Here is a 72089-nt window from a genome sequence, read left to right as displayed (position 1 = left end):
TTGAATAGTGTAGCTAAAATAGTTTAAATTGTAAAACTTATTGAATACTTTTTCAGGAGACGATGTTTTGTTGGAAAATTTTGTGACATAATTGACATATTTAAAATAAAAATTATATTGAGTGGATATTTAAATATGTGGATTAATTAATATGTTTTGTTATTTTAAGTTTCAAGTTTTAAGAATATCACAAACATAAGTTAACTTATAACATAAATTTCACTAGAACTATTTTGACATTTTTTGCTAATAGATAATAACAAAAATGTTGTAACACAAAGTTCACATTTGGTTTACACTTTTTGCCGTGACAACTTTTGTTCAAAGAACTTTTATTGTATCAGGTGAATCGTGTTTTTATTTTCAAGTAAAGTTCCGTTTTTTTAAAGGCATTAACTTTCAAAAATTTATGTAACAGCTAATTATGATCATAAAATCTATTTAAATATATTTATGTTTACTGGTTACATTTTAATTAAACAAACTGTATAAAACGCAGTATTCTTATTTTCGAAAAAAAAAATTTTTATTTAGCTTAAGTTAGTCTTACGGTTTTGTTTCTAACCATATGATAAGTGTAACAATATATTTTAAATCTAGCCAAAAACAGGAGACTAGATTTTTAGTTTATTTCATTTTTATGTTTTAATATCTAATACATTAAATTTACATACTTTAAGTTTACATACTTCAAAAGTTTACATTAGATTTTTTTTATAATATAGCAAATTTTATCAAACTTTTTATTACGTCTTTACATTATTTTTGTCGTTAACGACGTCATTAATTTATGCACAAACATTAAGTATAAATATAAGTAAAATATGTTCTATCCATGCATATGTAACCCCTTTTCTGTGGTTTGAATTTGAAACTGTTGGAAACGCAGTATGGTTATTTTTATTAAATAGATTTAAGTACTTTACATCTTAATAAAAAGTTTAATTTTTGATTATACTTTTGAAACACTCAAAATCTTTTTTTACAATAACTTTAAATGGTAACACATATTCTTGAATTCAACTAAGTGTAGTACAATAATATAAAACTTCATTCTAATGTTATGCAAATAGTTAATACTATTGCGTTGAAAAATGTTGGAGTTTCACTCTGTTGTTAAGTTAATTATTTAAATATAACTACAAACTACTTTTCATGTTTTTCATTGGTTGTTTCAAAGTATTATTTTATTATTCAAAAAAAAACGAACTGCTTTTGACTAAAATTAGCTTAAAGTATTTAATTGTATATAGTTGGTTTGTTCGTCTTAAATTACGCCTTAAGTTTCATACAATTTTTAAATTAAAACTTTTGTATTATTTTTAATAGATATACGCAGTTTTGAGTACTGAGAAACTCGGACGTTAAAAACCATGCGAACAGGGTAAATACTTTAAAACTTTAGACAACAACTCATAAGTAGCTTTTTATCAAAATAAAAAATCTTGAAAAGCACATAAAATTAAAATACAAATTTAAATAAGTTTCTGTAAGGTTTTGAAAATTGTATTTGAATTTGAAATTTATTTTAATTAACTTTTTTAAATTAGATTTCGTAAAATAAAGTTTCTGAAAATAAAATTTATCGTAAAAACTACTTTATTAGATATGTTTATCTTTAAAAAAAATTAGTAACAACTGTGCGTTAGCTTATTTTTTCTTTCATCACATAAACACTTATGAAATTTTGTATCAAATTTAATTTTAAATTTTATTTATTCAAAATGTAGTAATTATTTGTAACTTTTTTTTTTCAGTGTAATATGAAGTATTTTCTTAAAGACTTTATTTATCATTTTCTAATTTAGTTGAATATGTTAAAAGTGTTAATAATAACAGTTAACTTATTTAGATTAAAATAAGTATGAGATATGAAGAAATTATTAAAGTTTTAATTTATATTATAGTTTGAATAAATTAATTACGCTTCATACAACACCTCACTATGCTTTACTGAATTTAAATTTATTTATTTACGTTTAATTTCAACATTTTGTTAAATTCATTTTTGTTAGTTTTAAGTCGCTACATAGCGGCGACCTTATGATATGTATGAAAAAAAAAGCTAAGTGTCAAGATATTAAGCAAATATATTATTGTTATATAACGTTTTTTTTATCTTAAATTAACTAAAAAAAAGAAAAATAACATTAACGTTAGAGTAATATGATATTTTAACAGTTATAATAAATAAAACAAGAGAGTGAATAAGATTAAAAATTTTTAGTTGTATGTTTGTTATTAAAAAAAATTAAAACATTTTAAATATCTATTTAAGTATAAATCTCGGGAATATTTTTAAGTATATTGTTCTGATAAACACAGAGTTTAATAACGTTTAAATACATTTTCTAGCACAAGTAAACCTCGATAGCTATTTTATTTATTTTTCATTTTTAGTTTTGATAAATAATTGTGACACTTGTGGTTGTCCTAACTTTCTGTAGTCATTTTGAGACGGATTTTATAGTTTTAATTCTTTTTTTTATGAAAAAGTTTTATGTATTTGTGGTAGGCATATTTGAACTGCACAAATATCTTGCTTAGTGTATAAATCTTTACTTATTAGTTTGAGTTTCAAGGAAACTTGAATTTAAAACATGCAATGTAATATGTACACTTTTTGAACATAAAATTGTTGTGTGGCAAAGATGACCGTATTACTTCATTAAGATCAGTGAAAGCCAGGGGTGTAGAGTGGGGAGGGACACTGGGTCATGCGTGGCTCTTAAACAAGAAAAAAAAATACAGAATGTGTTAACTTTATCCTTTAAGTTTTTAGTTTCCCTGCATAATTTGTTTTTTTAACTATGTTTGTGTAGCATTCAAAAATTTAAACCTATTTTTGATAACCAAATATACATAACCGGTACGCAGAAAACATTGTGTACTGGCTATGATGCAAAACTCAAAAAGTCAATGTTTACCAAGATAATACTAACAAAGTATATAAACTCCTTGTTCAACATTCTAATTATTTATTATTTTTTATTAATGACGTAAATGATTTCCACACAAGCATTAATTTTAAAAGTAAGTATAAAAAACTAATGTGATATACCAAAACTTTTCAAGAGCCTGTTTTTATGGATATAAAACTGTTTGAAGCTTGATCAAATTTCACAAAAACGTTAAGTTAAAACCTATTGATGAATTCAAGTTTTATATAAAGACTCAAATTTGAAAGTTTTTTAATCACAGTGAACATATTCTCATAAAGCTAATCTTATTCTAACTACTAAACTATCTGTTATAGAAGCTTTTGTTCTTCATTTAAGTTGGGACATTCAATTGAATTTACTATGTTTTTCAAAATGTTTTGGTACAAAAATTATATTTTAGCTTAACATAACAATTAGTAAAACAACTTAGATAATTCACGAGTAGTTAATTTAAAGTTTATTTAATACGTTACAATATTGTTTTAGTTAGTTGATAATTAGTTTATATATTTTTAAATACTGATTAATTTGAAACATTTTCTGGTGAATAAAAATAGTTGACGTAAAAATATTGATAGCAAACAGTGAATAGAATTTAAGATATATTAATTAGTAAAAATTAAAAATTTTATTTTACTTAAAAGTTTGTACCGCACAGAGCGGTTTAATGTCTTTTACCTAAAGTATTATTTTTTGGTAGAAACTAAACAATTAGTATCAAAGTATACTTCTCATTGTAATTAAACTTTTAAATTATAGCCTTTATTCAAAACGTAGTAAAGTAAATTAGATTCTTTATTTTGCTATTTAAAATAATTATATAACAAGTCATTTAAAACCTTAAGAATGATCAAAATTTTAATAATATCAAGTTCTAAATATTTAGTATTTACCTTAAAGTTTAAACCATAAGTATTTATTTTAATGGTGACATTTTTTTAAACTCAAATTTATTCAATTTTTTGTCGAAAGAAAACGACTTACCAGACGTGTTTAAATAAATTCAACAAGAAAGATAAATAATTAAATTAAAGGTTAAAATTTAGAGTTTTTTAATTATGCAACCGGCGTATTGTGTAGTATACCTTACCTTATTTTATTATTAGTGTTAATTTAAAAAATTTTTTCTACGACTAACTAATTAAGAAGAACACTTAATATTTCAATTATGCCTTTCTGTCATAAATCTTTAAATAACAAAACTGTTCTAATAAAAAAAAAATTAAAATAATTTGAAAAAATAGCTCAAAAATATAAGTTCAATCACAACTTAATTACATTATTGACGTCATTCAGCATTTCACACTGCACTTTATATTTGAAAATCATATATATCTACTAGTAACTCGTTTTAACTTTGAAGTGGTGATACTAAGAAAATTTATTATTATTAAATTTTTTTTTGTTTGTTTAATAAATATGAAAATAAATAACTTTTTTTACAGGTTAGCTAACAGTTAAAGCTAATTTTTGTTTTTGATAATAGTTTTACTGCGTTTTCTACAGTTTAAAATTTGAGAAGAGCCGCCATTCCTATTTTAATATAGTGTATTTATTATTTAAACCTAATTTTGAAGTTGAAGCTTATGTTGAAACTAATGGAGAGAACAAAGTAATTAAACAGTATAGTAAACGTATGCTGTACGTAAGTTTTTTTTCAAACTACTATCTAGTCAGTTGATTTTAGTAAATTAAGCTGTATAAGCATAAATACAATCTAACTTCTTTTGTTTAAATAACTTAATATAAACGGACAAATGATTTTATAATTTAAAAAAAAGACTTTAAATATCATCGGCAACATGTAAACCTAACAAATTTTATTTAAAACTAGACATGTGAGTTTATCAAAAGAATACTAGTGATCTACCGGTACCAGGATCTAGATCAGGATCCATAGAATATATATATTACTCATTTTAGCTTCTTTAAGTTTTTTTACGTAAGTTATTATTATATTGCTTAGAAAATTTTAGTGTCAAAGTAGTTTAGCTCTTTTTATACTTTACTAGCTGTTAAAAAGTCATTTTAGATATTTGTATCTAACAGTTTTAAAAAATAACAGTAATATTAATATCCTAATATTGTATTTTATTTCTCAGTTTCCTTCTGTTTACTCAGGGCGTTTTTATTTCTAAGGCTAGTAGCTTATAAATAAACAGAATTAAGATCTAATAAAAGTTAATTCAAACATAACCTATTTGTGAATCTTGTATACTATTTTTATAGAACCGAAACATAAAAAGCTTATAAACAAAATTTTAACTTCATTTTCGCTAATCAATATATGACTTATAATATTTACTTATAACTTTTTCTGGCAGTTGAAAAATTTTACAAAGTGAAGTAGAAAGTATAAATAACTGTATTTTTGCATTTATTTATTTTAATGGTAGTTTTTAATTTATTATATGGTTTTTAATTAGTTATGTTTCGTTAAAGCTTTTTTTTTCAAAAGTATTGAACAATTTAAAATATTTTTATGCTTAGTTACTTAAGTAGAAATAAAAAAAGGTGTATACAAAGGTTGTAATAAAAAGTTATGTAATTTTTATTTAAATAACTTAAAATAGTCTTAAATAATATTTTGTTATATTATTTATAACAATCATAACTGTTGCTATTCTATTTATGCACTAAAGTTTATATATATAACTTTTTTAAAGCTAACACTAAGCTATTGAATGAAAATGAATCATTGTATTAACATAAATGTAAATTCAAAAACATTAATAAAATAACAATTTTCCATTGCATTATAATTTGTATTCTTTGGTTGTGAAAAGCTAAATAATTTATAGAAAACATATCCTTATTTCATAAATTATAACACTTGTATGGTTAAAAAGTTTATAAAACTATACAGTAATGTTGATTTACAAAGTAAAAAATTATTATTTTTGCAATTTATTTTGCAAAATATTAAAGACGACTTCAAAATTATTTTACAGTATAGCTTTACTATTTTTTAGAAATTATAACATTTAGTTTTAACTAAACAAAGTTTAATTAGTCTGTATTTATTACCTATTACAAAACTTTTTTATTTTAGCCTTTAATCAAGGGGTCGGCAAACTGCGGCCCGCGGGCCAAATGCGGCCCTTAAAGTCAAAGTCTGCGGCCCTCGAGGTACTTTATAGGTAAAATTATAATTTCGAAAACAAGTTTTTTTCTGAAATCAAAACTATGAATTAGACTCTTATTTCAATAAGTACTCTTCACTAGTGATTTAGTTTTGCTTATTTTATTTTACTTTTTTTTTAAACACTATCTTTATCTAATTACAACAACTATTTTAAGATAAATACGGCCCCTGAAATTTTTTTTTTCAAAGTGCGGCCATCGAGCAATTTGTCATGGAAAATTGTCCCGCGAGTTATAAAAGGCTGCAAAACCCTGCTTTAATCAATGATGAGTTAATATTTACAGACTACGTATAAAAACTACATTTTCATAAAATACATTTTTTAAAATAAATTTTAAATTAAAAGAATTTTAAAACTAAATTACTTTAATTTAGAAATTTGTTAATTGGTTTTAAAATTATAATTAAAATTTAAAAAAAAAATGTAAAAAGTAGTTTAAAGTGAATTTTTTTATCATGTATCTTAATTTATTTAAAAAAAAACAATATCATGTTATGTTTAAAAAAACACAGTATAAGTGTTGTTGATTTCTATTTGAGTACTTAACATTTTTCTATATATTTGAAATAATTTACGAAACAATTAAACTTGTACGTTTAAAAAAACTCCTATTAAAATTTTTACAAATTAAAATTTGTTATTTTTTTTAAATAATTTGTACTTATCCTAAAACATAATTTGATGATTTTAACATTTTTTGATAAACTAAATATTTATTATTTTGAGAGTATACACTGTACTTAAATTTTTTATTCAACTTGATACCAAATTTTTCATCATTTAAGCTTTCTACATCAAGTCCTTTTTTAAAATCGCACTTAGAAAGTTAAAAAAAGGACAAATTGCTTAAACTTCAGAATAACTTCTTGCTAGATTCTAAAATTATTAAATGCACAACAATGTAAAATAAGTTATAACATTGTTTTTTGTTATAACAATATTTTATATGACAGTTTTATAACTTTTATAAAGTTCAAATTCTAATATCTCTTACAAGTATGAAAATATTTAAAATATATAAATAAAAAACTTTTGTAAAGAGTAGTTTATTTAACATACATAGAAAATAGTTTTAAAGTGTTATGTTATTTATTTTTTTTTATTTAGAGTATTTGCTCAAAGATTTAACCCCACGCGATTTTATCAAAATACGATCAAATACAATTTAAACTAATGATCTTTTTGTAAACGTTTGGAAAGAGTTCTTTTAAATATTTCTTAAGTATGTATAAATACAGACTATAATTACATTTACATTACAGTTTATTGTTATAAATTTCATAAACTATTCAAAACTATTAAAAAATTGAATAAAACTTGGAGTAAACTTATATAAAATACTGATAACACTTAATTTAACTAAATCTGATTAAAATAAAAATTGACAAAAAACTAACAGTTATTAAAATATATTATGATGTCAGATTTCAAAAACTAGCTCAATAAGAAACTTTACATGTTTTACACGTAATTGTTCTTTATATCTTTGTTGTTTTTTTTTTTTAATTATAACCTTTTAAAACTTCATTTTTATTAAATTCTGCACATATTTTAGCATTGTTTTTAGATTTATTAAGTTTCATCAATAGCAATACTCTTTTATGTATATTTCATTGAAAGCCACTTAAAACCAAACAGTTTTAAAAACGACTACAAAATTTTTAATCTAGAAAATTGATTTTAAACATTCTAAGTTATACCGAATGGGAGTGAAAGTTAAATCTATGGTTACTAATAAAAATAAATAGTGTGAGTACTTATTATGATTTTTTGTTCCTAGAACAACATTCAACTTAAACTACCACGTCATACAAGTTAAAAGTTCAAAATTAATCATAAAAGTAGCTTGACAATTTACATATGAACTAAAATTTTGTTTAGGTGAATTATTTGGTTTTTTAAAATTTTATCTTTCCTAGTGTTTAAATAAAACAATACACAATAATATTGTGTTTATTACAACAAAATACATGCATTTAACAATATTTACTAATTATGATATTATTATAATAAAACTATATAAGGTTGTTCTCTTTTAAAACTACATAAAACTAAACACATTTAGAATTCGGATCCGAAACCTGAACCAGATCCAGCTTGATCTTAAGTTTAAAGAAAAAGATGTCGAACCGGATCTTAAATGAGAATGAAGGTTTGGAACCAGATCTTTTAGATCAGTACTTACATTTAAAAATAAATTTTCCAAGCTAGTCTCAAAAATAAGAGTTAAATAATAAATTATTACACCGCTCTACGCAGAGAAATTTTTTGAATATATTGAGGTATTGAACTTTACAGGTTTTACTAATAAAAATATTTTAATTGTAGTTACCGTTTGCTATCATTAGTTGTTACATCAATTAAATATTTTCATACTATTATATTATGTTCAATCAGTATCTAATTACTAATCCAAAATAAATAAATTTACAATTTTTATAAATTGTCGAAATTATTTTAAAGGTTGCGTAAACACAATATTGTTTTATCGTTTTTTAAACTAACTAAAAAATTACACAGTCAGTTTTGTTTCTCAAAAAACTTTTGTAAATCCTTTTTATACTCTAATTCGGACAATTCCGAATTCAGACAAATTAAAGGCGAGAATTCTTTTTTTTTTTTTGTATACGATTTAAATTCACACTATTAAAGTTCTGAGTATATAAATTTGACTACTCTAATGCGACAAGCTAAATTTTAAAATCTGACGATTAAGTATCAACAAATTTGAACACTGATAGCTCAAATTTTAAATTAGTTTTGCAAAAATTTGAAACTTTTTTTTAAATTCTCACATTTGTCGTAAAATATTGGATTTTAGATTTAAGATTTTGAAAGTTTGACTAAACTATTTTTTAAATTAGCATTAAGAAAAAAGTATTGCTTTTTTGTTAGCTTTTTTTTTATATAAGCTTATCTTGATTATGATTTTTGTAAAGAATTGATTCGAATTTAATTAAAATAAATTGCTTTAAACGATGTTGTTTAAGTTTACATATTTAAATATTTGTTTAACTATTTATAACCTATATTAAAAAAAGTTAGTTTGAAAAAAAATTATTAGAACAAAATAGATAAATACTTTTAATTGTTATGTCGTTTAAAATTAGAGCTAGTAAAACTTTTTTATTTGAAAAGTACTGCAGTAGCAAATGAGTAATTAAATAAAAGTTTAGTTATAAACATTGTTAATACAATTTTTTCTAATAAAAAATTTATATAATTTTCTACAAACTTATATTTTGTTTTTGTTTAAACTTTATATTTCACTTACCCGTTTAAACTGAAACCTGAAGCATAGGACTCAGTGATTCTGTATAATAAAAAACTTTTAAATATAGTTTACTTGCACATATAAAAAATCATATGAAGTCTATTAGTGATCGTAAAACTTTGTTCAACTATTGTTGTTTTTTAAACTGATATTATTAAAACCAAATTTAAAATAATAGTTGACGGTTTATTCAAAAAACATTATGTTAGCTAATTTTAATTTTTTATGTGCGAGCCAAGCAGAAACTTCTTTTTACTGACAACGCAAGAAAATATCAAACATCCATTTTACGTATGCGACTTATTTAAGTTTATTATACTCTAGTTATTATATATGAATAAACAGTTTATTTTTTCAACTTTTAGAACGTTTTAAAACGTATTTAATATTTGATAAACTTTTTCGATCGCATTGTTGCGACTCAAAATCAAGTTTTCATTAAAATTAATCTAATTTTAAAACGTTATAATAATAATGATTGTAATTAAACAATAGCTTATTGTATTTACTAAATGACGTCATTAAAAGTTTATTCAAAAGCTTATATTAAATATTTTAATTTTTGTCTTTTTAATTATTGCATCGATAGTTTGGCAAGGAATTTTTTATAAAGTTAATTTTTCTGTTTAATTTATTTTCATTACATCATTTGTATCAACATTTTGACAATACAGACTTAATAAATAAATACAACAACTTGTTTTCTTACCAAGTTTTCTTAGAAGCACATAGATTCACTTTTGTAATATTAAACAATAAAACAGTCATAACCTATTTATTTTCAGCTAAAATGTTGATTTATACTTTTTCATATTCTATGGATTTTTGAATAATTAAAAACAAAAAAAATATTAAGGTAACAGTAGAAAATTAAAATTGAAAAAATATGTTTTTAGTTTTAAGTTGTAGCTATAAATACTAAAAAACTATGGTATATTTGTCTCTAACAATGGGTTTTTTCATAAAACTTTAGGAAACGTTTAAGTTTCGAATTCTGTTAAAAAAAATACAGCTAAAATCCAAATTAATTTTTTTTTTATTTATTAAATGACAAAAAAAGCGCTCAAAACATTTAGTGATATCAAGTGCACTAAAAATTTTTGGTTATCTAGTGCAAATAACTTTTGATGTCTCGTCCAGGACTATTGTTCATTAAAAAATTAAAAATATTTAATTATGTATCACAAGCAACTTACGACAGGTAAACTCTTATAGATAAAATATGTTCAATAAGTAAATTGACATAAAATTATGTACTGATTTTAATCTCTTAACTTTTGCTGTAACAAACGTCTGACGTCAAAATTAGTTAAACTAACACAACCAAGTTTATTTTATAAATCACTCATCTTCAACTATTTTTATAGATATAAAAACATAAGAATACTTGTTTAAAATCGAACTTAACATTTCGAGATGAAGTGTTATTATCATTACTAATTTTGTCACTAATTGTAATTATATTAATTCAATAACAATATTAAAAAATGTCAAAAATATCAAATTTTCCGACTTTCAGTTTTGTCAAAAGAATTTTAAGTACACTAGGTATAAATGGTCAGCTACTGTTTTTATTATTTACGCATAATAAACTTATTTTAGACCTTTGTTATTTAGAAGCATAATTCAAGTTATGAGTTAAAAATAAACAAATAAACAACAAAAATATAAGTTGGTATAGTTAATCTCATTAAATTAAATTATATTCATTTCTTAGCATTTTTTAACTAAATCCAATAAAGAATTATTGTAAATAATTTACATTAGTTATTTACATTTTTTCTTTGGAAATGAACATGTTGTTAAAAGAAATAAGGTATTTTTCTAGAAATTGAATCAGTATCTAGTGTTTACTAAACATTTACACGTTTAAAATTTTCCGTGAAGTTATAATAAGTTCTTGATGTTGTAGGTATAGAAAAAAGAGCACTCGATACTTGAGTTAAATGTTTTACAATACCAAAAGAAAAACTATTACAAAATTATGTACTTAAATGGTAGTCACAGTTTGCTACTAATAGTTTTTACGTGATTTATTTACAAACTTATATAACATTTAAACCATTTTTTTATTTTAATAAATAAAAAGTATAGTATGTTTTACTGAAAGATTACCTTTAATTCTTCAATTATAACAATAAAAAATACTGTTTAAATTCTACACTTCTTTTAGTTTAAGAAAAATTGCTACTGTTAAATATTATTGAAAAAAAATTATCCTTTCAATTATAAGTTTTTATTAAAGAAAATTTAATACTTAACACTTTTCGTTTAAGTAAACAAGCACTCCTAGTTTTTAAAAGTTTAAAATTCACGCCTCAAGAGTTAACAATCACATATCAAGGTGTATAATTTATAACTCTTACATAGGTTTTAGCCTTATGTTTGCGTGTATTATAAATGACGTCGTTATAGACTAAAACATAATATAATATTGTAAAATTTAATACGAAAAACCACGACAATACTAAAAAAGTATAAAGTAAAAAATTTCTTACTATTAAAATTATTAAAAAAAGAAAAACAATAAAATGTGTAAATGTAAAAAAAAAATTTTTTGCTAGATCTCAAGTTGTATAATTTATAAGTCATATTGTTGAAAAACAAAACAGTGTTATTAAACTGTATTAAATATTAAGGACAATTGTTAAGCACATTTAAATTGCCCGTTTTGTTGCGATTTAAACATAAAACTTAAAAACGCGTTTTAAACTAACAAACTCTATATGTAAATATACTAAAAATAAAAATAAAGTTTCGTCGTAAAACCATTCACAACGTCAAAGAAATGCTAAAAAATATATACTTAACAACTCTACTTCTTTTTTTAACTTTAAATATTGAAACATGTAAGTAATATTTGGTTTATTTTGTAAAGCAGTTTAGAGGAATTAGATAGTAACTTGTATGTAAAGTTTAAATTAACTTATCAGATTGTTAATATTTTTTTTATATTATTTTATAATGACTTCACTTTCTTTAATGACTAATTTCGCAATAGACTATATAATGGTTTCAATTATTAGTAAACAAAAAAAAAATAATATTTAAAAGAGTTTTTTTTATTTTGCCAATACAATTTGTCTATCAGAAAAATATAAGAAAAACCGCTAAGTACTACTTAAGTATATATACAAATATTTTTGTACTCTTTTTAAACTTGTAAAAAAAGTTATTTGTATTTTTACTGAATTAGATAAAAATTTTTGAGTAACTAGTTACTTAACGCTTTTAAAAATACAAAATTAAAAAAAAACAGTGATACGGAAACTGTAACTTTTATTGTATTTCAAACACCATCGACATCGGTTGACGTCATATGAAATTAAAACACTTCAATTTTTTCAATCAAACTAGATATATACATAAGACGTGTTGTCGAATTGGTATTGGAATTTTTACATCAGTTTAAACGAGTTAATGATGCTTCTACCTAGCTCGCAAATTGAATTAATTAAATTTAAAAAGCAAAATAAAAATAAAATAACAAATTTAATTTCTATTTTTTATACATATGCTTTAGTTATTAGTTCATTTATACACATCATTTATAACTACAGTTAAGTTTTTGAATTTTTGGTATTAAGCTTTTTGTTTAAATCCTTTTTAAAGAATAAGGAAATGTTTCGTATTATAATAAAAAAAAAAGTTAGGCATGTGATTTATATATATTTTTATGTAATAACTTAGTCACTTTGTTGTGAAGTTATAACTCTATCTGCCTTCAATATTGTATAAATTGATTATAGACATTAACTTTCCAAACAAATGATGATTCTAGGGGAGAAATCAGTGACGTAAAAAATAAACTTTTATTCAGTTTTATCTATAATGTCTTTATCTACGTATTTTACTAGGATATTTTAAATATTTCAGTTAAGTTTAAGGTTTAGTGACAGTTACTTAGTTTCTGTTGACTTTCAAGATAGCTGTTTTAATCCAGCAAAAGTGAGACAGCTTAGTTTATATTATATACTTTATGTTTCTGAAATTCAATTACTTAGCTTTGATAAATATACATCAATTTTTCAAAATGAGAAATAGAAATGCTTTAACATATAATCAAACCTAGTATAAAAATAAAACTGTAATAACTAGTAGTTAGTAAAATAAATAGCTTTTTGAAATTTTGATTTCAAGCTACTATTGTTTACAACGATTTATTTTCTGAAAATACATAATTGTTGTATTGTTGCTAGTTTTTTTAAGAAAGATTATTTGTGTTTCGCAAGTATTTTTTGATTTATGCAGAACTTTTGTTAAACTATTAAGTATTTTTAAACCCTACATTTTTGTCTAAAGTTTAATAGAAATTATATATGGCTTTTGTTTTCAAATACACAATTTTCATAATTTGTTTAAGTTATAATTAACCTATAATCAAACTGAATTGAACCACTTTAGTAAATGGCAATAAAAATTAAACCTACATCACATATTTTAATACAATTTAGAGGTAAAACTTTACAAAAAGATTTTTCCCGATCTTTTAATAAATAATCTTATATAATATGGAGTTAAAAATTATTTAAACGTAAAAATAAATTACTCAAGTTTTGAAGAGTTCTAATTTATGTTTTAAAAGGAATTTAGAACGTTATAAAATGAAAAGAGTTTTTTATTCGTTAATAAAATTAATAAAATAACAATAGGTATTTTAGTATTTGATTTGTTGGATATACTAGTCATAATTAAATACTACTTTGTTTAGTACTATCTTATAATTACAGAATGCTACTTCGTTTACTTTAAAAAATAAGTAAGACAGTTTTAGCAATGAATCTGTTGTAAAAAAAACAGAAAAATGTATTATAAAAACTCTTTTTCTAAAGTGTAAGTTGTTTTATAAATAACTTGGAATGATTAAGACTTAATAAGAATTTAGGTTTAAGTGTAAAATACTTTTAAGATTTAACTAGTGTGAATTATAACATATTTTAAGAACTCTAAAACAGTTAAACATTGTTTAATTAATAACTCTTATGTTTTCAACATAAAAATATATTTAGAATACAGCACAGTTCTACCTAAGTAGGCTTAAGTATAATGATAAGCAATGTTAACTCTAGTAGTAAAATATCTTAAATTTAATAAAAGTATGATACAAAAGTATATATAAACTTAAATTTAGCAAATTTTATAGCATAATAACACTATTCTTTGATTTTTTATATGTTTAGTGCATCAGTTTTTACACGCGTCGTTGATTGGGTTTTTTTGTAAAACTCTTCATTCAAAACTACACTAATCAACATTTAAACAATGAAATAGCATCTGAAATATGTATTTAATTACATTATGTTTAATAAATACTATACTTAATATGCCTGCTAAGTAGATCACCATTAACTCGTTTAAACTGAAGAAACTAGAATGAACTAAAGTTTGCATATTTTAAATTCTGATATACAATTTAGTTAACATAATTTTTGTGTTTTTATTGCATATTACGTAAAAATTTGTTAATAAAACTTATGTAAATTAATTTTGTTTTAAATTTAACATCAAAATACTTTTACTTTATATTTTTTTATTAATTTAGTAAAGCAAATAGTTTACAGGGGTTGTTTAAAAAAAGCTTAATGTTTTATGGTTTAAACTTAGTATTTATTAGACTGTTGTACTACATACTCAAACAAATCAAAGTTTAGTATTTAATTGCTTTTTGAAAGTGTTGCTAAGGACAAGTCTCCAAATTGAAAGTTTAAGGGTAAATTAAATATAATTTACTCTAATTTTATATTAACTATAACAGCTTTAGAAATGTACAAAATTGAGGTTTATTACTTATATTTAATTGCCGCTATAAAACGACTTAAAACTTAAATCGATGATCAAAATAAATGAAACAAAATTCAAAAATTAAAGTTTAAATTATTTCAAATTATATTTTGTTGGAAAAGCGTTTGACGTCAAGTATCATGTTTTTTTTTGTTTTTTTTACAACTAAAATTTTGGTAGTTTTTAAAACTACAAACAATCTTTAAATTTAAAACTTTTAAACTAAACTTTAAAATGATATAAACACATGTTAAAATTGTATTTATTTCTTCGTTCCCTAATTTTAGTTTTATGATTCAAAACAAATCGAATTTATTAAAAAAAATATTTAAATTCAACTTGAATAAAAAAGCCAGCTGTTTTACCATTTTAAACCATAAAAGACAATAAAGTATATTACAATACATTTTTGAATTGTCTTTTACATACAGTAAAAATATGTTTTATACGTATATTTTAGTTATTTAGGTAACAAATAGATTTTAAAAATAATATTTCATTTCTACATTAAAAAATTTATAATTGTTTTGTTGTTTTTTTAATAAAGCATAAATTTTAAATATTTAAGTATAAATAATGAAATCTTCTTTATGTATATATATGCAGTATATATAAAAAAACTAACATGATTAAAGAAGAATTAAGAAACTATGAATTACGTAACTGTTCAATATTGTTTTTTTATCAAGTAAGGTTATAGGAAGATATTTATTGTTGTTTTAAATTTAAAAAAACTTAAAAATCAATTTATACTTAAAAAATTAACAAGTTTTTATGAATTTAATTGAATAATTTAGCAGTTTAACTCTAGCTTTTGAATGAGAGGAAGTATTAATTATGATAAAAATAAATTTTAGAACCCTTATTGTCAGTTCTAAGCAATATAACGTATATATAATAAAAAATATAATAAACAGCTTACAACAATTTATAAGTTTACTAAGTTTTCGTTTGTAAACACAATGTAAGTAATCTCTTAAAACTTAGTCTAAAACTAAATTGTTTATTTGTTTCTAATTTCAGATTACCTAGACACACACATCCCATTAATCATTCTATTAATTGGTCAAGTATATTTTAATAAGAAAATCATAAAACAATTTTTAGTTTTTTAAATTACGGTTCAGCGTGACCTGATTTTGTAATTATTTTTTGGATTTTTTTAAAAACAAAATAATGACGTCACATCAAAAAATGGGCAGGTTTATTTGTACCGTTTCTACCAACAAAATAGTGCCCATAAAATCAAAATCAAAACAAGTCCTACCCGTTTAAAACTGTATATTAAGTTTTGTCACATACAATGTAGTAGCAATGCTTATAATTAGATAACAAAAATTCTACCATCGAAAATATATTTCAGTTTAAAAAACTTATAATATCTAAGCATTGTTTTAGCTACACACATGTTGTTTACTACAACTGCGTTATTTATTTATAAAGATATATAACGTGTTTAAATATATAAATAAGTGTAATTTGATAAAAAATCATTTTATTTAAAGCGGAATATGTATATTTTACACTTTTTTTAACTATTTTTTGTTTTTAATGATGTCACTGATTTTCACACAAACATTTACTTCGAAACTAAATATAAAAACTGATTACCCTATATATGAGTACAGAGAGCGCTAACTTTCAAATTTTTAATTGTTGAAACCGCATTACACTTTTTCAAAAAAAGTAAAACTAATTTTAACCACTAAGTTACCTTTGGTGGAAGCTAAAATCATTTATAATAATCAAAAAAGCAGAAAATAAATTTACTTTTATAATTACAAGTAATCTTAATTAAACTACAAAAGTCAGTAGAAAACTTTTTTTGATAGTTTACGAGAATTGAAATTATTTTTTTAAATACGTTCAACATATCTTAAATAAAACTGTTAATTAGCTTATGCACTTTTTTTATTGATAAATTAAATATGTCAGATATGATGGCTTTAGTTTACGCTACACAATAAGTTATGATTGAAAACTGTGACTATACTTAAAATTATTTCATACAATAATTTTATATCGAATTATATGTTTAATGATTAACAATTTACTGATCTAATAATTTATTTAAGGACTAATAGACTAGGTAGTATTATCAAAGTGTTTTTGATTAAAACTTTTATACAGCAAAAATCGTGTTTAATTATTTTTCATTTTAATGACGTCTTTAATTTCCACACAAACATTAACTTTAAAACTTAATATAAATCCTATATCCTATATAAAATGAATGTAGACGTTACTTTCGAATTTAAAACTGTTGAAAACGCAGTACACTTTTTCTACTAGTATAAAACTTAACTACTAAAATTACCTATGGGGAAGCTAAAATCTTCCATATTAATAAAAAAAGCAGAAAAAAATACTATATTTATTTTTAATAACGAGTTTTTTTAACTAAATCACAACAGATAATAAATTTTTGTTTTGGTTGTTTACAAGTATTAAATTTTCTTTTTATTAATTACGTGAGACATATATTGAATACAGTTGTAAAATAGTTTATAATTTTTTTTTACTGATTAATGAAAAATACCAGATATGATGGAATATATTTTACGTAACAAATTATAATAGAAAACCATATTTTAAATGGTGGGTGTTACTTTTGCACTACTTGACACTTTTGCACAGCATCACTTTTGCACGGAGAGTGACTTTTGCAAAGTTTATTTTTTTTAACTTTTATTGTATTTTTTTTATCACTAGTACCCTTAACCGTTGTCCTCGGTCGGTAATTTTTTTAATGTTTTTTGATTTATTAGTTTATTTTTATTTTTCTTGTTTAATTTTTACAAAGTTTAGTTTACAATTTTTAGTTTTTATTTTATAATTTTTTTAGTTTTATTCAAAAATGACCCTTTTTGCAAAAGTGTTTTCTCGTGCAAAAATGACGCTATGCAAAAGTGATCCGTTTCATTTTATATATCTTACTATTCGGATTATAAACACAATTTTTCAACAATGTATTTTTATAATGCATTTAATAACAAAATTTTCTTAAAAAGAATTCTACTATCATTGGAAATACTAAACAACAATGTTAAGAGAAAAAGATTAGTTTTTGTAAGTTTTAAACAGAAATTCTACATTCAAGGTCCTATAATTAAATGGAACTTAATTTATAAAAAAACAAACAATTTTTGCTAACTTTACAACTGGTTTAAAATTTAAAAAAAAATTACGATAAAATTTTGTACTTTACTTGGCTGATGAACTTTTAATCTCGATAATAGTTTTAGTTTTAGTAAAATTTTAAGAAAAATTAATCTTAATTATTTAAAAAAATATTTTCAGTTTCTGTTTATTTGAAAAAATTCATTGTTTTGCAATCAATCTTAAATCAATTTAAGATACCTTAAACAAATTACAAAATCATCGTGTAAATGTACAAATTAGTATTTTTGAATTCCGTTTTTATTTATGAAAATATTTACTATCATTAATATTTATTTAAGTAATTTACTAACATTTAATACAGTTCAAAATGTTTTTAATTATTTTCAAAAATGTAAATTTATATCACTATTGTAAGTAGTTGTCTATCATCAATATTTCGTAACTAAGGTACAATTGACGTAATTAATTATACAAGTAATTATTAATTAGAACTTGAGCTATATATTTTAGTAAAATTTGTAAAGCATTGATATTTTTCACTAAATGAAAACTGTACCGCATAAAGTGGTTTATAGAATGTGATTTAATAAATTGCTGAGAAAACACAACAGTTTTTAAACACCCAGAATAAAATTTATAACCATATAAAATTATACTTTTTAATACTGCCATACACATTAAATCGAACTTTATTTCTTGATTTAGTTTAGAGAATATATCTTTGATCGACGAATATTTCAGCCGTCGTTTAAAAAAAAATGTTTTTGTAATAAATATCTATTTGCTTTGTTATAAAAATAGTTGTGTTATTTAACTTATTATGTCAGCACCTTAATAAAAACACTTAAATTAAGTTCAAGTGTATTTTGAAAGAAAAAAAATTAACCACAAGTTTTATTAAGGATCAAAAACATACAAACTTAAAAAAATTAGAATATATATTCTTATTTCGAAAATATATGCGTATATTAATTTTAACGATAATTGTAAACAAGTGTTATTTAGATTCTAATAGTAAAGTTTGTTGAAAAAGTGCTTAAAATATTTTGTCCAATGATTTGGAGTGTGAAAACACCTTTGAGTTATCGAGTCGCAAACTACGGATACGTTTTAATGTCTTGCCAAGGACTACGTTCCATTGTCCAGGAGTACCACGGTTAAAATTAGGTTTTCATCAAAGTTTTTAACAATTTTTTTTTGTTAATTTTATAAGTTTTATCGAATTAAAAATTAGCTTTACTGGTTATATATATATTTTTCAAACCCTTCTATCATAAATAACTTATACTTATTCTTTTTAGTACTTTTTAGCTGAAAGCATGTTTTTAAGAAAATTTAAAAATTAAACGTTTTGCAATAAAAACTTACATCTAGGCTTTTAGTTTAATAATTACTCTTTAATGGTGGTATTTAACTGATTATTTTGTTATATCTTGGTTTAAAATTATATTTTTACTGAATGTTTTCTAATAACTGCGGCCTTCGAGTTACAAAAGGCTGCCGACTTCTGTTTTAAAACCTAAATACATAAGTTAAAACTGAAAAAAAAACTATTCTTAGAACTTAAGTATAAACTTGGTACATTTTTATTCTATTCAAACGTTAAATTTCATTTTTTTAATAAATCTATCGTTAAATCTAGCTATTTATGAAGTAAATAAATTTCAAAAAATTTTTTTTAGACTATGTTTGTTCAACTGAAAAAAAACATAAATTATGTAGAGGAAAATTATATAATAAATTCTTTAAAAACATTACTAATTTCTAAAATTATTAAAAACAAATTAATTTGTTTATCGATCGGTTCAACGCTTAAAAAAGTTTAAAAATGCTTTCATAACAAGTTTTATTTAATTCAATTTAACATTTTAAATTAATTTTAATGTGTTTAAGTACTTCAAATTATATATTCGGTGTTTAATTTTGTTTTTTCATGACTTTTTTTTTCAATACTCATCTTTTATACATTTTTTTTTAAATGTTTAAGAAAAAATATTAAATTAATTCATAAGTAAAAATAATATTTATTGATATAAATAATTATAAGTGTTTTTTAATCTAAAACATCTTTACTTTTCTAAAAAGCATTATCTAGTCGAAGTTTTGTTTTAGTCCTAATTATATTTTAACGCAATATACTGTAAAAACACACAATGTGTATATTTCAAAACTAATACTTTAATAACTTGTGTTTTTGTACCATGTTTTAGCAAATAAGTTTAAATGAGCTCGTTCAATTGTGCTACATTAAATAAGTTACTTAAATTAAAGAAAATTTTCTTAAAGTTTAACGCACAGTGCAGCTTGCTTTTTTATTTTTTTAAATCTGACTAGTTATTTTTACGCTGATGATAAATAAATTTTAGATTTATATCTTTAGCATTTTTAATATTTAAGTTGTAAAATATTTTAAACTAATTTTGTATTTTAATCTTAAAGTAAAATCGCTAAGTTTAGGTTTTTAGAAAACCTAATTTTTACATTATATTATATACTTTTATACTAAATTATTTTAATATAATATCATCATTTCTTATAAATTCCTTTAAAAAGACTTTTAAAAAAAGTTTTTGAATTTTGTATGTATTATAATGAGTTTTTTTAACATTGTGTTGTTCAAAAATTAAATTAATTACAAAGATACATATATTAGACAATTAATTTTAGTTACTTACTAAATTACTACACTTTACACTATATCATTTATATTAGTTGTGATCAAATGTAGCTGGCCGCTTTATTGCGACTTTAAATAGTAAGCAAGCGTTTATATTGTATTATAATAGAAACAGATATTTATTTATTTTAAATATTATAACAAATATTTGCACGAAAAAAACTGTTCACATCATATTGTGATCTATCATGTAATCTTATAATAAATCTATTAGTTGTGGTTTAACTACTTGATTTTTTTGTTATTTATGTGTTTTAATAGAAACTGTTTAACTAATTATCTTTAATTATTATCTTTTAAAAACTTGCAGTTGATTCTTTTTCCTTAAAGTATATACACTTTACAGTGATGTAATCTTGTTCTTTTTTGTCGAATTGTGTAAACTTAACTCAAGTTTGATATTAATTAAAGAAGATTGAAATGATTTAAATTCTAAGCAGCTTAAAATTAATTATCAATCAAAATCTTAAATTTCAAATGTTCTACTGTTTGTAAACAAAGTGCATGAATAAGCTTCCGGTTATCAAGACGCACACTACGGATAGCTTTTAACGTCTTCTCCAGGATAATGATGTAATATCTGTTTTATAAGTTATAAATTTATCTTAAAGGCTTAGCATCTTATAAAAATTAATTAGTTTTTTTTTAATATAATAAAACATTCTATTGATTGTAACTAACAAATTAAAATTTTGGAACTATTTTAGTTTGTAAGAAAAGTATACTGCGTTTTCAACAGTTTCAAAATATCGACTTCGCATCTCATCAAAGTAATGTTGACTAAATTAATTTTGAACTTGTACTTTATCTTAATGTTTGTGTTAATATTATTTATGCCGTAAAGATAAAAATAAAATCTATTAAAATATACTATGTATATATCCATTAATGATTTTTAAACTATACGTATTATTGTTGTTTTTTTTTGTCTATTTAATGTAGATGACAAAGAAATTACTTTATTAGTTTATTATTAATTTTTAAAAACAAAAATATTTTTCTTGCATTGTAACTTTTTTTCAGCTTATAATATATATTTAGCACCAAACTTGAAAGTAATGTTGTAAAACGTTTAACAATAGAAACGTCTCAAAATTTACTTTAATCTTATAAAGTATCAAACTATATCAAAGTACAAATCTTATAACTTTTATCATAAAGATAATGAAATTGAATAGAATAAAAACAAGTTTTAAGTGAAGCTTAACGTGAAATGCTTGTATTCTTTTATTTAATACAATCAAATGTAGCTTCTAATTGATTTTTTTATACTTTATTACATTGAATAATATTAAATATTTGCAATCGGAATTATTTATAACGTTTTTAGCTATGGAAGATCTTTTCCTTGCATTTCTGGAAATATTTTCTAGATTTTTTTTCGACCATAAATAAAAGAACACGTGCCAACCAAGGTGTATTATCTCGTAAAACAGTGATAGAAAAGTCGTAGAAGTTAGAAGTGCAATAAATAATGTATCACTATACAGATAAAGAAGACATAAAAAAATTCGACCAACTTTTAACTATAATTTGACTAAAATTTTAAAACATTTTTATTAGACTTAATATATTAACATACATTATTGTAAGCTTCTAAGTACTATAATAAAAAAAAAACGTTATATGGAAAAAAGTATTTTTAAGGGGTTCATTTATTATAGTTGATATAATCCACTTTAAATATGAAAATGATAAGCATTTTGTTTGTAGTATTAAAAGTAAAATTTACTGCAGTATTTTTAAATAATATTTACAATTTTAATAATAATTTAAATATTTGTTAATAATAATTAATAATTTCAATATGATTTTTGTAACACATTCATAAGTTAGTTTAAAATAATTGAAGTCTTAAGAACATGAATAAACGTTTCTTTTCTTTGTTAAACTGTTAAATGCTTCTATCCATTATTGTTACAGTATTAATTGATAATGTGCTACAAAAAGTTGACTTTGTAATTCATAGGTTTAATATTATTAGAATGTTGTAGTTAGAAATGTCAAAATATGTGAAATAAAAAAAAACTTGTACAAAAAAAGTTACTGTGACAAGTTTTTACTAACATGAGATCAATAAGAGTTTAATCCGTACTCTGTAATATTTACAATTAGGATCTACACTATATGATAATGTAAATGGCAAAGTTTCATACATTTTTAAAGATTTAAAAACTTTATAAATTCTTCTAAAAACAAGTTGTATTTTATCTTAAATATGCCAACTGCGTCACAAAAATTTCAAACAAAAATTAGATTCATTTAATTTTATTTGATAACTTATATTAAAAATGTGATTACTTTTCGGCCATAGAGTTTTAATTTTAAGTCGCATCAAAGCGGCCAAATAAATACTTGTCATATCAAGTTTAAGAATTAGTCTGAATACAGTGCAATTCAAATTATTTATTTAAGTTTTAATAACAGTTTATTTGAATTTATTTTATTTTTTTTTAGATTTTTTAATTATGTAAGGACCTCATACATATCAAAGTAAACAAAAAGCACGAACTTAACTACTTTTATACAATTGAAACCAAAAAAATTACTGAATGTATGCATCGGTATTTTATCTTGCTTATTTAATTTTAAAAGTGATAAAAAGTATTTATTTTTCGTTATCAGAGATGCATTGTTTTTAGATATAATTAAACGTTTAATAAATTTTGTGTATATCATAACAATACACTTAAAGATATGCTAAAATAGATATTCATATTTAAATTTAGATCATTTTATTTTATTAACTTGTATAAATTGAAAATTTTAAAGGTTTTGATGAGCTTTATTAAACAAAAGTCATAAAATTAGTTGTTATAGTAACAACAATATGGTGTAATATTAAATTTCTAAAGAACTTATTACTTCAAAACTTAATTGTCGTTGTTGCACTTAGTAAAACACTAAAACAATCAGTTATTTTTTAAGCTCATCAAAAAAATATTATAAGTTGCTTAGCTACATTTTTTACAATAAAATAACATTTAGCTACAAATTATTAATACTTTTATTTTTAATGTTTATCTTAAAATTCTATTATTCTCAATTATAGAATTTTGATCATGTAAAAGTGTGGTTGTTTTAATTTAATTTAAAATGAGTTTTAAACTAAATGTAAAGCTAAATAACTTACTCTATTCTAAATGAAAAGTAATAATTTGTTACTCTATGAAACAAAATAATTTGTTTTACTTTTAAGAACTTGGAGGCACAGGAACAAATTTCTCTTGATGAATTGTAAACAATAAAATAGCTAGAACAACAAGTACTCTAAAATTTTAAATAATTTATTTTTGTACTTTTTGTATCAGAATTCATCATCGCTAAACATTCCGGTAACTTTTTTTTAATTCTTATTAGTCATAATTTGAAAACATGTACTGTGTTTTACCTTAACCTATTCATTTAGTAAATGACATATTTTTATTGCTATAAATGATTGTAACTTGACAAAGCTCGGTTTCTTTACTTATCACTTACTATTGGATAAGTAAAAATATTTTATTTTTAAATATTTTTTTTGTTGTAAGAGTTGTTATAAAACTAAAAAGTATGTTGTTTAAACGATGGACTAAACTGCAAAATCAAGAATAACAGCACCCAAGACAACGTTTGACCAGTTTCGTCCTATCAGAACTCATAACCAATCTAACAAAGACGAAACCGGAAGTAGGTTCTTCGTGCGGTGAAGTTCATTGTTTATTGTCGACTGCAAACAATATTTAAATTTTATCGAAATATATACTTAAAAGATGTTAAACTATATCTTAAGCACATGTATAATCAAATAATACATTTTAAATGTTTACTAGTTTAATGGATTAAATCGTAGAATATTAAGACACTTTGACAAAAAACGAATTTGCTAAACATTCATTATATGAGATAACTTAAATAAAAGTCACATTTTTACATTATTTTTTATAACGTAACGTATATTATATAATCATTTCTGATTGTTTGATTTATCACATAAAAAAGTATATAAACTAATTTACAATTTCACTCTATATATTTCGAACATATCTAACAAAAAAATGATAACTCATGTAAATAATCGAAACAAAATGTTTTACTAAGTGTTATGATTGAATTAAAATTTATTTCTAATTTAAAAAATAAATTTTACTTTTTTAACTAGAATGAACGATTTTAGTTTCACCAAAGGTAAGTAGGTAGTAAAAATTTTATTTTATTAGAACAAGTGTACTGCGTTTTTAACAGTTTTAAATTAAAAACTCACTGCAATTCGTACTTTAATACAAAATATTTATATTATATACTTAGTTTTAAAGTTGATGTTTGTGTGGAAATCAATGACGTCATTACAAACAAAAATGTTTAAACAGGGCTATAAACTGTACAATAGTTTTATTTTTAAATACTTTGTTAATACTACCTAATCAGTTAGATGAAGTAAAATAAGCTGTATAAACATGAATATAAGTTAGCTTTTTTGTTCATAATACATGTTATAAACATAAAAGTAAGTTTATAAGACTGAAAAAAAGATTAAATTTTGTTGACAACATCTTATGTTTAATTTTTATATTTACTACTGTAACATAATAAGCTTAGTAAAGTATATCGAAACAAGTTTTAACAGTTTTAAATTTAAATCAATGAAAAAATGCTATTAAATCATTTGTTTACTTGTAATTAGGTATTTTACAAACTACATTATGCACTAAATTTAAATATACAACTTAAATAACAATGACGTAGAGCTAACTTTAACATAAGAAAGTTACTATTGAGAGAGTTTAATCAACTCTTTACAAAAAACTAACGAAGAAGATAGAACTTTGTTTCTTCAATTAGTGTTGCTTGAATCAAAACAATCTTAATTTATAGTTATGTTATTTTGATTAACTCAATAACTTTTAAGGTTATAACAACAACTCATATATTTAGTTTGTTTGACAGTTTTTTTAAAACAAGCCGAATAATGCTCTTAAATGTCTTACCATTAATACTATATTAAAAAATTTATAAGTCGTACTTTAAGGTATTTTTATAAATTCTGTCAAACAACTTATTTTAATAACTTTTATTGTTAGTTTTTAATTAATAAACTTATAATTTTTTTTAAATAGAAAAAAATATCAATTAAAACAATTTCAGTAAGCAATAAACAGTATTTTAAGTTTTGTATAAGGTGAAGTTTATTTTGACTTTTAAATTTTTGTACTAAATAATATAAAGTCTTTGTATAGAATAAATTAAAATTCAGATTTAGAGCTATTCGTTTTGAAAGTATTATGAAATTTAATTCTACGAAATATTTTTCACCATAAATATAGCTATCTTTTGATAATATTTCTAACAGTGCAAAAGTGACGACTTGTTTAAAAGTGACGTCATGCAAAAGTGGATACTCGTCTAAAAGTGACGCTTGGTGCAAAATGAAAATTGTATGAAAATGAAACCGTGTAAATTTATCTTAGCGAAAGTGACGAACATCTTGTATGTGTGTTAGTCGAGTGGGAACCTATTAAATAAACGTGGTTCAATTAGGATTCGATCAGTGTGTGTAGATTTTGATAGGGTATGATTTGATCGAATACGAACTGATTAGGGTGGGAATCGATTCAGGTGGAAATCAATCCGGCTTGAAACTGTTTATCTACCCAAAATTATTGGTGCTAGGAGCTAGCGAAAAATATTTTGTACTTTTAATATTTAATTGATATTATTTATCGTTTGACACAAAACTTTAATTTTTTTTTAAATTAAAAACATTTTTAGTTATAGTTGCTATTTCAAATCTTACAGATATGCAATACCTTATACAGTATAAATAGATTTGAAGTTTTACCTAAGCAAAGATCGGATGCATACTAACAATATGAAATTAACTATTCGTGAATAACCGCAACAAAATTTATTGTTTTTAACAAAGTTAATGTTAATATAGTCAATTTTTTATTATCAAAACAAACTGTAAAACAAAATTTTTCAAATTTTTCACTTTATAGTAGTTGAACTATGTTCTATGAAAAACTAAAGTTTTTCACTAACTTCAATACTGAAATTAAAAACAATGATAACTATGTACACCGTTTCCAACAGTTTCAAACTTAAATAACTTTTTTATGACAAAATGTTGGTAATTGGTTTCTTTAGAAAACCTTTGCAATTTAACAATTGTTTTTAAAATAGTAACGTTATTTAAACAAAAAACTGTTTTTTTTTAAACATAAAGTAAATTTATGTATACTAATTAAATTTAAATACGAAAAATGTAGGTAATACATGAACAAAGTTTCAAGTTATTATTGAGTTTTTTTTAACTACTTTGCATAATGGTTACTTAAATAAATAGATAAAAACTGTTTTAAATATTTTATTATTCAGTTGTTAAATATTTTTTTTGAGTATATAATTTATTACTTAGTTAATAGTTGTTTTTAACGAAAAAATTATAGTTTTAAATATAATTAAGTTTTAACATTAAACATGTCTCGCACCTAATTTTAAGTATAAAAAACAAAAAAAAATTATTAACTTTTAAGAATTCATCAGTTCGAGATCAACTCTTTACAGAAGTATAACATATGTTTACTAATACAATTGTTGGTTGACATACAAATACTGTTTGAATAATGAAAAAGCTCAACCAAACAAAAAAAAAATTTAACACTTATACAAAAAGTAAAATTATTACATTTTTAGTGGTTTTGAATTGAGAATGATACACAAAACATGTTAAAATAACTTACTTTGTTTATACGCTTAAGTCTAAACTTTATATTTGGTGCGGGGATATACAACGTTTATTCATATTAAAAATTTTTAATTTTGGTTATTTAAAGATAAGTTTAATAATAAAAGACCACAGCTAGTTAAAAAATTTACTACTGAAAATCGTGGTTCATTTTAAGTCCTAATTTTGTTATAATTTGATTTTTAATAAAATACAAAAATTAAAAAAAAAACGAAGGATTTTTTTTTAACTATATATCTTTTTTAATAATTATCCAACTATACACTATATACTATTTCTTACTAACCAATTTAGATTTATGTACCTGAAAATTTTATTAATATAATATTAATTGATATAAAATTATTAACCTACTTAGCTTTTTATTACGTTTATATAATTAAAACAACTTTAATTAACTATTGAACAAGATATCAGGAGAAACTTTAAATAAATAACAGCGCAGTGAGTAGCAAATAGCAGCGTATAACTATTTACTTATTACCTATATATAAAACGAAAATAAAACTTTTATAGTTCACAACATATTACAAATTTTTAGTAAAAATCAGTTGTATAAATAATTTTTACTTTTGAAATACTTGAACATTGTTTTTAAAACTAAATCATTGAGTAGGAACTAAATTATTATAAGCAATACTAAATCAATAGTGAAACGGAAAGCATTGAATATTAAATAAAGTAAAAGGATTTTGATTTAGAACAACTTTTCACAACCAGAGAAAATTAAAAGTTGTTTTAAACCCAGTTCTAAGATTGGAGCTCAATGACTCAATATCGTATCTAGATAAAACATTTGTTGTATACAGACCAAATTACATCTTTGAATTAAGTTTGAATAGACACCGAGGATATTTCTAAAAGTGATAAACTTAAATGTGTATTAACTGAAGTTGAGAAAAAGATTTACATTAAAATGAAAGCAGTTACCAATGCTGCGATAACATCAGCTATAGACGAGCATTGCACTAATAACATATATCACCCTTATTAGTATAAAATATTTAGATTTAGACTAAATGTACTAAATTAAATGTCCTAATTAGACTAGAAGCTATATCATTTCTTTCTTTTAAGCCGGAACTGTGTAGATGAAATAAATTAAATTTTAAAGTGTCTTCATTTGATATGTAACCTGACTATTTTGTATTGTTTGTATTGGACTTAGATAATGATTGTGGTTGCGTTGATTACTATTTTACACTTAGTTTTAAAATGTATGTTGTTATTACAGTTGTTTTTAAATAATCTGCTGAAGTACGTAGCTAATGAAAAGTATTTTAAACATATTTAAACGCATAAAAAAAATTTTTGAGTATAATAATTATTACTGATAAATAAACAAAGTCTTACTTTTTTTATTACTGAAAACTAACTTTTTAACTGAAACAACAAAACATTAGTTGTAGAAAAAAAAAATGGTAAAAAAAGAACAATGTTAGGGACCTAAACTTATTGCAACAGAACAAACTTATAATCACACAGTGATACTACTACCACTATTTTTTTTAGTAATATTAAAGCCAAATTTTCCTTTAGGTAAGTTCATAAAACAATCAAAAACATGAAATTTAAAAACTACTTTACCTTTGTAATAAAATAGTATTTTATAGACTTTTAGTAAAAATCTAATTTTCTTAGTAACAAGTAGTGAAGTATTGTCGAAGAAATTTTCTAGTTTTCTACGTGCATTTTAAAGAAATATTTAGTAAATCATTTTTTTACTAAATTTCATTTTCTTGAATACTATGAAGTTTATAATATTTTTATACTCTAGGTCTTACAGACTTTGTTATTTTTGTTTTATTATACTTAAAAACACAATTAATTTTAACTTTTGGTGGGTTGGGTATCAAAAATTATACGTTATAATTAATATCTTTAATTTAAAATTAGACTAATAAATGCAACTTTTACAAACAAATAACGATAAAAATTATTTAATTACTATTTTAAATAATTATCTAAAAAGGTCTAGAAAACAATAATTACCGCTACTTGTAGACTAATTTACTTAAAACTTAAGGTTGTTTGTATACTTATAATGCATATTTTTTTATTTAAACTAACCAATAAAAGTTACTAACTGTTGTGATTCAATTAAGATTACTAACAATTATATCAATATATATGCTTTTTATTATTTTCTAATCATTATGATAGATTTTAGCTTTTACCAAAGATATTAGTTAAAGCTCGTTTTTTTTATTTGAACAAATGTACTGCGTTTTCAACAGTTTTAAATTTTAGACTGACCACATCCGTACTTTGATATAGGATATTTAGTTTTTATATTTAGTATTGAAGTTAATACTTGTGTGGAAATCAGTGACGTCATTAAAGACATGAAATAGTAAACATGATTATAAACTGTACGAAAGTTTCACTTCATAATACTTCATAAATACTACTTAGTCCATTGGTTTAACTAAAATAGTTTGTATAGTTATGTGTATAAGTTAGCTTCTTTTGTTTGTAATACGAAATATAAAAAGAAATGTTAATTTATAACTTTAAAAAAATAAGTTTTAAATTATGTTTACAACATCTAATGTTTAAATTTTTTATTTACTACTGTAACATAATTAACTCATTTAAAGTATATCAAAATAAAATTTTAAAGGCTAAAATTTAAATCATTCAAAATATGCTATCAAACCCTGTGTTTACTTATTCTAAGGTATTTTACAAAAAAAAACTTACTTGAAATTTCTTAAACTTTTTATTTTCTAAATAGCCGAGCACAAGAAAAATAACAATGATTACCCATATTACTATAAATTATTTAGATTTAGACTAAATGTACAAAATTAAATGACTCAGTTAGACTGTAAACTATTTCACTTCTTTTTTATACAAACCGGAATTGTGTAGATGAAATAAATTTGATTTCAAAGTTTCTTTGTTTAATAAATTACCTGACTATTATTGTCTTGTTTGTATTATACTAAGATTGATAATTATTGTTGCGTTGACTACTACTATATACCTAAGTTTAAAATTTTTGTTGTTAATACTTTCTTTTAGATTTAAGCTTTTACCAAAATAGTTTATTAGATAAATCTAGTTTTATTTTATTAAAAAAAGCGTACTGCGTTTTCAACAGTTTTAAATTCAAACAATATCAAAATCTGTACTTAGATATAAGGATACTCAATTTTTATACTAAGTTTTGAAATAAATGCTTGTGTGGAAATCAGTGACGTCATTAAAAACAAAATAGTTAAACAGGAATATAAGCTGTACGAATGTTTTAAAATATTTCGTTAAAACTGCCTAATCAATCAGTTTATATTAAAATAAGCGGTATAAACATGAATAAAAAATAGCTTCTATAGTTTATAACACATATTTTAAACAGACAAGCAAGTTTATAATTTTTAAAAAACAAATTTGAAATTTTGTTGAGATCATCTAGTGTCTTTTTTGAAATATTTACTACTGTTGAATAATTAGCGTAATTAAAGTTTATCGAAATAAATGTTAAGAAGCTTTAAATTTAAAACATAGAAAAAAATGCTATTAAATCATTTGTTTACTTTTTCTGAGGTATTTTACGAAATATATTATGTATTTAATTTCTAAATAAACTTTGAAAGAACAACAACGTGTTACTAACTTCCATGTTTAAGAATTAAAATTAATAGTTTTAAAATAACTCTTCAAAAAACTAACTAAGAAGATAAAATTTAGTTTCTTCAATTAGCATTGATTAAATAAAAACAATCTTATTTTATAAATTTGCTCTTTTGTTTAACTCAACAACTTTCAAAATTGTAACAACAAACATTCAGCTTTAGTTGTAGTTGTTTGTTTAAAACTAGCCGGATAACACTGTTAAATTATTTACTATCAACCATCATTTATCACTAATATAGAAGTTACACTTTAAATTTATTTTTATCATCTATCAATTTGAATTATTAGACTATTATCATATTATCATTATTATTGTCAATTATCAAACAAGTTATTTAATTATTTTAATTCTTTTTAAAATCTTAAACTAAAACACTGAGTAATTAACTTTGTAATACTTTGAAAAGTATAAACTGTAAAAAACTTTGTTTTTTATTTTTATTAATTTATGTACAATTTGCATAAGTGTTAAACTATGTAAGAAGTTAGTTAATAAGTTTAAACATAAACGAGTAATTTTCTTTAAATTTCTTAAACTAAATGCTTTCACTTATTTAATTCTTTAACTTTAAACAGCATCTTACAATTTTTTTTAAATTATGTTATCTTAACATTGTTTAACCAGTTATTATCAGAACTAACTTAGTTTTGAATCTAAATTTGCTAATATTTAATATTTATTTTAAATATGAATTTTTGATCAAGTTAAAACTTATTGAAATTTTATTTTTTATACACATAAAGTAAATATTTTTAGTTTTATATGATATTAGAACACTAAAGTAGTTTACAAAGCAAACTTTTAATAGTTATAATAAAGTATATGTTTGTAGTCTAATTGTTAGTTTTAAAATACTATTTCAAAATTCATAACTATAAAAATTTATCTTTGTTTTTATTTTGTTTAGTAAAATTACCGAAATAAAGTAAGTAAAAAAATAATAATAACTTTAAATAGCAAAAAGATATAACGTAGATTCATAAAAAAATTAAATAAGATTCAACAATATATATAGATCAATTTCCTTCTTATTTATTGAGTATTGTTTTTATTTTGGGAAGTTAAATACAAAAATAAATTTGGTACTTCTTAAACTCCAAACGGACAAGACGTTCAATGGTATCCAAAAGGTGTTTGACTCGATAACTGTAAGGCTTTTATGTGCAATAGAGCCAAGAACTAAATACTTAAAGCGCTTTTTTTACTTGTTTATCACACAACTAAATAGTTTCACAAGTATTGTACTACAATTAAACTTAAATTTAATTTATACTTGTTAATGACAGCACTAAAAATTTTAACTTTAAACTCAAAATGAAAATTTGTTTATTATTTAGTCGTTTGCTGTAGTTCATGAACCTTCTTTTGTAATTTATTTTTCAAACGCACAAACGCGGCTAAACAAACTTTAATTGTTAAATATTGAGCTCCCACTAAACGTGCGGCAAAAGTGATTCCCAAATGATAAAAACTACTTTTATTATAAAAATATTTTTTTTGTTATACTATCATAAAGATAAGTTTTTTTTGTTAGAAACATTGAATTTTTTTTTTGTTAAGTTATATAGTTGATTTTCTAAACTTAAATCATTGCTTAATAACTTTAAAGTAAATTTAAGTTTAATTAAAGAATAAAACCGAAACCTGGTAGTGATTAAAGTATTCTTATTTGCACTTATTTACAAATAAACTGTACATTCTTTTGAGTAATTATCAAGTAAAATAATAGTATTGTTGCGTTGCTTAGTCGCGACAGAAAATTTTTTAAATAAGAACAATAGTCTAAACGATAATAGAAATAATAGCATATTTAATAAAAAAATTAACATTGTTTGCGGTTTATGCTCAAAAATTATCCAAACTATACTTAGATATATATTGCAAATTGTATTATTAGAAATAAGTAGATAGATGATTTTAAGTTTTACCAGTTTAAAACGAGCAGAGTCTATCAGTAGATATTTTTGATAATTTTTTAAAAATACTTTTATTAATTCGTATATTTTATTAAACATAAAATAAAAACTATTTCAATATTTGTAAACTTTTTTAATAATTATAAAAATAAATATTCTTATTTACACTAAAACCCGGTTAGTTTAAATAAAAATCAACATGTTGTACGAAGTATAAGTTAATATATAAGTTATTTATAAACTGTAATTTTAACCTGCATTTGACCAGGTACAAACTGTAGTACTACGAAGATCAATCTCTTATTATTGATACAAAATTATAAACTAAAGTTTAACGTTTAAAGATTGCTGCTCCGAACATTTTACGTCACAATAAGTTTATTAAAATAACATAATGTTATTCCTGATTCGCAAGATCATAAACTTAAAAAAAAAGTAATCAACTAATCTTTAAAGAAAAAATAGCAAATTGTAAAATACTTTTGAATTAAAGTAAACTAGAATGCATTGTTTAAATAAAATTATGTAATTATTTACTTTAAAAACTTTTTTATAAAATTATTTTGTTTATTTAAAATAAAAAGTCAAAAATACAGTTTTCAAAATTGTAGGAAAATTAAAACAACTGTCTTTGTATTTAAACTTCTTATTATATTACCAGTGTTTTCGTAATTTTAAAATATTATATAATCTTCAAAACATTAAAATATAAACAAAAGCATCAAAATTGTGTACTTTAGTATAAGGCTTATTTTTTAAAAATTCGACTGAACTAAATTTCTAAATAATAAAATTCTTTATAGTTGTACTTAATTCCGAAGTTTAAAAAAAAAAATTTTTGTGTTTAATTTCGAGCATGACATGTATGTCACTAACATTTGCTATTTCTTTAAAAAAAGTTTAAATATTTTTATTCGCATCAAAGCACTTGATATAATATAAACTATATAAAGTATTATTTCTTTTGTATTGTTATTTTAAGCTTGTTAATTTTAAGTTTGAATAAAGGATTTAGTCTATTTTTTTTGATTACACGAAAAAACACAAAGTATAAACTTAAAAACTTTATAAAATTATTATATAAATTTAATAATATGCTAAAGTACTGAAAAGGTAAATTCTTTTATAAACACAAACTATGGTGATTTATATTGATTACAAATTTTTTTTTCTGATAAGTTTAAAAATCCTAACTCAATACGTAAAAAATTACTGTAGCAAATATATATATATATTTATTATACTAATATTTATTAAAAGGTTTTTTAAAATGTTGTTTAATTAAATTTTGCACAGTATAAAATGGTAATTTCTAATAATTTTCATTCTGTTAACTTCAAACTTAATTAAACAAAGTTTTTTATTTATTTTAAGCAATAAATTTTAACTAAACAAATAAGTAAATTTTCGATAAATTATTTAAAACTTTATTTTTTAACATGTAATTATTTAAAAAATTATTAGCCAAAATGACCGGGTAAACAATAAATTTCTGTGATGACTTAACTTTGTTCTAGACCTTACGCCTAACACTTTGAAAAACCTTATATAGTTGTAGAATAAATTTTTGAGCTTTTAGAGTTATATTTTATTTTATTCATGTCTATGACAATAACAGCATGAGTAAAGAAAAACATATTATTATGAATTTTTTCTAAGATTCTATATATCACCATCTTCATTCAGCCATACTTAATTTAAACGAGTCCATGTCTTTTACTTTAACTGTTAAACTTTTTAAGTCTTAGTGTTCAGAAATCTTTTTATAGTCATAATACTTGTCGAAATAGATACACTAAATATGCATTGTATGGTAACATGACTTTCTAAAATCCAATATGCTTTTTGAACTACTACCTGTTTGATAAATGTTAATTAGAGATTTTGCTATGTTTTGTTTTTAAACTTTACAATTTTCATTCATTTGTTTTAAATTCATACTATTGCATTTTATAAACTGTTTTTAGTAAAACCTCGTTATTTTTTGGCATAAGTAAAAAAAATTCTTGTGCAATATTAATTAAAACTAAAATTTGACAAACTTTTATAGTGTTTAACTTTTATAGAAAATTTTCCTTACAGTCTTAACATGTAGCTAAACAATTAAACATAATGATTTTATGAATTCTAAACTTTTTTTAATTAATAGTTTTGATTCATTGAATCTTGTTTATTCAGTTATTCTCGAAGTGACGTCATAAACGAGAAAAACAAACTATATGGCTTTTGTTCTACTTAAATTATCATATACTTATAAAAGTATTGTGTTGTTAAAGATTTCAAATATTTTTAGGAGTCAATGAATAAGATTCGGACTCTAAAAACTAATAAATCAGTATTTAGTTAGTTTAATTTAAAAATATGCAGTTTAACAAATTTAGGAAACTTAAACAACATTATGTTATCATATAAAGAGGATATTTTATAGTTTTTAACCAAAGAATGATATTTTTAATAAACTACTGAGTCATTTTTTATATTTGTTTATCATATATTTGATATAGATTATTTGATAATGTAATTTTTCTACATTTAAGATATATTTAACCTCGATATCTTATTGACCATATTGTTGTCAACAAAACGACCATTTTTGTACCCTCTTAGTTCTATTTTGTTACATAATGTTAAACTTCTTCCCACCTTTCCCACCAAAAGAAAAACTGAGGTGAGCAAATCTCTTAGATTCTTAAAAACAAAAAAAAAACGGTTAGTATTTTATTAATGTTTAATTTTATTATTTCTTGTCGATTAAAAGCGTTTTGCTACAATGAAAATTAATATATTAATCACCTTATTCAACTAATATTTGAACAAAAAATTAGTTTTGCCAAAAAAATTCAATTATATTTTACTTATAATAAAATTAAAGTATAGAAAAGGTCAATAACATCAGGGCTGTCACGTATTTAGCACTCTAAAGATAACTAAGTCTAGTTTTAAATCATGAAAAATTATCTAGATAGTATTTTAGACCTGGGCGATACAAGTAAAATATTGTTGTATAAATTAGATCATCGATATAAGTTTATTAAAATGGATAGGGTAAAGTGGACAATTTAAAGTTAGGGTGTAAAAATTAACTGGGGTTACCGAATTATTAGTAAAAAAAGATTAAAAGTGTTTACATACTTTTAAACACTTGCGGCGCTAAATATTGTAAATTGGGATGCATAGAATTTTAATTTTGCGATTTAGGTTACACGGATTCGAATTAGCGTGCCGACCACTGTATTAAACTATAAATGCTATAAAATTTAGCTTTATATTAACAATTATTTCATATTAAATAGTTGAAATATTTAATAATAGCTTATAGTTTCACCTGTTAGAATGCGTAGTTTAAAATTCCGTTTGTGTTGAAATTCGTATAGTTTAAAGCTTTGAATTACTTCCAAAGTTCTTCAAACGTATGGTTTTCTTTTGATGTATAATTATAAAAACATTTTATAACTAGTATTTCTAGATTCTAAATAGTTTTTAAAGCATTGGTTTAAATATCAGCTACATTTAAGCCAAGTTTTAACCGCATAGAGCGGCATTTTCCATTCTTATGTTTTATTAACTTAGACTTATATTTAAAAAAGCATATTAATAGAAAATTGTTTCTATTAATATCTTTTTGGCATACAATTTATTTATAGACTGCTTTAAGGGAAATTTTAATCGATTCAATACAGTAGACTTTTAATCAATAATTTTTTGTGTTGTTTTTATTTATTTGAAATTTATGAATTATCTTAATTTAAAATCTTAATAATAAAAACTTTTATTATAATGTTTTTAAAACAATACAGTAGATGTAATCAAAATTTTGTATGGTCAAATAAATAAATTTAATTATAAACTCACTGAACAAAACTTAAAATGTAAATTTTTAATAGTTGTTAATTTTTTGTTTATAGTGATAGCTATTTAAAACCATTTGTAGTTATTTTAGTTTTGTTTTCGTATGTTACTATATTTGTTCTTGGTCTACTTATTTATAACCTTAACTAAAAAAAGAAGTAGTTTCTGGTATACAAAGTTCAGATTATTTTTTGTATTTTAATTTTTTTTATAAATCGAAAATTAGTTTTGAGTTTTTGCGAAGTAATGAGTTTTATTGATGAATAAAACTTGTTTTATTGTATAATACGGACAAGGCTATATTAACGGTAAATAACAATAACGTCACTACAAATATTGAGATTAAGTAAACTCACAATACTTTTATTTTTAAAATATCTCTATTTTTTATGTATATTTATTTTTAATTTTAAAATTATTTTTTAAACTTTTTACTTTTTTATGTAAATTATACGGGTTACGTTGTTTTAAAAGTTTTAAGCAGTTATGGGGTAATAAGAGTTCTAAAAACTGACAAATTTTACTCCTTTCATTTAATCTAAGTCAGCGAGCTAATTTTTTTAAACATCAAATGTATTTAGTAAAAAAATAAATGTAAATAAATGACTTGGTTTTTTTATAATGCAGTTTTATAAAGTTTTTAAAATAGTTATATGTTCTGTAAAATTAAATAATTACATAACTAGATAAAATACTTCGTGCACTGATACTTATAATCTAATATCAAAATATAGTTGTTGTACAAACAACAAATTGAATTATAAAACAAACAAACTGAGATGATAATAAGTTCTAGTTTATATACTTTTATATTAGAGCTATTTAATTAGGCTTCAAGTGTTAAGTAAAATCTGATTTAAAACAGGTACAAACTTTAATTCAAAATCAATTCCTTTTTTAATTATTTGAAGCAAAAATTATAATAATATCAAATTTTAGAGTTTGCTGTAACAAACGGTATTACGTTTTAAGTACTTAAATTCCTACATTCTATTAGGTTTTTTATTAGTTTTTTAATTTTTATTTTTAATAAACAAAAAAGCTTGAATTTTGAAGAAAAAAACTATGTAGATACATTTAAGATATAAAATGTATTAATGGAAAATTTTAATATGTTAGTTGAAACTTTAGTTTCATTTTATTGTATATTAAAAAAAAAGAAGGTAGATAATAAAGTTTTTGATTTTGGTAAGTTATATAACTAGTTATGTATAAATGTTTTGTTTTAAGCTTAAAATTTTAGTAGTTATATTTTGAAACTAAAAATTTTTAGCCATTACGACATTAAAATTGTTGATTTCCTTTAAACTTAGCATTTGTTGTTCAAATATCGGATGTTAGATCTGTATATTTTGTAATCTTAGAAAGATATTTACATATATAAAACTTGTATAACAAATTAAATGTAATAACAACTTTTACAAACTAAAGTTATGTCACATAAGGTATGAAACTTTGACCCTAATAATGTTTAACAAACAAAAATTGGAAGCAAAATATCTTGTGATATACTTTGTAGGCTAAATATTTTGTGAAGTAAAAACTTATAGCTTGAAATTAATGTGATTTGTTACGCGATTTAGGTAGATAAACCATTTACTCGTTTAAACCAGAGTCAAAAAACTAAAGTAATTTCTTCTAACTTTTTATAAATTCAAACAGTTTATTTGAACAGAAATGTTTTATCTTTTTATATATACATGACGTCATACGATGTTGATAAACTTTAAATTTTAATTTTGAAGTTTTATACTTTCTCCCTATTTTAAAAGTTTCGAAAAACATGTAGCTGAAATAGTTTTATTTTAAAGCATCTTTAATTAATGTTTAAGTTTTAAGAAAACTTGGATTTTTTTTACTGATGATTTTTTTTAATTTTTAGTGCAAAATTCAACATATAATGTAATAAAACTTTTGTTTTTTGTTAGAATTTGACTGGTTATAAAACTAGTTTTTGTTCAAAACAATTTATACAAATAATTAAATCTAATTATTTTGTTTGCAGTCAATTCAAAAAGTAATAATAATAAATTAAGTTTCTAAACCAGCAATTTTCCAACTATTTACAAAAGTAGCATTCTTTATAAAGACAAGAGTAGAAAAACTGCGAGCTAAATGTGACTAACGAGCTAAATTCTTATCGATTGCATTTAGTTAAGTTTTTTACTAATGACTGTAAATTACGACTGGAAACAATAATTTCGCAATTATTTAGTAGTCAGACAGAAGAAAAAAATAAGATAATATTAAATTGAAAAAATAAAGTTCATTTAAGAATAATTTTATTTTCTAAATAACTTTTGATTTTAATTTAATATGTTTATGTGTTTTATAAATTTTTAATTGATTATTTTTTGGTATATTTTAAGACTTTTAAGTTAGCTTTAGATCAATATGCTTTTACCATAGAACCTTTTTGTTAAATTTCATTATAAATATAGTCTAGAGTTTTTGTACAAGGTCAATATGTTACACGTGGATAAGTTATCTAACTTCGACCATAATATCGTTTTATAACGACTTAAAACTTAGGTATTATTCTTGGATATTAATATTACTATTATAGTTTATTATATACCTTACTAATGAACAAGAGCTTATTGGAATAATATTGGGTGTCATCATTAGTTTATATGAAGCAAATTTTGGTTTTCTTCTTCGTTTGTGCTTGGTGACTTAATGACTTATCTTAATAATTGAAATATATGACAAAAGCAAAATAGAGTGTCTCTTGAAATTTTGCTTATCTAAATAAACTTTGTTTTCAGTAATAAATTAAATAAAAAAAAGTTTAAGATTAAACAAAATCAATAGTTGCTTTACTGTAAAATATAAGCTTTTTTAATTAAAACTTTTAACATTAACATTAATCAAAAAAAGCTAGCCCAAAAGTAACAAATACTGGTTTTAAATAAACTCTAACTTTTTATTTTTATACTAACTGTGCTTTAAATTAACTCGATTTTTTAATTTAGTTCATTTCATAGTACAAACTTGCAAAGCTCTAAAAATATTTAACATTGTATGCAATGAATATTTAAAACTTTATTAAAAAATAACTTTAATGTCATTAGCTTGATACTGCAAGCTTTGAAAACTTAATACTGATATGTTGATATTTTTTACTAAAATTTTGTACCTGTGTTTGGATTGATATCGTTTTACAGATCATTTTTGTTTTTAAATAATGTTATTTGTTATGAATAAGTTTATGTTAAAACGTATAAGGAATTAAAAAAAAAACTTATTTTGCTCTTTTTATGAATATAAATATTTTCTTAGTGTTTAAATTAACATAGTTGACTGTTTAGTATTGAATTTTAATAATATTCAGGCACTTTGTTCATACAATTAAAATTATAACCAAAGTACCGCTTTGTAGCGACTTATAACTAGCATTAACAAATCGTTGAACATGCTTAGATGAAAATTAAAATATCAGAATAATAAAAAAAAAATGCTTTGATATTTTTATTACGATGGTTAGAAAACAGGTTAATCTTTAACCTTAATTTCTTTACTACAGAGCAAATTTCATGAGCAAAACTACTTTTTACCATTAGTTTGGTAAACAGTTCGTTCACATTCCCAAATAAATCAACCATGAGTGCAAATCTGAAAGATAATCCTTATTTAAAATTAAGTAATACTTTTCATACTTATATTTTATATTAAAATTTGCCGAGTTTGAGGTTTTAGATTTCAAATGCGTTTTAAAAATTTCCCGAAACTTTATTAAAACTTTTAGTTGAGTAGTTTTACTGAAATATGTTTTTAATTATTTGATGAAGACCTATAAAAGCATATTTTTCTTGATAAATATATAAGCAATTCATAATTCATTCCTAAAAAACTGTCATATCTGACTCGTCCATTTTTTCAAATGTCATTAACATGGAAGATTGCAAAAGGTAGATATGAAAACTACAGATTTAAATACATACTCTGCTTGTGGTAATTTGAAAAAAAGATACTCCTAATAATTTTGAACAGAAAATATTAAAACAAAACGGTGGTTTTGTTACTATACAAAATCGATAAAAACAAACATTTTTAAATATGCTTTTCAGTATAACTATTACGTTATGTCTTGAAAAAATAGTATAAAAAGTTGTTTAAAATTATAATATTGACCTTGGCGGGTCTGTTACTCCATTCATTGACCGATCATTTCCACTTTGTGGGTCGGATTCTTACGTTGCCCACACCTACTTTAGGTACTTAAGAATTACAAAAATAAAAATGTTGTAGATTTCGCAGTCTACTCTAATGTTAGAGCATAAGAAATTGAGAACACTATAAACTTTACAAAAATACTTGATTTTCGTTTTGATTAATATTAAATTAGCCGCTTGGTTGCAATCGATTCAGCGTAATGTACATGTTTAAACACAAACATACTTATAATAGTTAAAGAAAAAAGTTTTGTGGGAAATTTTCAGTGACGTCAGTAACGCGTTTAGAAAATTACTGAAATAACTGTATTAGAAACTTTTTGATTGTTGGTTGTAGTAGATTGAATCTATTTTAAAATAAATTAGTATTAATTGAAACGCTAAGTATGTAAATGGTTAGTTGGTGGGTACTAACACTAAAGATATTAACAATTTTATCAAAGTCTTAAAAGCTATTAAACGAATTTAACAAAGATTAGTCAAACATGCACGAATATACTTTTATCGAGATACACAAATAGTCCTTTTTGCACAAAAACAATTTTGCACAAAGGATAATCATAGTGCGAGAGTAATAAAAAAAAGAAGAAAACAAAACTATTGACTAGGGATAAAATTAGTGATATTTAAATTTTTGCATAGTAGCTGACGTACAAGATTTTATATATTGAATAAATTATTATAAATGAAAAATAGTTTACATTTAGATAATCAAAAATGGATATAAAACTAATGTTTTGTTTTTGTTCTATGGCAGGGTTCGTCACCATCGTTAGTTTTTATACTTTATTAATTATACAAATAAATAAAGTTTCTATAACGTATATTTAAGCTAAATGTTTTACCCCATAAAACTAATAGAAACAACTTATTCTATTTTTTTATTAACAATAACAGATTTAGAATTGTACAAAACTTAGATTGTTATTTAATACTATAAATTTAAACTAACCGCTTCAATGCGACTTAAAACTTGTTTAAGGTGCTTAAAATATTTAAAACAAAATATGAAATGATATAATACTTTTTCTGAAATTATGCATGGTCGAAAAAGCGTTTCATGTCAACATAAACTTTAAGTAACATCTTGTGTTAAATTCAGAGTTTTAAAATTATGATAATAAGGTATAACTTTTAACTTTAATATTTGTAGATTAAACTTTAAAACGATAGAAATACGTAATCAAATTATGATATTTATTTTCTTTCACTTATTTAAGTTGTTGAATCTAAAAAACTAATTTTAAAACTTATAAAAATGAGTTAGAACAAAAACAAAAAGTGTTTTGCTATTTAAAATCATAAAAAATAAAAGTTATATCACTATAAGTATTTAAATTGTATTTTAAATACGTTAAAAATAGGTTTTATAAGTATATTTTTTGGAAAAAGATTTGAAAAAAGTCATTTTAATTATTTAAAACAGTTTTACTTATAGTAAGTAGAAGTTCTTAGTACTCTAAGCTTGTAAATATGTTTTTAGCACTAATAAAGGTTTCTTTTAAACGAAAAAACTTACTTCACTACTTTGTTTAGTTAGGCATTTTACTGATTGCTCAAAAAAAATACTAAGACAATTAATTAAGTTTATCATTTAAAAGGTATTTAAAAGGTTTCTTACAAAAAATCGATAAATAAAAATTTATTTATTCTAAGGATTAAGAAGAGCTTGATACTTTTAATAAAATACCAGTAAACGTAATATTTTGTTTTAATTTTGTATCGGAATGAGTATGTCACTACCGTAATTTTATAAATAACTTTTAATAGTAACTTAAAGATATACAAATTAACGAGCAAAAATCTTTACTGATAATTACTACTAACACCAATTTATGTATAACCTTAAAGTTTGCGATAATAACAACAGAATAATAAAATATATTGTAGAATACTGTGTTTAATTAATAAAAAATAACTAAAAACGCGTTTTTTGTTCGTTAAATACTGAGAAAATAATTCAGTAACTTTTGCAATAAAAAATCACAATTATAAAAGAAAATTTTAAACATATTAATAAACAAAACTTTACTTATTATTAATTTCTAATTTATTGTAATTTTTATATATTTTAAGAGTAAATCAATCAGATTTAGCTTCTAAAAAATGATAAAGTAGGACCAAAAGTATTATGCTATAAAATTAAAATATACCTTTTTAACATGCATAACAGTGGTTCAAAGTTTATAACAATCTTAAAAAAACTAAAATTATACAAGACTTTATTAAATTAAATGTATAAGCAGACAAAAAAACTACTTCTATTACTTGAAAATATAATAAAAATATTTGCGTTTTTCGCATTTCAAAAACTTTATTTAATGTTTACGACTATTTTTGTATTAAAATATTTTCATAGAGTTTTTTTCAAATCATTTATAGTATAAAAATATTTACAAAAACTAAAACGCTAAGGAAATTACTACAATAAACTTATACAGTTATTAATTCATATTTATTTCTAAAGTATTATTTTTCAATATAAAAAATTTAAGTTCTACGTAAAAAATAATTATAAAAGAAAATTCTTATTTAATTTCTATTATAGTTAGTGACAGAGTAAAAATAAACAAAACCTTTTCTTTTTGCTTTAGGACAAATTATAACGGAAACGTCTGTAACTGATCTTGTTTATTGCTTTAGTTGCATTATTGTAGGTAGTATTTGACATTTGTAAAAACTAAAATTTACAAAAAAACATGTTTTGTAAAGAAAGCTTTTGAAGGTTACACTAGTACTAGCTAAGAAACATATCTACTTTTAGATTAGCTTTTAGTTTAAGCAAATAACAATTTAAATTAAAAAATATTTTTAGCCATAAACTTCCAGTTTGGAGACTTTTCATTAACAACACTTTTAAAAAGCAGTTGAAAACCTAACTTAATTTAATTTAAGTATGCAGTATAATAGCCTAATTAGTACTAAGCTTATTAAACAATCCTTTTCAGCTATTTGGTTTACTAAATAATTAAAAACAGATGTAAAGTAAAAGTTTTTTGATGTTAAATTTTTAATTTAATTAATTTACATAAGTTTTGATAACACTAATTAGCGTAATATGCTTAAAAACACAGTTATTATGTTCAGTAAACTATTTTTAAATATTTCGAATATTTTGAATTTGAATTTTGTCGGTTTATCAGTTTAAACGAGTTAATGGTGGTTTTACCTAGCTCGCATATTAGGTATAGTAAATTTATTAAACAATTGATTAATTAATGACATATACGTTTCATGTTCATTTTTATTGTTTGAATATTGAATGGTTAAGTTTTGTGAATGAATCATGTTTTAACAACTTATTAATGTTCATTTTCATATTTGACTGTTTTTAACACTTGTAAAATATTAAGAAACCTGTTCTATGGGTCCTATTGTAATGTGAAGATGTTTCCTTTATAATTGGCTGAGTCACCAAATTTTTTAAAGTTGTTCTAAGTTATTTTTTATTAATTTTACCCTTATCCCAATCTCTCTCTATACCCAAATATTATCAATAAATTAACCTTATTAAACTAAACAATAAAAACCATGTTAAAAATCTTTCTTATTTTGCTTGCTATGCAAACATTAAGGTAAAGAACCTCAATCTTTAAACAGGACTCTTTATTATATTAATCTGATATTCATTATGTTCAGAATTAAACTTAACTATTAGTTGTAACAGCATTTTAAAGCGTTAATTAATATTAAAATACTTACAATTCACACTCTATAAAAACCTTCGTGTTGTCAGATTTTTAAAACCTAACTAATTTTAATCAAATAAAATTGAATTTTGGTCAAATCAATATAAGTATTACGGTAAAAAACTAAGAAAACATATTATATTTCAATAAATAAACATATTTCAGTTGTAATAATGATTTTTAAAATTTTAAGTGCTAAGAAGTAATGATGTTATTTCAAACTTAACTTTTACTCAATATTTGTTTTATGTACGAGATATATAATATTTTTTTGTATTTCATATCAAATAGAGTAAATAAATAAAGATTATTTTTTAGTTTAGAAAACTGTGAACTTATAGATAAAATAATGTTAAGATTAAATTAATTAACTGAAGTATATTTCTGTAAATTTTTAGTAAACTTCTATTTAAAACTTACAAATGTAAACAGCGCAAAATTTTAAATTATAAGTTGTAAATCGTTAAGAAACATGTAGACAGTAATGTTTTCATACTAAAAATAAACTTCTTTATTAACCGATATCGATTTTGATAACAATTAGAGGTTGAAAACGTTAGTTGCTCACTAACTAGTAAACTAGATAAGTACTTCAAGAAAAAGCTCTTTGAATGATGTTTTCAGACAACTATGTAAAATATAAAGTTTGTTTCAACTTGTTTTAAAATATTACTGTAAATTTAATTTTTCTACGAGCATTGATGTTTACAATATGAAGGTTTTTGTGTTTTATAGTTTTCTTAAATGTATCAAGAATATGGATTGTATCTGTTGTTTTAAAATAAGTTTATAAGTTTTAGAGCGGTTTACTAAATTTAAAAATATATCAGTTTAACTCTTTAATCTTTCTTGATAAATGATAAAAAGTTTTAAAATAAGTTTTATATATCTTTTTCAATCTAAGATCAAAAAGAATAAGTTAGTACTATTTATTTTAATTAGTGTATAATTGTATTATAAATTCATAACGAGTTTAAAAAAAAAACTAATATGTTTTATGCTTAAAATTTTTTATGTTTGAACTTATTTATATGTTTCACATTTTGTCTGAAAAATATCTATGTTTGATATTTAAGGTTTGTTGTTATTTAACTAAGTTGTTTTATTTAACAAGTTTGTTTTGTAAAAAAGAGTTTGATTCTTTTTTACAGCTTTTATGTAATAAATTTTTTTTTAATAAGAAAATGTTTCATTTTTTTTACAGCTTAAATCTTTATGCTACCAAAGCTAGTAATAACATTTACAAAGACGTGTACTCTTCCTTTCTTTATTAATTATTTTCGACAAATTAAAGTAATTGTACATCTGAATTTAATCTAATGTTGTGAACTTATTTATTTTATATCCTTTTTTTTTTTATTCAACTCCTAAAATTTATGATTTTATTTTAATAAAAGCAACAACTTTTGCAAATATTTTCTGAAGTGGGGAAACTGTTTTCAAAATTATATATTTTATGCCTATCAGTAATACTTTTAAGGTTAAATTCTTAATTAATATTTTTATTTTAAATATAAGGTTTTATACGCTCATAAAAGTTTCAACACATAAAGAATTATACGGGGTCAAGAGCAGTACAACTTGCCTTGTATTAAGTTATTCAATATACTTCAACATTCTATTTATTTTTAAACTTTTAACAAAACTGCACACTTTCATATAAACTTAAAGGTAGTTAAAACTACTCTATTTCGTTATGACATCATCATACATTATCCTTGATATTTCTTTTGCAGATTCATAACTTTTTAGAGCTAGCTACGTACCTGCTGTAATGAATATCTGTTTAGAAATTAAAAATAAAGCAAATATAGAAAATGAGCACCTTATAAAACTTTTTTGATTATATTCAAGTTTACCATTGTTATATTTAGTTAAATTAGTTACAATAATCAAAAGATAATTATTAGATATTCAAGTTGTTCATACAGCCAATAGATTCACTACCCTATATCATCATAAATGAAACCTTAACGTTCACAAATTTTTTTATATACAATACAGTAATCTGCAGGAGAACTCCAAACTTTAAAATAAATCAAATTGACTTCACTTTCAAAACAATCAATTAGTTATTTTATAAAAAAAGTTAATTATTAAAACTTTGGAAAAAACTCTCTTAACTTTGAATTATAATTTTATATGAATAAGAATTGAAAACATTCAAGAAAAATATCTCTTAATATGTTGTTCTTGTTAAAAAAAAATAAAACCGCTTTTTTCTATGTTTTTTTTTAAGAATTTCATTGTAAGTAGCAGAGACGTGTCTAGACTTTTTTCAGTGAGTAGCACAATTTTTTTTGTTCAAAAACAAAGTATTATGTGTGGTAGATAGTTGAAATAAGTAGCTAAACATCAGAGTTAAGTCAAAAGTTAGTTATAATTTTGAAAACGAAATATATAGTAGAAGTTTCTAGAGTTTAAAATGAAACAAATTAAGTTGGATAAATATTCAAAATTAGCATTTTAAACAATTTTGATTGGCTTATTTTGTATCATAAGTTTCATTTTTCGTATGTGCATCTTTTTGAATCACAACATTTTTAAACAGTTTTTGCTTTTTTTAACATAAAATCTTTTAAAACTACGTCAAAATAGATTAAATTTGTTCAAAAGTTTAACAGAAAAGCACAGCTAAATCTACTTTAATATGTAATATATCCATTATATAATGTTTTAATTGATTAATCTTAGCTTTTTTTCTTATACTTTTTTTTTCATAGGGTTAACAGGAAATAGGAAACCAGTCAAAACACCCCCCTGGTAAGTAATAAACCAACTTTTTAAGGCTTATCAAATTCTAATACAAATAGGCAGACTACCTTCAAACTATTCATTGTTACCTTATTACATGCAATAGTTCTTATTGTCTCCTATATTTTTGCACTTTGAGCTTTAGAATGCAAAGTTTCATCAACTTTTCAAGTTGTGTTATTTGTTTGTGTACACGTTATTATATAAATACTTACATTGATACAATTTTTGCAGATGTTTACAAATTATTCCGACCACTAGCGACGCACTAATCAAAAAATAAATCAATAAACAAGACGATTCTTTATAAAAAAACTATACAATTTTTAGTCTTTAATAAAACCGTACACGTCCCAAAAAATGTTTGATGTAACTAAGAAAATTATTTTTAATTTAGTATGAACTTCAATTATTATTAAATTAAAAAAAAAAATGACAACTGTTTTTCCAAATATAATATCTGGTCTCAGATACGGTTAAAAAAAAAAGGTTCTTGTTGATAGTTGAATTAGAATTCTTATGTTAAGTAACGTATTTAAAACTCATTCTAATATTGCAAACTTCGCAATATTCACCTTTATAACAAAGCAAGCAGGCAGTAATACATTAAATTAAATACCATCGCATTAGATGGTTACAAATTATTGTCTTTTTGTGATACATTTTTATTAGGCTTATAATTTCAACAAATGTAAAATGAATGTAAACTGAGAAAAAAATGTTTTAAAAACTTCGTTACGTCACTAATCATTTTAGTCGCAAAAAAATTGACATTAAAAAAATCGATCAATTTCATGCAATAATAAGCTGATTATTTAATACTTAATTATAAAACACAACTAATAAAACTTAATTAAAAAGGATAAATAAATTGCTTAAAAAATTTATTTTTATAAAAAAATTTTTATAATAGTTTAATGTATCAAGTAAAACTGTCAAAGCAAATTAATTTCTATCTTTCTGTTTAACTTATAATCAATATTTTTTAACAATAAAATCATTTAAATAAATAGTTTAATTGGATAAAGATAATCACTGACTTAAACAATTAATACTTTTCAATCTACTATTTCCAAACATATAGGGTTAATTAGATGCCAGGTAAGTTTGAACTTGTTTTAATTTGTTTGTTTAAAAATGTGTAAAAATTTAATTTAATTTTAGTAAATGTAGTATGTTGTTCAAAATTAGACATAAGTTTCAAGTTATGTGTTTTTTACGGATCACTCATTTGTTATACAATTTGTATGGTATAAAACATTTTAACATCTAAGTGATTGATTAACACAATAAAATGGCAAATATACTAAAAGACTAGTTATCAAGTTTTACTGATATTCTATTGTAGAACATTAAAATTTTAAATTTCTCACAACTGTGCAATTCTTGGGCACCATAGTTAATAAACTTTTAGCATTGTAAGTTTTATTACTGTTTAATTATTTATAACTTATTTTTTAAACATTTTGACGTTGTTATTAAAATTTTATAAACAAACTAAATAGATTTAAGTTAATCAATAAATAGTCAGTTTAAAGATTTAAAAATCATAAATTATTTTTTATAATAAATGCAATAAATTTAAACGATACCGAGATCAATTATGATCTATAATCACTTAAAGATTTAACTAAAAAGTCTAATCATTAAACTAAATTAAAAAACAAAGTAATATAAAAAAGAAATTATCAGTAGCTATTTTGTAATAATTTTGATAGTTATAATAATAGGTCGGCAATACGTATAAAATTTGTATAACCAGTTATATATCAAAGAAAACAAAAACAAATATTTACAATAGTATGGTGATTCAAATTGTTATAGTACATAAAATAACATCAAATACATGAAGTTTTAAATTATTTTTTAATCAATAAGGATGATGTTAGTTTTATTTTGATGTTATTAAAGCTGCGCTTAGATAGCATAATTATTATTTATTATGTTTAACTGACTTTCAGATAAAACGCAATCAAAACTAAAAATAGTTAATCTATTTGATAAATTTGTAAATACATTAAAAACTAAAACTTTAAATAACATTCAATAATGAAGTTATTACCAAAAAGTAAGAGTTAAATATTAAGAGTTAAAATTGTTTTAGTACATAAAATAACATCAAATACATGAAGTTTTAAATTATTTTTTAATCAATAAGGATGATGTTAGTTTTATGTTGATGTTATTAAAGCTGCGCTTAGATAGCATAATTATTATTTATTATGTATTACTGACTTTCAGATAAAACGCAATCAAAACTAAAAATAGTTAATCTATTTGATAAATTTGTAAACACATTAAAAACAGAAACTTTAAAGAACATATAATTTTCAAGTTATTACCAAAAAGTAAGAGTTAAATATTAAGCCTTACAGCCGCTGTATGCGATACAAACTTTAATCCTAAGGCCGTACTAAATTGTACAAGAGTTACTAAACAGTATATTTTTAATTGTAGTCAGCGTTTGCTATTAATGTTTGTTACATAAACTTAATTATTTTATTAATACTTTTTTTTGTTAAATCAGTATCTAGTTACGAATATAAAAGGAATTAGTTTACATTTATGCTACAATATCGAACGTATTTCAAGGTTTAATACTAACTATTGGTAAATCACCAAAAGTAACATTGTTTTATTTTCTACACTTACTATTATATTTAAAGTATAAGTATTGTTTCTAAAAAAATATTTTGTATAACAGGTTAGACTTATCTACTTTACTAGCAACTGACGTTTTCAACCTATTAATCGATATTAGTTAATAAAGAAGTTTATTTTTTATATGAAAACTTTACTGTCCACACGGTTTTTTACGATTTATAACTTATAATTTAATACTTAACGCTGTATACATTTGTAAATTTTAGTTAGAGTTTTACCAAACATTTACATAAACTTATGTTAGTTAATTAATTTAATCTTAACATTATTTTATCTATAAATTAATAATCTTCTTAACTTAAGAAAAATACTTTATTTAAATTAAAATACAAACAATATTTTAAATCTCGTAAATAAAGCAAATAGTGAGTAAAAGTTAAGTTTGAAATAACATCATTAGTTGTTAGCACTTCAAGTTTTTAAAACCACTAATACAACTGAAATATGTTTATTTATTAAAATATGAATCTTCTCTTTTTTTAATGTTTGCTTAGTTTTTTTACCGTCATACCTTTATTTATTTGACTTAAATTCAATTTTATTACTCAAGTTTAGTTTGTTTTTAAAGATCTGACAACACGAAGGTTTTATAGAGTATGATTTGTAAGTATTGTAATTTTTATTAACGCTTCAAAATGTTGTTATAAATAATAGTTAAGTTTCAATTTGAACAAAATGAATATCGTATTAATATAATAAAGAGTCCTGTTGAAACATTGAGGTTTTTACCCTAACGTTTGCTTAATTAGCAAAATATGAAACCTTTTTTTAATGTTTTTTTATTGTTTTAGTTAATAAAATTCATTTATTCATAATATAAAATATCTTTGGGTATGGAGAGTTTGGGATAAGGGTAAAATTTAAAAAAAAAAATTAAAATACCTTTAAAAAATTTGTTGACTCAGCCAATTATAAGGAAAACATCTCCACGTTACGATAGGACCCATAGAACAGGTTTCTTAATATTTTATAAGTCTTAAAAACATTCAAATATAAAAATAAACATTAATAATTTGTTAAAACATGATTCATTTACAAAACTTTATTAATCAATGTTCAAACAATGAAAATAAACATAAAACGTATATTTTATTACACTATGTTTAAAAAATTTATTATACTTGATATGCGAGCTAGGTAGAAACACCATTAAATCGTTTAAACCGACAAGAGGCAAGTTCAAAATTTTCTAAATATTTATGAATAGTTTACTGAGTATAATAATTCTGTTTTTAAGCATATTACATTAATTAGTATTATCAAAGCTTAATTAAACTAGTTATATTTAAAATTTAACATCAAAAAACTTCTACTTTACATCTGTTTTTAATTATTCAGTAAACCTAATAGCTGAAAAGGATTGTTAATTAAGCTTAGTACTTATTAGGCTGTTATGCTGCATACTTAAATCAAATTAAGTTTTTAACTGGTTTTTAAAAATATTGTAAATGAAAAGTCTCCAAACTAAAAGTTAATGGCTAAAAATGTTTTTAAAATCAAACTAATATTTGCTTAAACTAAAAACTACTCTGTGAGTAGATAGATTTCTTTGGCAGTACTACTGTAACCTTTAAAAGCTTACTTTACAAAACATGTTTTTTGTAAATTTTTAGTTTTTACAAATGTCGAATAGTACCTACAATAATGTAACTAAAGCAAAAAACAAGATCAGTTACAAACGTTTCAGTTATAATTTTTCCTATAGCAAAAAGGAAAAAAATTTGTTTAACTTTACTCTGTCACTAACTATAATAGAACTAAAATAAGTTCTATCCTTTATAACTAATTTTTACGCAGAACATAAGTTTTCTATATTAAACAAATAATAATTTAAAAATAAATGAATTAATAACTGTTTAAGTTTATTGTAGTAAACTTCTTTAGCTTTTAAGTTTTTGTAAATATTTTTATACTGTAAATGATTTGAAAAAAAAACCCTTTAAAAATATGTAGATACAAAAATAGTCGTAAACATTAAATAAAGTTTTTGAAATGCGAAAAACGCAAACCTATTTATTATATCTATAAGTGATAGAAATAGTTTGTTTTGTCTGCTTATACATTTAATTAAATCAAGTCTGGTATAATTTTAGTTTTTTTAAGATTGTTACAAACTTTGAGCAATATTTATGCATGTTAAAAAAGTATATTTTAACTTTATAGCAAAATATTTTGGTAATACCTATTTTTTTTTTGGAAGCTAAATCTGATTGATTAACTTTTGAAATATTTGAAAATTAAATAAATTAGAAACTAATAAAAAGTAAAGTTTTGATTATTAAAATGTTTAATTTTTGTTTTTAGAGTATTGATTAACTAATGCAAAACTTACTGAATTATTTTCTCAATATTCTCAAACAACGCGTTTTTAGTTATTTTTTATTAATTTAAATCAGTATTCTACAGTATATTTTATTATTTTGTTGTTATTATCGCAAAATTTAAGATTATGCATAAACTGATGTTAGTAGTAATCTTCAGTTAAAGATTTTTACTCGTTAGTTTGTATATATTTAAGTTACTATTAAAAGTTATTTATAAAATTGTGGTAGTGACATACTCATTCCGATATAAATAAAAACAAATAATTACGTTTACTAATATTTTTTTAAAAGTATTAAGCTCTTCTTAATCCTTAAAATAAATAAAATTTTGATAACTCGATTTTTTGTAATAAGCCTTTTAAATGAAAAACTTTATTAATTATCTTAGTATTATTTTTCAGCCATCAGTTTAAAAATTGAATTGTACAAAACTGTAAATATTTTTTTAAATAACTCAAACAGTGGTTTGTTTGTATTTTAACGTCATTGTACAGTTTTAACTTAATCTAAACAATATGTAGAAGTATATCAAACATTTTTTTTATAAGCAAAGATAGAATAGTTTTTTTTTTTAATCAACGCTTTCAACAATAACTCTTTTGTATATTATGGTTTACATTTGGATTGCACTTTTAAAGTACTTATTTTTTGTGGAATCGGGGTTTTAGACACGCTTAGTACCATATTGCAATCATTACATACCCGAATATTTTTCTTAAGTTTTGGTACTTTAAAGTATAGAAAAACTGCAATGCAAGATTTTTTAAACTAAATAACTAAACAAAGCAATTTAATACCACTAGCGGTTCTACCCAATGAAAGCTATTTGTAGTAGAATGATTAGTTATAAAATATTTTTTTAGTTTCATCATTTTTGTATATAGTGTTGTCGCTTCTGACCATAAAATTTTTTTTGTAATGATTGTACGATTTTGAAGTTCATAGTAGTGACTAACACTTATCTTCGCACGAGTTTTTATATATCGATTAAATTACAATTATTCACATTTTATATTTTTATAACAAAATCATTGAATATTTCTTATTTAGTAATTAGATAAGTAACATAACATTTAAAAAATATTTCTAGTGTACCTTTTAACGCTAAAAGCTATATTATTGAGTGTCGAAAATTATCTAATTACTTTTATAAATATGTCTCCAGCTTAATTTAAACTTATATTATAAATAGCTGTTTATTCAGTTTAATATTTACTTAGAATTATAAAACTTTATGTATTATCTGATATGTACATTTAAGGTTACTTATTTTTTTAAGATTCTTATATTTAACGAGATAGATTTTGCAATTTAAACAAAATAATTTTAAACTAAAGAAAGTTTCTAGTTGCTAACTGTACTAAGTCTTCAACTTATATAATAAGTTTTCATAAAGCTAAAACTTTAAGCATTAATAATCTTTTTAAGTGAAGTGCAAAACGATTATTTATTAAACTCAGTATAGATTAAAGTTAAAGTTACTTTAGTCTGTGAGAATAACCTGATTTCCAATAGGTACAAATTTATATACCTAAAATTATAAATTTTGAAAAAAATATATATACACTAGAATTAAACGTTCAAAGTTTGCTGCTGAGAGCTCTTGACGTCAGAGTTATTGTTTGCGATTGGCAACATTTAAAACATTTATGAAACTATAAAAGTATAAAAATAATGACGAGAGAAAGGTAGCAATTTGTACATCACTTTAAAATTTTCAAAATCAATAAAAGATTTATTTCAAATAAATTCAGTCAAATTTTCGAATATAGTAGTTATTTTACGTTTTAGAATACTTTAAAACAAGTGAATCGCAATAAAAAATTTCTATTGTTGTTTAACAACTTTTTTGCTACAAATGATAACTGTTTAGTTTTCAATGACAAACAGTCCGAAATTTTAAGTTTAATAATTCAACTATAGTAAATATGTATACCGTGACTTTAACGGTTTTAAAATATTCGCCCTATCTAAACAATCAATAATCGTTCTTGAATCTATGAGTAAAATTGAGTTAAATGTTTGCTTTTAAAGACAATAACGTGAATTAATACATTTTTTTTTATTAAACTAAAATAAAAAATAGTTTAAAATTCAAACTTGAAATATTTTGTTTTTATCACATATACAAACTCAGATTGTTCATAAAAGCCGCTTTTTACCGACAAGATACAGACGAAAGGTAAAGTGTAACGTTAGAAGTAAATAAACCACATTGTTGTATAGCAGCATTAAAGTTTATATATTAAGCTGATATTTTTATTAGTTGCTTAAACTTACTTACAAATGTATGCTTAGTATGTTTTTTTTTCTGACTAAAACATTTGAAGTATATTAAAATATATTACATTAACTTATAGATTTTAAAATTGAAATACTTCTAACTCGTTTCACTAAATTAGATTTTTGTTAAAGTTAATGTTTTGTAGAAATACTATTTGACGAAATATCAGATTTATTATTAAAAATATATCTTATATACCATATTAAAAACAGAACAGAACTAAACTTACACAAGACACGCAATTTCAAAAATACTAAATATATTTCGACCAATTCTCTTCAGTAGAGTACAAGTTAACAAATAACAAGATTTTACACAGTTATATAGTAACCAAGTAATCAAGTAATAATAAAATAATCAAGAAGTTAATAAAAGACAAAAGCAATTAGTGCAATTAATTTTTTTTTTATAAAGTTATCAATACAATAAAGCACGACAAAAACTTTATCTATATGACTACATTTTTTATTTAAGCTCTACATAATTTCACATGTTTTAAAAAAGGGTTCTTTGTAAGCTGTCCTTATTAGTTCTTTATTTAAGAAATTTAGAACTAACTTATAGTACTTCAAAGAACTTTAAAAATTTTTAAGTATTTTATTAAGCACAAGTGTGTAAGTTAAACAATTTAATTTAAAAAAGTATATTGTAAATTATAACAGTAAATGTTTATGTATTTATAAGTGATTAAGCTATTTAACGTTGAACTTTTCTATTAACTCTAGTTGTTTTTTTGTATTGATTAGTATGTTATTGTTGGTAGACTTTATTTATTAAATATTTACATAGAGTTCAGTTATATCTTTAGTGACGTCACGAATGTAAAAAACAAATTCTATAGTTTATTTTTGCTATGTTAACATCCATCAGTTATTAACTCCAGGACAAATATATTACTTAACAAGAATAGCATTTTAATATTATTAAAACCTGTAATACAATTGATCAATACTAAATAAATAATTACTTATATATAAATGCTTCTCCTAGATTCAACCGAAAAGTTTTTCGAGTATTGTTTTTGATACTATTCTGTAAATGAAATAATAGTTTTCAACTTTTTTAAAATATGCGCAAATCAATGAAAAATATTTTCTATTCGCGGTAAAGTACTATTTAAGTAAAAACAAAAGTCAGGTTTTATTTTTCTGTTTTAAATGTTTTAGAATAACACTTTTAAGAACTCTTAGTTCATATTAAATTACAGTTTTCTGCTAAAAAATACAAAACAAATTTTCACATTTTTTTCCCTTAATTAGGCTATCCTGAGTTAATAATAATACATAATTTTAACTTGTTTACTATTACAGAAGGTTAAAAACATCTAAATACTAAAAACTTTATAACTACAGAAACTGACACTATTGTCTATTAGGATTCAATTAGTATTATTTAGTAACTTAATTTAATTATTATATGTGTTGCTATAAAGCTCACTAGGAAAGTGTTAAACAAAAATAAACTTATATAATAAACAAATTAGTAATGATTTTTTTAATTATTTAGATCAACTTTGTACCTTACAGAGCAGTTTATATCAATTTAGTCTACATTAAAACAAAAACACAGTACAAAATTAAGTACAGTATAACAAATTACAATTTTGAGTAATAAAAATATTACAAATCTATCAAATTAATTATCTTTCTATTGCAAGTTACAAATTTTATAAAAACATTTTAAAGATGAGAATATTTTTATAATTTTGTTAGTAAGTGCAAACAGAAATAAAAACATGATAATATCAACATATTCAAAATCTTTAACTTGTAAAACTAAGTATTAAACAAAATAATTTTTTATTACTAAAGTTTTAATAGATAAACTTAAATATTTGATAAACTAGACTTTTAATTAAACTGGGAGTCACGGACATAACGTTTTTAACGTTCAGTATTAAAATTCAGGTTTTTTTTCAACGTTCTGTTTTAAAAAATTGATATTTTTGTACTTTAATCTTTATTTTATTTTTATTTTTTTATTAAATAAGGTCTCATTAAAACCGTATCCAGTTTAAGACATTCTCAAAATATATTTAAGTTACAAAGTTTTTAATGCATTCAATGGTTTATATAAACTTTTCAATTAAAACTTTATTTACAAAATAAATAATGCATTTAACTTCAAGTTATTTATACTTGAACATAAATTAAAGCCAAGGTTTTTTTTAAATTTCTTGCAAGGTAATTATTGAAAGATACATGATATTTTTTGACAATGAAATTTTTATTTTTTTGTTGGACGTAGTGATGTTTCTAATACAATCACTTATACTGCAGATTATTATATATGTTTTAATTGTATTGCTTTTATTAAAAGATCGCTGATTGTTATGCTTATTAAAAAAATAACTTTTTGCATACCATAACAAAATTTTTATAACTTAATCGCTTTTGACACATGGTAGCAATTTTGTAATACAAATTTTTAAGTGATATATTTTTGTTAGTAACATTTTTTATAAAGATCACCTTGTATACAAAACAAAAATGTTTTACATTGAGGTGGTAAAGCTGGTAAAAACACCGTTTATCCGTTTAAACTAACAATGAATGATTTCAACCAATGTAAATATGCTATATGTTTAAATACGTTTGTTTAAACGCTTTGTTGCGAATTGAGATTTCATATAAATGAATGTGGGAATTAAATGGGAAATAAAAATTTTTTTATATTGAATCATGTAACAAAGCTTAAATCGTAAAAAGTTGATGACGACATTTGGTAACTTTTACTTATAATATATAATAATTTTTCGTATTTTTAAAACTGCTTTTATTAAATTATATTTTTATAATTTTTATTACTATGAAATTACGCAACTGACACTTATGTTAATATTTAAAGATTGTTAAAATAAGTTAAATCAGTTAATAAATGATATTTTTCGACAATTGAACTATTTTTGTTTGACGTAGTGACGTTTCTAATACAAGCAATTTCTACAGCAGATTTCACTAAATATTCATTTATGATAGTTTTAATTTAGCCTTGCTGATTGTAATGTTCAATAAGCAACGAACTTTCTGCATACGTTGTTAAAATTTTATATTTTAAGTGATATGTTTCAGATATTTGTTAGCATTTTTGTTATGCAAATTACTAAGTAATATTTTTTTTATATTTTTTTTTTTCATAACAAATAAATATTTTTCTAAAAAGGTAAAAAGTTTTGAATTCGAGCAAGGTAGAATCACCGTTTCCCGTTCACACCATCAATAATTTCTTACAACCAATGTTAAATATACTATATGAATAAGTACGTTGTTTGAACACAGCTGTTATGCTTTATTGGTATCAATCAGTTTAGATGAATTTTATGTTCTCTTTAATAATTTAAAGTCAATACGAAAATGGTTTTAATTCTTTTTATTATATTTTTTGTCGAAACGAGTTGTTTGTAGTAAAAGTGCTCATAATCTTAAAACTTATTTTTAATTTAAAAAAAGATAATTTAATTACAAAAAAGTGGTACGTTTGTTTTTTACAGACTATCTTCATGGACAAAATTCATAACTACCATAAAAACAATAGATTTGTTTTCTAACGTTAGTATCTATTAGTAACAATAAAATCATAACAAACTTATTTGACTCTTTCACGTTAAACTACAAAAAAAGGTAGTCTGTAAAATAATAAAGAATATAGAAACAATTATAAAAATTAATTGTAAACTATTGTATTTAAAACTTTTATTTTTGATTTTGTCAAGACGTAAGTAAAACATAGCATACAAAACCCAAGATACTTAAAATGTCATAAAAACAATTTATACAACTTTAAGCTAATAAATCTGAAAAGATTTGTTAAAAATAATTTTATACATTTTTTAAGTTAGATGAATTTAATTTTAAATATAAACTTTATTAGGTGATTTGATATCTATTGAAAAAAAATGTTTTTTTTTATCCGTAAAATATTTACTTATAGCTTTATTCAAATATAATTTCTAACAAATATTTGTATGATCAAAAATTAAAAAGCATCTAAATCTTAGCATTGTGTCAAATAGTTTGTTCCTCCAAATTTTAATATTAGATTGTATTATGTATTTTATTTCACTTGCATAGAATAACTTTGAGATATAATTAAAGTTTTAACCTGTTTTAATGTAGGTTTTAGTTTTACATTAAGACATATATAATTAATTATTGTACTATCTACAATAGTGCTTAAAATAAATTTGTATAAGATTTTTGTTTTAATTGCAAATTGCATTTTGTATATAAGTAATGCAGTAAATAAACTTAATAAAAAGTTTTGTGTACTAAAATTTTTTAACGATGTATATCAAACATAACAGTAATTTAAAAATAACATTTTAATAATAAACATGTTTAAATCTACAATAATTTTGAAAAAAGCAAAACTACTATAGTTTTCTTATTCAATCTCAATTGCGGAATACAACCGAAGTATATATTGATACATGGAAAGTGTTTTTTAATTACTAAAAGTGTTTCATAATCAGTATTTTACAAAACAAAAACTAATTAGTAATGTTTAATTTGATTAAAGCAAAGGTTTAACATATTTTATTCAGTTAAAAAGTAAGTTCTTAAGGTGGCTTAATCATACTTTTTTAGACGTCTACCAGTTGAAGTTTAGTTATTGAATATTTAACTGCTATATGCTGTACAACCCTTAAAGTTATAAAGTATCGAAAAAAAAAGTTAATAGATATTTTTTAACTTTCAACTGTAGTCACTGTTTGTTTTTATCTTTTGACGTCAACTATATGCCTTCATAAGTAAAAGTTTTGACAAAACAACACTTATAACAACAGAACTGGTTTAAGACTTAGTAAAGCAAACATCAAACTTATTTGTAGAATTATTACTAATTAATTGTGAAATGATTAATTTTCAAAGTAATATAATGTGCACTAACATACTAAAATGATCCGTGTTGTAATATGTTTAAATTTAAAAAATAAAAATTGTTATTGAATAAAATTTAAAAATAAGTTGAACTTAATATAAAATTAACCTTAGGTAGTGTTAAAATAAAATATTTAACACATTTTTCATTAAGTAAGTTGTTGTCTGCACATTGTTTAAGTTTTTACTAAAAAGAAATACTTTTATATAGTCTACATGTACTACTTTCGCAAAATAAAAATATAGAAAAAAAAATTGTAAAAACTCATGTTAAGATTAGTAGCACAAAAATGATTAGAAAATTACAAAAAAATTAGACAGTTTTTATCAAAAAGTGATATATAAATATATACTGTCAAGTTGTAGAAATGTCTTAATTTGTGAAATTTTTTTTAAAAAAAGTATATGGTAAAAGTAATTCAAAAAAGCAACTTATCTTTTTACTAAATTTAAACTTAGCTAAACTATATAAATATCGCTAAGTTATAAAGTTAAAACGTTACACTATTTTTTTTGTAACCTTCAAATATTGTGTTATTAGAATATTAGTACTGCGTTTCTAACAGTTTTAAATTCATGCGGAACACAGCTTGCTACTTTAATATAGTTTTTTTCTACTTTTGCTCTTAGTTATTTAATTAATGCTTGTTTGGAAACCAATGGCGTCACTATGGACAAAAAACACTTAAACAGAATTATAAACTGTATAACTGTATTTTTTAAAGTACTTGTTACTACTACCTAGTCTATAAGTTTAAATAAAATAAGCTGTAAACATATTTACAAGCTAGATTTCTTTGTTTTTAATACAAATACAAACATTTCAGTGATTCTAAGTTTTCAAAAAAATTAAAGTTTCTCAGTGGTATTTTTGTATATTACATATTCATATTTTTTAAATGTCTAATACAACAAATACTTTTTTAACAATTCTAACTATTGTCGAATGTTTTTAAAAATAATCGTCATGTTTTTTTTTTGAGTAGCAACAAAAAACGGTCAGCCTTTCGATAATATTTCAGTTTACCAATACCTTTCGTAATTTACTTCTTTCATTTATCAAATTTTAACTCGCTAAAAGCGTTAATCAAAAGCGTAGTTTCTAAATTCTTATTTAATACCTATAAGTCCGATGCTCTTTAGTTATTATATAGCTATATTAAAGCATACTTAAGTAAATTAATATTACAAAGATAAATTAATATATTTAAGTACAATATACTAAAAATATGTATAATATAAATTAAAAACTTAATAGTAGAAAATAATATATGTGTTGTAATTATCGAACTATCATTAAATAAAAACTTTCTTAAGAAGTCTGCTGATCATCAAAATCGATCAATGTTTATTAAAATTACAAATAATTTTATACTATAAAGTTATCTTTTCGAAATATATGGTAAAGAAGGTAAATACTTGATGAAAAAAAACAGTAAACTATAGTTTTAACTAAAGTAATATTAATTAGCTAAATTTCTTATAATGAAGTAATTAAGCAAGTTTGTTGCTTCTTAAAAAAATTTGAAGGTTAAATTTAACTACCTTATTGATTAAAGCTTTTTGAGTTTTAGACTCGAATTATTTTAAACAAAACGAGTCTTTAACTAAAACTGACTTCAGTTATGTTTTAATTAGTCATTTTTGTGTGTTGGTATTATTTGAAGTAAGTCCTGAATAAATATCAATTATATCCTGACCGAGTTATAAAAAATCAGGTTGGAAATGATCGGGTTGCTAATATTCGGATAAAAAATGATTGGGTCACAAACAATAGTAAATGTATAACTAATCAGTAAAAATTTAAATATACTGCATTTACAACGGTTTTAAGTTTTCAAATATACTGCCAGTGTATTGATCATCTTAATATACAATAGTTTCATTTTAATGTTTGTGTTGAATTTAATGATATTACTAACACAACTAATTACTTTGAGTAAAAAACTTAATGGATAATTTTATTCAAAATATGGTTAGTTTTTGTTGACTAACAAAAATTAACTCTATAAAATATACAGTATAAGATTATAAGGTAAAGTTTGAGGTAAAAAAAAAGGTTTATAAAATTATTAAAACTATAAGATATTACAAAACATTTAACTTTGAGTAATTTAGTTTACGTAAAATAGAATATTATCTTTATAAAACATTTCAGCTTAAACCTTTTTTTTGTACTATAAAAACAGTTACTAGTTGTATTTACATTTTGAATATGATGGACTTTATTGTTTACAAAATTTCAAATAAAGTTTTAAATAAAGTTTTTTTGTTTTAATTAAGTTCAATTTAAGTATCAATTTAGAACTTATAAGCTAAAAAAATTAAATTTATTTTAAGAATACTTATTGTTTAATAGATTACATTAGTTTACTTTACATAATTTTCTAACAGTTAATTTACTCAAGAATAAATATTATTATATAAAGCCAGAATAAACTATTTTTTTTTCTTAAAATTTATAAAGTTATCAAATTTAGTTTTTTAGAAACACGTTTAAACATTTACAAATAATTTACACTCGTTTTAATATAGATACGTTGACAATATTTTTACCGTTTAAAAATACATTTTATTATTCACTATATTTACCGAAAACCGATTATTAAAATAAAACTAACTAAATATTTTTTTTATCAAAATAAATTTGTGCATATTTTTTACAAATGTTTATCCAAAAATCCTTTAATTATTAGCCAATTTATTTATTTCAGTAAATGTATTGACAATTTATAAACTTAATAATAATAAAAACATTTTTTTAAACATATTTTTGACGTTAAACTTTCATAATTTTTATTTAATATTCTTACTTTTTATACTTATTATATTTTAAATGTGGAGTTAAAAAAACATACCTTAAACTTTATTATTGCAGTGAAAACTATCAGGTCAACTTGAAGAAAATAATTGTACTCTTTTTAACAATTAAAAAAAATATTATAGCTTTCAATATATAGGTTTAAAATTTTTACGAAAAATAAAACAAAACAATATAAAAAATGTATATTTTGTAGTTGTTGTAACACATTAAATTTTAATTTTGTAACATATCTACACTTAATTTACAAATATGATTTTTGATTCCATAGGAACTATTTGGACTCAATACCCACATTAATTACAATACTATTGTAAGTTGAGTTATAAAAATAAGTTTACTTAAAACTATATATACAATATGTTCATTTATTTTTATAAATAATTATAATTTTTTATTATATTGCATTAGTAACAAAAAATTGTGGGCAACTTTATGTGTAGTGTAAACATACCCATTAATTTTGTTTTTGATAAAACACTTCTGTTAACCGCCGTAAAGTTTATTGGGAATAACTAAATCATTAAACTTAAGATATAATTGTATTCCTTTAACGTATTACAAATAGTACCATAAAGTGTAAAAGTTTTCATTAAATACATATAAACATATCAATGCAATATTAATCTATAACAACTTTTTTCGGAATAATTTTAAGCGGTAAGCTATTATTTATATATATTATTTTCAATCTATTTCAATTTATATATTCTTTTATTAATTACAATAATATACAAAAGGTTATAGTTTTAGAAGTTTAGTTTTTTTTTTAATTTTATACGACTTAAATTAATTTTAATCAGTTTGGTAATGCTAGATTATATAATGATAAATTTTAAGTTTGGAATTTGTGATTTTTCTTAGTAAATGTTTGCTAAAATCAGTGACATGCGCAGAAAAAAGAATTAGATCAGATTTTACATTTTTATACTATATAGAACAATTATTATTTTAGTGATATTTGTACATTATAAAGTATATATTTCTAGTTTATTATTTACAAAGTTTAAAACTGTTTTTAGTTCAATTAAGTTCTCACATGAAATAGATTTATTAGCACTTTATACAAACACAACTTAAACTAATCTCCTTAATATTAATATTCAGTATTCGAGGCAACCTACGATCGGTTTTTTTCATTTTTAGGACCCTTTAGGCAGGTAAAGTTGCGAGGAACCGAGCGGTGTTGAGTGCATATGCACTGAAGCGATCGCTTGTGGGTAAAGTCCGAAAAATTGATGAAGCCAAGTTGTTCACAGCCCAACGTCTAGGACATAGTTAGCCTAATCTACTACAAATAAAATTGGCATCAGATTATAATAAATATAGTTTAAAATCGGATCAACGCGACAAAATAAAATATATTTTAATAATTTTGTTGGTATTTCTAATATTATTTCTTTTCTTTTGCTTACTTTTAATTTCTTAAATAATGTTAATTTGAAAAACTAATTTGCTAGATAATAGCTAAATATTAAAAAATAATAAACAATATACATTATTTTTATATCAAAGTAAGTTTTATAAGGATTTTTAAAATATGCTTTTGTACATTTTGCAAGAATATATTTATGAAAATCGGATAAATTTATTAAGTCAGATTAAAAAGCATTGAAAATAATTGAACTTTTGTTTCTTTACGAACTTGTTTTAATAGTTGCATAAAAAGATTTTTTTTTTAAAGTATAGTCACTCGCAACCAAAGCAAACTAAAATAAGTGTTAATTAAACACAAAGCTTAAAACAAATATTTTCTTACATATGTCATTACAGTTATGAAACACACCGATAACTTTAACTGATAACACACTTTAATGCTAGTTTAAAATGATAAATAATGATATACTTAGCGTCTGAAAAATTTTTTATTATAAAATGCTGCAATAAAAAAAATTTAAATTTAAAAAAAATAAAGAGGTCTATCTAAAGTTAAATACCTGTAGTCATATACTTTATACTAAATTAGATATTTAGAAAAATGCACCAATACAAAATAAAAAACTGTTTTAACTCGTGTAAAACTGTTTGTTATTCTAGTTGGTATTTTTTTATTTAAAATTTAATTACAATTCCCAAACTTTTTTTCTAATAAGGTTAACGTTGAATTAATTTTAAAACTTAGTTTATTAATTAATTTATTTTGGTTATCTTTTTAAGTTGTGTACAGTTAATTTAAATAAAACAAAAGGCAACAACAAAAATACGACAAAAAAGCTTGTTAGATAAGTGGAAAAAAACTTACTAAATTAAATGTATTTTAATTTATTGCTTCATTTTAAACATCTTATCTTCATTATAATAAACTAAGTATATATATTGAACTTCATCTTCAAACTAAAAACTGAGTACAAAAATCTATCAATAATTCTAGCTTTAATAAAACTGTAAAAGTTCATTGACTTCATAAATATTCTTTACACATAACTTCATCATTAACTATTTATTTGAATTGATATATAACCGGTTTAATTTGTTTTTTAAGTCGTTAAAAGCAGTAATGTATCGTTTTTAAAAATACTTTAAGCTCTTGTCTAAAAAGGGTTTTTGAATAAGTAAAACCTAATTAGTTTCTTAATTATTTACTAATTTTATGCTTAAACACTTGAAATTAAAATTAAAATATTTATTTATGAAAAATTTTAGCTAATTAATTTACATCTCATCTAAACAGTTTAAAGCTACAAACAACCGACTTAAATCTTCTACTGGTTGTTTATTTGGTGGTTTTTTAGCATAATTGATTAAGAAACAGTTTTTTAATGAGTCTGAAATCTTATAACAGTTTTATTTATTTTTTTTAGTAACTTAAAGTTTACCTGTAGTAGATTGTTAGTTAGAAACAAAAATTAATTTATTAAACAAATGTTTATAACAAGTTTCTTTTAATTGTATGTTTTAGACTTAAGCTAGTGAATAATAATATGTAAAAAAATATTTATTTTTAGTTGTAAATGGAGGAAATAATCTAAACGCTAAACTTTTCTTTTATTACATTTTTAAAATTATATTTTTGCAGATTTTCTATCCTTTGTAAACTTTTTATTCTATACTATTTCTTTTTTTTTGTTTATAAGTTTTTATAACACTACAGGTTGCACAAGGGTTTTCCAAAAAGGGTCATTTGAGTAAATTAGCCAAAAGCTGCTAAAGGGCCAAAGTAGGGTCGTGACTAATAAAGAGACTAAAAGGTTATATAAAAGGTTTTGGGAGGGATTTGATGATTAAAATAAAATAAAATAGTTTAGGCGTATTCAAGATTGCTCTTATAACTTATATGAGATACTCTAGGAAGATTGAGATTTTTCATAAATACTTTTGAATTAACGAAAAAATAAAAAGGGTTTTAGTTGTATTTAAGATTTGTGTTTTTAGAAATTTTATTGGTGGGGACGGATTTAATTTCTACGAAATAGGTCTGATGAAAAAATTTAGGAAACCCTAGTGTTTATAATAGTACAAAGTATTGAACCATCTACATAAACTAAAAACTTACTAAGTGTTTTTAATTTAAGTTATTCAAAAAAATATAACATTTCAACTAAGATTTTATATTATAATGTATTCAAGTGTTAACAAGTTATGTAATATTTTACCTTTATTTAAAGCATTTATTCATTATGGGTTTTAATGTCGGTTTAGAGTACACTATAACCATACCTACAATTCTATGTAGGTTTTGCACAATTAAAACATCGAGGTTTAAGAATATGGTCAACGAATCTAAAGTATAGAAAAAGCTATACAGTACTTATTTGAACTCTATGTGGAAATAAATATAATAATTTTTACCCAGTACATATATAAAAAAAACTATAATATTATTATCATTATAATTTTTTAATAATTAAATATAGCTATAGTTTTTTGTGTATTTCTTTACTTTTTTAAACCATAAACTGAATTACTGACCATGTAATTAGAAATTAATTAAAGACTTTCAATAAAAAGTATAATTACTACATTGAAATAATAAATGTGTTTAAGCAAAAAAAAATTTGAAATAAACATTAGGTTTTATTATAGTAAATTTTGATTGACTAACATTTTGGTTTACTTAATAAATAAATAAATCAGTGTTAAAAAAACTGAATATATAAACTATTATTTTTAGATCTTTTTATAAAACGTTATCCAAAAGACCATCAAGTCATGTCAGGTAGTAGTAACAGTAACCATATTGATGATAAAAGAATACAAATTGAAGATGTCTATGGAGAATTAACAAGCTTTGGTGCAACTTGCAGGAAATCAGTAGTCGATTGTTTTAAAAACATTTGCATAAAGTCTTTAACAAAACAATTAGATAGTAAAAAAGTGCTATCTTACAATACTTTTAATGATACAGGTTAGATAGATATAGTGATATTTAACATTGATCGTTTTGTTATTTTCAGTTTTAATAATAAATTTTCTTATAGATTAATTGTTTTTATACTTAGAAAAGGTCATAAATTTACAGGAAAAAGCAGGTGGCTTAATATTGATTATTAGATGTTGTAAAAAAAGATTTATAAATTTTATAAACTGTTAACTACTTAGAAATAAAAGTGTTAATTAATATAAGTGAAACTTAAGGTATTAAGGGCATATAAGGTACGAGTGACCATTTTTAATGGTAGCATTTACTTTTGTATAAAAGTTTTAAGTTTAAACTTAACTGTATTTGTTAAAAAAAAAAATCTCTAAATTCTGAGATAAACAGAATTTATAGAATTTTTTCAGTGTAATCATATTGACTGTAATAATTCTACAGTTGAACTGTTCAGAAACGTTTATAAAATCAAAAATGAATGTTTCCCTTCATTTTTAAGGTATAGAAATCAAAAGTTCAATAAAAATTTCTCAACTTAAATAATCCTGTTGTGAAGTCAAAACAAATTTTGATCAATGACACAGTAAGATGTAAAGTAAAACATGATTTATTTAAAAAAAACGTTATCAGTACACACAGAACGACTAAAAGATAACTATTGTTTTTATTTGCAATTACAATATAATATGAAACTTATATTTAGAAATTGTAAAGTTTAATACGAACCTTATTTATAAAAACAGCAATCAAGATATTTCCAATACATTTTAAATTTTTAAAACGTTGTAACTATTTCTTATGTTATCTAGATGTACCAAATATGGAAGAACACGAAATAATTTCAGTTATGAAAATAAACACGCTTTTGCATAAAGATGATACAAACAAAAAGTTAACCAAAATCATCCAAGATAAATTAGCTGTTAAAAATGTTTTAGTTTTTTATAGTTTTGCTCAACTATACAACCTAGCAAGTGTAGCCGAGTCTTCTTTGATTTATTTAGAACGTTGTTTTGCAATGGTAGCTGAAACTGAAAACTTTTTATATTTGGACTTTAGTTTTGCTGCAAAGTTACTTGGAAGTTCGAAATTAAATATTCACTCAGAGATTGAAGTGTTGAATGCAGCATATAATTGGTTGGAACACAATAGTGAAGAGCGTAGCAAGTATGCGAAAAAATTGCTACTTAAAGTCCGATTTCCTTTGTTGTCAGAACATGCATTACAATATATTTTAGATAAATTTTCATTGTGTTCTACAAAAAATGACCATGTAAACATATTGGACACTTTTTTAAACAATAAAAACTACGCTGAAAATAAGTCTGGTGTTTATTACACAAGTCGGTATTGTAACCAAAATAAATTCAACTTGCTTATTTGTGGTGGTTATTATAAAAGATTTGATGAAGTTGTGAGTAAAGTGAATAAAATACAAATCAAAAGTTGCCAAAAAAGACACATGAAATGAAAAATGTAAAACACAAGACATAGTGAAAAACTGTTTTATGGCAAATTTGAAACGTGGGACTTAATAACAGTAAAACTGAATATCTAAAAAACAAGAAAAAAAAACATTTTTAAAACGAATTAATAAGTTAAAAAAGTCTTTTTTATCAAAAAAATATTTTATCGCAAGTAACATGAAAAATAATATTGAAGTTATTGAAATTTAAGTGCGAACTTTTTTCAATATAAGTATATAAATATCATTAAGGATAACAATAAAAAAAATAGTCAGACAAAGCATAGAACTTGTTAAATGAGCTACAGGTGGTAACAATTAATTATGAAAAATATATCATATCTATATCTATAACATACCATTTTTATCCAAAGCTAAGGTAGTTATAAGAAAAATTTTTGTTTTTTCTAGACCTAGTCGAAAACTTAAATGTTTTAATTTTTACCTTTGCATCCTTCTCTCGTTAACACTTTAAAACTCAGTTATCCTGAGAGTATGAAAACCCTGAAATACTATTCAAAATTACTTGTCACTACAATTTCTGACAATTAAAAATCTTTAATAACTGTTGAGGGTTTAAATTTCTAAAAACTCGTTTAATTTTAAAACATACAAAACACTCATGTGGGTCTATATAAATAATAAATTATACTTTTTGTCTCCTGAAAATTGACATTATCCGGTATCTCGCATAGACAGCTTTAAAATGAAAAATAATAATTTTTGTAAAATTTTAAAATTTCTGCGAAAACTAACAATTTTCTATCTTTTTCTAAAATTATTTTAAAAGTACAGCTTTGAAATTAATATGTCAGTATCTGTTTATGTTGCTAATAAAAACTAAAAAAAATCTTTATGACTCAACCAACAACATAGTTGTATTTATAAAATTTGTTTAGTACAACTAACTCATAAATCTTTGAAATATAAATTATATAAAAGAAACTACAAACAGATAGTCAAATAAGTATAACAATTAATATCTGTCAACTTTTTATTTCTATGCAATATCTATATAATTTTCAAAATATTTTTTACATCAATAAAAAAGAATTGTATTTTATTGCTTAGTAAGGCTTATTTATATTTTAAATAAATAATAAAAATTTTTTAGATAAATTTTTGGCTGTTAAATAGTTGACTTTATATAATGTGACAGATGTTATATTGTATATTAAGTTAGTAACAAGCTTAGAGTATAACTATTAAAAAAATCCATTTTGTAAAAAGTTAAACTCGTTAAACTTAAAAAGTTGTTAAAAAGGTCGGGTCAACAGTTAGACGTTACTGAATAGTTGTACTATATTTTCAAGGAAAATGCAATAGCTAAAAACTTTTCAAGCAGCTAACAAATCTACCATAAACAATAAAACTTAACTATCTAAATAATTAAAAGATTTGATTGTAGTATGTGATATGTAAAAGCTGTAAAAAAATTGTTTTAGTTCATGAAAAAACCTTACGGGCTAAATACTAAATACCATTAGCCCGTACAACCTTAACTATAGACAACTTCATATTAAAAAGTAACATTAGATTAAATATATATTTAAATAAGACTTGTATAAGTCGTTTACTAAATATTACGTCATTTAGTTTTATAAAAATAAGAAAAATTTGAATTTTTTTATTTCTTAAAATTTGTTATAACACAATCTATTTAGGCTAACTTTAATTATTAAACTAGTAGAGTAAAACTCGAGTTAACATTTAAGTAGTTTAAGTTAATCAATTAAAAAAGCAAAACAGTATAATTAATTCTACAGCTATTAATATCTACAGCTAAATATTAGATACTTTTATATATTATATTTATAATATTCAAGAATGATTTTTGTTTTTAATTTAGAAAATTTCTGCAAAGTTTTATTTTTTTTTTTCTGCAAACATGTCTTTGTGCAATTTTTTATTCGTGTAATTTTATGCCCTCATGCAAATTTGACAACTGCCCACTTTTGATGCTTACAAAAAAATTAAAAATTTAATTTATTTGAAAATTATGGGTAATAAAAGTAAATTAAATACTAATATTTTCTTCTTTCATATTATTATGTTTATGCTGCTCTATGCTATATGGTAAATTCAAATAGTACTTTTAAGCAAACTGTAAATGAAAAAGTTTAAAAAAAAAACTATATAAAAGTCTGGTACGTAATATATTATTTTTATTGTATTTTATTTATTTGAAAAATAAGTATTGTTTCATAATTTTGCTTTATTTTCGTTTTTTTTCATATTTTTATGTTTAGTAAAAATTTAGGTTTTACTTGCAAGCATTGCATATACATTTTAAGTTAAGAGATAATAACTTCAAAGCTTAAAAATTTTAAACAAGTAAATAAGAAATATTCTTTTTATAGAGTATTGTTTTTGAAAATTTAATCTATAATAAAGGACTTATTAATGACTATAAGTAATTGTAAAATTTGATTAGTAAACAAAAGCTTAAATTGTTAATTTTCATTGTACAAATTTTAAACGTTCTACTATTGGTAAACATTTGAACGATGTCTTTTATTTAATAAACATATTTTTGTTTATTATATTGAACTAGGTTTTTATAACGTTTTTGTAAAACAATGATTAAAAAGAAATTAAAATAAAATATTTTTATTTTTTTTTATTGGGTTATACATTTATTGTATCTTTAGTTAAACAAAATTAAGGTAATTTATTTAAATTTTTATAACGACTGTGACCACAAAACTAATACAATAAATAAAGCTGAACAACACTAAAATATAGGTAGGTGATGTTGCAAAAATTAAAATAATTAATTAAAATGCATATGTTAGCAATTAGTTATTCTAAATTTTTTAGATATTATTTAAATTTAAGTTTGGAAACTATACTGTACTAAAAAATTCATTTACTAAAGTTAATAAAAGAACCACAAAAATACGCCCAAAATAATAGGTCATATTAAATAGTGAATGACGAACTTTCGGTTATTTAGTTGCATACCACAGATATATTTTAACGTCTTGTCAAGGATAATGATGTATTAGTTGTAGAATAAGTTATAAATTTATCTTATAGCCTTGGCATCTTTTACAAATTTGTTTTTTTATCTAATAATAATAAACACCCTTGTTATCATCACAAACAAATAAAAATCTTAGATTTAATTTTGTTTTGTAACAACAGTATGCTGTGTTTTCAACAGTTTTAAAATAAAAGCACGGAATATTAACAAAATTATATTTACTCATTCATTTTTAAGCTTGTATTTTTATTTAATGTTTGTGTTAATATTATTTATGTCGTTAAGATGAAAACAAAATCGATTGAAGAACTCTATGTATAATTGAAATTTATCTTTAATTATTTTAACCAACATGTATTTTTTTTCTTTGTCTTTTTTGATATGAAAAACAAAGAAGTAATTAGTTAATTTACTATTGATTATAAACATAGAAAAATTTTTATACATTGTAACTTTTGTAAAGTTAATAATATATATTTAGTAACTAAACTTAAAAACAATGTTGAAAAACATTTGACATTAGAAGCGTATCAAACTTAACTTTAAATACATTAAGTATCAAAGTTATTATAAAGATAATAATAATGAGTAGCATACAAAATAGTTTTAAATTAAGCCTAACGTAAAATGTTTGTATTCTTTTCTTTTTATACAAAAAAA

This window comes from Thalia democratica, chromosome 5 (assembly GCF_965202585.1).
Source record: "Thalia democratica chromosome 5, ktThaDemo2.hap1.1, whole genome shotgun sequence".
In the NCBI taxonomy this organism is placed as follows: domain Eukaryota; kingdom Metazoa; phylum Chordata; class Thaliacea; order Salpida; family Salpidae; genus Thalia; species Thalia democratica.
The sequence above is the reverse complement of the archived record's forward strand: the minus strand, read 5'-3'. Positions refer to the sequence as shown.